General features: G+C 37.4%; 10 protein-coding genes across 17 annotated transcripts; 3 read left to right on the top strand and 7 right to left on the bottom strand.

Annotated features, from left to right (window-relative positions):
• Nucleotides 1-3,974: 3,974 nt before the first annotated feature.
• On the bottom strand, nucleotides 3,975-6,234 carry LOC125477838 (pectate lyase-like). The gene is made up of 4 exons (XM_048585334.1): nucleotides 5,838-6,234; nucleotides 5,039-5,699; nucleotides 4,549-4,791; nucleotides 3,975-4,317 (listed from the first exon to the last, which is right to left on the bottom strand). Exons 1-4 carry the CDS (start codon nucleotides 6,068-6,070, stop codon nucleotides 4,096-4,098), a joined length of 1,359 nt encoding a protein of 452 aa, XP_048441291.1. The 5' UTR covers nucleotides 6,071-6,234; the 3' UTR covers nucleotides 3,975-4,095.
• Nucleotides 6,235-7,415: 1,181 nt separating this feature from the next.
• On the bottom strand, nucleotides 7,416-14,177 carry LOC125477584 (alpha-amylase 3, chloroplastic-like). The gene is made up of 13 exons (XM_048584864.1): nucleotides 13,798-14,177; nucleotides 13,421-13,551; nucleotides 13,282-13,336; nucleotides 13,084-13,206; nucleotides 12,859-12,979; nucleotides 12,046-12,404; nucleotides 10,483-11,138; nucleotides 9,929-10,118; nucleotides 9,126-9,232; nucleotides 8,690-8,939; nucleotides 8,457-8,579; nucleotides 8,187-8,354; nucleotides 7,416-8,055 (listed from the first exon to the last, which is right to left on the bottom strand). Exons 1-13 carry the CDS (start codon nucleotides 14,095-14,097, stop codon nucleotides 7,870-7,872), a joined length of 2,769 nt encoding a protein of 922 aa, XP_048440821.1. The 5' UTR covers nucleotides 14,098-14,177; the 3' UTR covers nucleotides 7,416-7,869.
• Nucleotides 14,178-15,243: 1,066 nt separating this feature from the next.
• LOC125477877 (mitochondrial outer membrane protein porin of 36 kDa) lies at nucleotides 15,244-18,109 on the bottom strand. The gene is made up of 6 exons (XM_048585394.1): nucleotides 17,969-18,109; nucleotides 17,799-17,866; nucleotides 17,031-17,141; nucleotides 16,323-16,409; nucleotides 15,972-16,180; nucleotides 15,244-15,830 (listed from the first exon to the last, which is right to left on the bottom strand). Exons 1-6 carry the CDS (start codon nucleotides 18,015-18,017, stop codon nucleotides 15,524-15,526), a joined length of 831 nt encoding a protein of 276 aa, XP_048441351.1. The 5' UTR covers nucleotides 18,018-18,109; the 3' UTR covers nucleotides 15,244-15,523.
• A 1,750-nt stretch (nucleotides 18,110-19,859) lies between these two features.
• On the bottom strand, nucleotides 19,860-24,577 carry LOC125477627 (hypersensitive-induced response protein 2). 5 transcript variants are annotated; one of them, XM_048584971.1, is made up of 6 exons: nucleotides 24,401-24,577; nucleotides 22,085-22,276; nucleotides 21,760-21,880; nucleotides 21,276-21,367; nucleotides 21,098-21,194; nucleotides 19,860-20,488 (listed from the first exon to the last, which is right to left on the bottom strand). In XM_048584971.1, the coding sequence occupies exons 2-6, from the start codon at nucleotides 22,271-22,273 to the stop codon at nucleotides 20,127-20,129; spliced, it is 861 nt and encodes a 286-aa protein (XP_048440928.1). In that variant the 5' UTR covers nucleotides 22,274-22,276; nucleotides 24,401-24,577; the 3' UTR covers nucleotides 19,860-20,126. The 5 variants fall into 5 exon arrangements, with proteins under 5 accessions (XP_048440928.1, XP_048440929.1, XP_048440927.1 ...); XM_048584972.1 differs by having other exon boundaries at nucleotides 22,085-22,273; nucleotides 24,414-24,577; XM_048584970.1 differs by having other exon boundaries at nucleotides 24,414-24,576.
• Nucleotides 24,578-29,458: 4,881 nt separating this feature from the next.
• On the top strand, nucleotides 29,459-31,946 carry LOC125477609. Its single transcript, XM_048584933.1, has 7 exons — nucleotides 29,459-29,754; nucleotides 29,904-30,053; nucleotides 30,320-30,535; nucleotides 30,639-30,760; nucleotides 30,957-31,120; nucleotides 31,361-31,515; nucleotides 31,608-31,946. The coding sequence occupies exons 1-7, from the start codon at nucleotides 29,500-29,502 to the stop codon at nucleotides 31,704-31,706; spliced, it is 1,161 nt and encodes a 386-aa protein (XP_048440890.1). The 5' UTR covers nucleotides 29,459-29,499; the 3' UTR covers nucleotides 31,707-31,946.
• A 363-nt stretch (nucleotides 31,947-32,309) lies between these two features.
• On the bottom strand, nucleotides 32,310-36,348 carry LOC103930896 (serine/threonine-protein kinase PBL34-like). Its single transcript, XM_048584932.1, has 6 exons — nucleotides 35,706-36,348; nucleotides 34,082-34,416; nucleotides 33,836-33,971; nucleotides 33,597-33,733; nucleotides 33,396-33,519; nucleotides 32,310-33,097 (listed from the first exon to the last, which is right to left on the bottom strand). The coding sequence occupies exons 1-6, from the start codon at nucleotides 35,923-35,925 to the stop codon at nucleotides 32,574-32,576; spliced, it is 1,476 nt and encodes a 491-aa protein (XP_048440889.1). The 5' UTR covers nucleotides 35,926-36,348; the 3' UTR covers nucleotides 32,310-32,573.
• A 2,180-nt stretch (nucleotides 36,349-38,528) lies between these two features.
• On the bottom strand, nucleotides 38,529-44,879 carry LOC103950874. The gene is made up of 11 exons (XM_009362124.3): nucleotides 44,629-44,879; nucleotides 43,764-44,083; nucleotides 43,482-43,559; nucleotides 42,820-43,376; nucleotides 41,450-42,058; nucleotides 41,018-41,172; nucleotides 40,284-40,498; nucleotides 40,066-40,199; nucleotides 39,636-39,970; nucleotides 39,451-39,554; nucleotides 38,529-38,939 (listed from the first exon to the last, which is right to left on the bottom strand). The coding sequence occupies exons 2-11, from the start codon at nucleotides 44,071-44,073 to the stop codon at nucleotides 38,869-38,871; spliced, it is 2,568 nt and encodes an 855-aa protein (XP_009360399.2). The 5' UTR covers nucleotides 44,074-44,083; nucleotides 44,629-44,879; the 3' UTR covers nucleotides 38,529-38,868.
• Nucleotides 44,880-47,864: 2,985 nt separating this feature from the next.
• Nucleotides 47,865-51,257, top strand: LOC125477750 (protein TWIN LOV 1-like). 4 transcript variants are annotated; one of them, XM_048585171.1, is made up of 8 exons: nucleotides 47,880-48,884; nucleotides 49,093-49,306; nucleotides 49,418-49,482; nucleotides 49,608-49,687; nucleotides 49,795-49,850; nucleotides 49,937-50,000; nucleotides 50,655-50,811; nucleotides 50,933-51,257. In XM_048585171.1, the coding sequence occupies exons 1-7, from the start codon at nucleotides 48,311-48,313 to the stop codon at nucleotides 50,805-50,807; spliced, it is 1,206 nt and encodes a 401-aa protein (XP_048441128.1). In that variant the 5' UTR covers nucleotides 47,880-48,310; the 3' UTR covers nucleotides 50,808-50,811; nucleotides 50,933-51,257. The 4 variants fall into 4 exon arrangements, 3 of the variants coding, with proteins under 3 accessions (XP_048441129.1, XP_048441128.1, XP_048441127.1); XR_007258704.1 differs by lacking the exon at nucleotides 50,933-51,257 and having other exon boundaries at nucleotides 47,865-48,884; nucleotides 49,795-49,830; nucleotides 50,655-50,740; XM_048585172.1 differs by having other exon boundaries at nucleotides 47,878-48,884; nucleotides 49,099-49,306; nucleotides 50,655-51,257.
• A 1,135-nt stretch (nucleotides 51,258-52,392) lies between these two features.
• LOC125477781 (aldehyde oxidase GLOX-like) lies at nucleotides 52,393-54,696 on the top strand. Its single transcript, XM_048585234.1, has one exon. The coding sequence runs from the start codon at nucleotides 52,471-52,473 to the stop codon at nucleotides 54,217-54,219; it is 1,749 nt and encodes a 582-aa protein (XP_048441191.1). The 5' UTR covers nucleotides 52,393-52,470; the 3' UTR covers nucleotides 54,220-54,696.
• On the bottom strand, nucleotides 54,434-60,315 carry LOC125477780 (protein NRT1/ PTR FAMILY 4.6-like). The gene is made up of 5 exons (XM_048585233.1): nucleotides 60,154-60,315; nucleotides 59,924-60,032; nucleotides 59,367-59,584; nucleotides 56,038-56,478; nucleotides 54,434-55,825 (listed from the first exon to the last, which is right to left on the bottom strand). The coding sequence occupies exons 1-5, from the start codon at nucleotides 60,154-60,156 to the stop codon at nucleotides 54,836-54,838; spliced, it is 1,761 nt and encodes a 586-aa protein (XP_048441190.1). The 5' UTR covers nucleotides 60,157-60,315; the 3' UTR covers nucleotides 54,434-54,835.
• Between the last annotated feature and the right edge of the window lie 3,676 nt (nucleotides 60,316-63,991).

The raw sequence follows: 63,991 nt of genomic DNA, 5'->3' as shown, positions 1-63,991 counted from the left end.
AAGAAATGGTGAACTTTTGGAGCATTATAGTGGACAAGTACTAGACGAGACAAGAAAATTTTGGCTTCTCCAAAGATGATAATATTCAAAGGGCATTAGGTTTTGTTTTGTGGGATAATTAGGGCATGACCAAAGTTTGTCGCTTGTGTTGCTATATATTCGACAACATAATGATGCGCCGTTTGTTTGTTGTGGTTTGAGCTAGCTTAGGGTTCTTCGTCCAATGTTTACGACTTCGTGTTTGATATGATTCACTTGTAATATTTGTGGCAAACGTGTTAATGTCCTAGCTAGAATATTGTATGCGATTAAAATGTGTGAAGTTGATTTCCATACCACGTTAATTCCTATACAGATTTCGAATCGACCCCTGTGATGCTCTCAGTCACAGACTGCATGTTGAATTGTTTAATCAATTTGCAAAAATCTTGATATAAAGGTCATATTATGCTGCGGACATTAGACCTAACAATTTCTTATACGACCCGTTAATACGACACGTAAACAATACGAAAATAACGGGTTTCAGATCGACACGATAATTAATCGGCTTGTTATCGGGTCACACGATAAGGACCTGGTAATAACGGGTCCTGAATAGGTTTATACGAGGGTGAAACGTCTTGACATGTTAAGAAAAAAGTTATTTTGATGATTTTAATTTTTTAAACTACTAAAAATCTTACTATGAAATACAAGAGTCATAGTGTGTGTGTGTATATATATTGTATGTTAAATATGTATTCTTGTATTATTATTCTATATAATTTTTTTTTAAAATTTACTATAAAATACAATAGCCATAATGTGTGTGTGTGTGTATATATTTTATATTAAATACGTATTCTTGTATTATTATACTATATAATTTTAATAAAGTTTTATTTATTTATTTATTTTTATAGTATATTATAGGCAAAGAGTAGATTAAAAATTTATAAAACACATCCAAAACAAAAATATCAAGTAATTTAAAAATACCAATCACATTAAAAAATTATAATAATTAATTTACAAGTGCGAAAAATTTGAAATAACATGCAAACGCTCATGATGGCATCCTCTACGCTTTGAGGATGGGTACATCATCGTTTGATTTTTTAAAACTTACAAACCCTCATGAATAATATTTTCAAGGGAGTTCAAAATAAATAAAATTCATAATCATTAACATACAAGTCTGAAAAATGTGAAATCAAATATAAACGCTCGTGATTGCATCATCTACGCTTAGATCATGGTTACATGGTCGTTTAGATTTTTAAAACCCTCCAAATCTCGTGAAACGCAAGTCCTTTTATTTTGCATATCCTTGAACATTAGGTATTTTTTAATGTATTAATGTTTTTTAATTAGGCTCTTATTTTGGGGTATGTAATACTTGAAAGACAAATGTTTTTATTTTTATGTTTTGAAGTAATATTTATGTGACAATATAGTATGCATATACTAATTTGGTATTATGTTTTCCATTTTTTGGGGGGTCAAATTATGTTTTTCATTTTCATTATTTCTTGATTTAAAATATATTTTCTTTGAACGAGTAACGAGTCGGGTCATATTACCTGATAATACTAACGGGTCGATTTCGGGGTCATGTCATATTACCTAGTTACTTTAATGAGTGTTACATGACACGACCCGTTAAGATATCGGATAGGTCACGAAAACGACACGAACACGAAAAACACGACACGATTGTCAGGTCTGGAGCACATCTTTATGGATCATTCCATTAGGATTGTTCACTTTAATTAACTCTTCAAATTTTATTTTTCACTTTCAAATATTGATATCTTAATTTTATCTTATCTTGTGGGGTTCCAAATTATATTTTCGAACTCTTTATTAAACAATCATTTTCAGTAAAATATATGGCGAGGCCAAATCGCTAACTTGAAGAAGTAGGTAGCAACTGACCCTCTTGTATATTTACAAGGTCAGTTACTAATTCTTTGATTTTCTAATTGGGTTGCTACCTCTGTTAGAGATGGGGTTTTCCTACGTGGCATAATAAATTTAACTTTACAACCCAAATAAGTTAAATTTGTTTCTCCAAGTAGAAAAACGCCTCTCAACCGAGGTAGCAACCCAATTAGCAAATTAAATAAATGGCTATTAACCTTGTATATTTACAAAGTCAATTGCTACTTCTTCAACTTATCAAATTAGGTCCCAAGTATATTATAATAAAAATATGGATTTTTATCACAAATGGTCCTTGAAATTGACTATCACCATCAAGATGGTCCCTGAAATTGAAAATCAATCAATGTAGTCCTTGAAAATAGGTGTCGCAAATAAATGTGGTCATTCTATCATAATTTTGTTAAAAATTATGTTAAGTGCTGATGTGACACATAAATGGGCCCCATAAGTTATTTCTTTCTCAAAAATGGTCATTGAAATTGACCCATGACATCAAAATGGTCCCTAAAATTGAAATGCGACATCAAAATGTCCCTAAAATTGAAAATTGATCAATGTAGTCCCGAAAGTAAATGTCTCAAATTAATATAGTTCTTTCGTCATAATTTTGTCAAAAATTCTATTATATGCTAATGTGACACATAAATGGGCCACACAAGTCTAATTAAATTTAAAAAATTACAAATAGGCTTAATAATTTAATAGTTAATAAAAAAAATTGCCAACCCAAAAACCCAGTCCTGCAATTATCTCCGATCCCAGTCCACATTTTTCTACCTAATTTCCTGTCTATTCTCTAAAAAAAAAAATTAAAAAAAAATCTCATACACCCATCTTTACACACTTCGACACCCTTCACCGAATTGAACCTGGATCAAGAATTGGTGAAGGCTTGGTCAATTGGCAATAACTTCTAGGATATCACCATTAACATTTAGGCGATCAACATCCTCACAACCTTAATCGTGGAGAGCTTGTTTGGCACTTCCCTGCTGGTCTGGTAATGCAAAGAACAACGAGGTCTGCCTTGAGATAATGAGGTTATAACCTAGGTGCGTCTATATATTGTTGGTTGAAAACTATTTCCACACCCCCTCTTAGGCCTTGGTTAAGCCTTGTGCCTTTGAGAATTTATGGAAGAGATCTCTCTTCGGAGTAGGCCTTACTATAAGAAAAAAAAAATTTCATTGTGCAAAAAGGTATTTAGACAACTTTTTTAATTCATTATTAAACCCACATCAGCACATAACAAATTTTTTTATTGAATTGTGGCGGAATGATCATTTTGATTTGTGACACCTATTTTTAAGAACTACATTGATTGATTCTTAATTTCAGGGACCATATTGATGGTGTGAGTCAATTTCAATGACCATTTGTGATAAAAACCCATAAATCTTGTGAGCCCATTTATGTGCCACATCAGCACTTAACGAAAATTTTAACAGAATTATGACGGAAGGACCACATTGATTTGTGACACCTATTCTAGGGACTGCATTGATTGATTTTTAATTTCAGGGACCATCTTGATGGTGATGGTCAATTTCAGGGACCATTTGTGACAAAAACCCTAAAAATATTGTTTATCAATGGGCTAGAAACATAAAACTGAGCCACGCATAAATAAGACAAACTTGAAATAATAATATTTTAAGATAGAAAAAAAATTTAATAGTTGGTTGAAAAGTGGGCTGGAATTGAAAAAATTTGGTAGCATATAAGTGTCACTGCCACATAGTGGATAGAATGTTGTGTTTCTACGTATAAGTTATGAGTTTGAGACTCCTCCTCTCTCAAATTCTCGTGACAGTTTCTCTCCCCTCTCCCCGTAATAATAATTATTAAAGAAAAAGTGTTACATAGGTTTCCAGAGGACACTTCTAAAGTAAAATTTGTCAACTCCCCTTGAGATGCTCTGATTAATGCCCCAATTAGTATTCTCAGTTTACATTGAGATTTGAATTAAGGTTTATATCCCTTTCACTTCATTTTTCTTTTTTCCCAAAAAATAACAAAAGAGAATAAGAAAACAATGCAACGTATATTTAAAAATCCGTTCTTTATATGTTCAGAATTGTTTTCAGTTTGAAAATACATGTACTACATTCATTGGTGTACGTGCACGTTCAAAAAAAAAAAGGAAAGTAAACAACAAAAAGGAACCTAGCAGGGTTTGCCGACAACGCAGTTTAGAGCACCGGAAAATTTTGTGAGCGTTCCGACAAAGGTCCCTGGTTTGAAGGGCATCATGTCCAACTTTGCTGGGTGGTTGCTGGCTCCTGATCCAGATTCAACAAAGAAAGCTCCATTCATCATCAAATCTCCCTCAGATCGCCATTCCCAGTTCTTCCACTCTGCCTCTGGTGTATGCTCCCTATGCGTCACCTATACAATTAAATCCAGAAGTCAAAATGACATATTGGATATGAACGAACGTATTATGCATGTCTAATAAACGGTTGTATTTGGACTATATTTACTGATTACTTTTTCGATCGAGCAAGCACACGTTTTGGTAAAAATTAACATCCGCACTCGAGTTTGAACACACTTAATTGGGGCTAAGTATTTACTAATTAATAAAAAATTAATTCATCTAATTAAACTGTATGTTACCTGTTTGGCGACCCCGTTAAAGGGAGCAATGAACCTGTTACCCTGGCTGATGATGGTAGGGTTCATGTTTCCTCCGATGGCATACATGATCCAGTGGGTGTAGTCGTTGTTCACCACGTGGAAGAATCCGTGCCGGACCCTTGGCATCCTTTGCACCAGTCCCTTACCAAAGTGGTTGAAGGCCAAAGTAATTTGCATGATTTTGTCTTGAGTGTGGGCGTTGTTGGCACCAAACAACATCGCCTGCATGCATGCATGATTTTGTACGTACCATTAATTAGTAAATTATTGTAGTTGTTTACGATAAATTAATATTATTTATTAGGCTAAGTTAGTTAATTAGTTTTTTATACAAGCGAGAAGAGGAGGGGAAATTTTAACTCGAGACCTTGGGTGCAAGGGTAAAACTTTTATAACAAACTGGGCGCGCTACAAGTTTTTGGCAAGTTAGTTAATTAGTTTAAGATTAAAGTAATTCCCTTTTAAGTACCTCATCGTGGTCAGTGAAGTGAGAGTTGGAGATGGTGATGGCGGTGGAACCCATGATGGCGTCGATGAGCCCATCTGCGCACCTGGACATGGAAACGTGATCGATCCAGACGTTGGAGGCACCAAAGAGGGAGATACCATCGCCGTCACTCTGGGTCCTTAAACCTATGTGGTCGACAGAGTCCCTGATCAGACCACCGGGTTTGGTGACAATCATTTTTATGTGAAGGTTGGTGAGGATTACATTCTTCACAAACTGGAGGGTAATGCCAGCACCCTCTTCTATCACAACATTGGCTCCCCTACCATCAATGGTCTTGTCACTACTCACCATCAGCTCTTGCTGCAGCCTAATCACCATGCTTTTTGCGAAGATGATCCACAAAGGCCCTTTCTGAATCACGGCGTGGCGTAGGGTTCCGGGTTTAGGGTTTTGCACGTCATCATCTGTGCCCATTGTCACCACGTAAAAAGGACCATCCTTACCTCCGGTGGTCTTTTTACCGAAGCCTTGGGCGCAGCCTACAATCTTCTTTCGGTTGTTGGCCCAGTTAGGGTCACACCTCCAGCAGGCGTCCATTGGGTTGGTCGCCATGCATGGACCCGTATAAGCCTTGTTACCCCTCAAGTTCCTTCTTGTGGTGTTTTCCTTCGACATAAGCCTGAATATATATGTATATATGTCATTGATAACAAAACAAAAACAAAAACATATACATATGTATATATAAATGTATGAAGTAACGTTTTCTTGTTAGGGTCTGGTTTTAAACAAAATCTGCATGCAATGATAGACCTACTTGCCAACTTCAGTATTGAACTCCTCAGTGACTTGCTCAGGATTTTTATTGTAGGATTCCCTGGCCACTTTTTCAGCTTCTTGGGCTCGTTCTTTCCAGTACGCATCTAAATCTAATACCAGCGTATCTTCATTTGGAACATCGGTTGGATTATCGTTGCTCGAAACGAATACAACAAAGGACAAGAAAAACAAACATAGAAAGAAATAGGACGAGTTAAACATGGCTGCCATTGTTGTCGGTACTTCGTCGGCGGCCCCCGACACCTTGTGACAAGGAAACTGTCGGGTTGGGCGAGGTCAGGGTTGCTCGAGGGTGTTGAAGCAGACCCAGCCAAGCCAAGCCAACAGATTAAACCCGTCACGAGATTATTAATTAACCAACCAGCTTATCTATTGGTTTGTCTGGGGGATGTCTTTTAATATGAGTTGAGACTCGCCTGAATAAGGCATTTGCAGCTAAATATAATTAAGCGACTTAATCTGACATTTGGCGGGAAGTGTGGGCAACCGCTCCCATGCCTCGGTTGACCTTTAAAAATAGCTATAGGCTTCCCTTCCCTTTCGAAAAGTTCTTTATCTTGTTTCTAATTTTGGATGTTGTTGCAGAAAGGACTGGTATATTACACTCGCGTCAGATACAGGTTGGAGGGAGTAATGCTATTCACACTATATTTTTGTACCACATTTTCATACCACCTTAGGTGGCATTTGATGTGAACAACCATATTATTTGAATTAAGAGTAATGTTATTCTTACCACAATTTTATACTCTATTTATTTAACATCTTAGGTGGCAAAAGAAACTCCTCGCATACCACAATCATCATTTAATTAACAATATTTTTATTAATTATTAATTAACATTTTGAAATTAAATGCTAATTAATTTAGATGATGTGGCTGTCCACATCAGATGCTACCTAAGGTGGTATACAATTGTGGTACAAAAATATGGTAAGAATAACATTATTCTTGAAGTAATCAGATTTTTAAATTTAGTTCATTATTTAATAAGCTAATAATGAAGAAAAACTAGTTAATTAAATGATGATAGAGATATACGAGGAGTCTTTTTCCTTTCTTTCCTAGGGTTTTGTAAAATTTTTAAATGATATGGCTGTCCACATCAGATACCACCTAAAGTGGTATAGAAATATAGTATAAAAATATAGTATGAATAACATTACTCGGTAGGTGGGCTAGGGGAGGGCACTCCTTTTTCACCAAGCCAAATAGTCAGTCAAGTATATATCTTTACCGTATGAATGGATAAGTTTAAGCTTTGTCGACTTTGATTGAAATAAAAATGTGGAGCTAGATTTTGAAATCTACTGGCCATTCTTGCTATAAGAAACTCACGGAACAATTTTTTTAGAGTTCAATAATTGTTCTTATGACTTGAATATTTGATGAAAAAGTTGGGACCTGAAGATCGAGCCAGGCCATGCAAACTCCCAACTTGGAGAGATACTTGCACAGAATTGATTGTCTTGTATTAGTATTTTGTTCGGGAGATGGTTCAAAAAGGTGATATTGTTGCTCGAAACATTCCTACTGAAGATCAGGTTGCAGACATTTTCACCAAAGGCTTACAGAGTCCCAATTTTTTGTAAAACATTGTCATAGTCTGGGTTTGGGATCTTCCAGTCTTTGTTTCAGATCAGTTTTATATATTTACAAGTTACTTCCATGCCATGCAAAGGACAAGCAAAACAAGAAGAGACAGAGATACGATGGTTTAAACAACATTGCTGCTGTCAAAATCTAATCCAACTAGGAAAAGGAAATCATCAACAGCATGTGTAAGATGGAGCACTGCTTTTCCAACCTAATACCATGCTCACCACTTCCACACTCAGCCGACTGACCACGATTCTGTACTGCTGAAGCAGGTCGGACTGCCCCATCCGCCCCATCCTCAGGTCGGTCTACATATCACTCTATCTTGGCATCCTTTTATTTGCTTAAGATGTAAAATATGAGAGCTTCCTTATTGAATCATCTGGTACTCAACTTTATATACTTGTAGTTATATACATACCGGTGTGGAAAAAACTAATGATGCTTCCCAGACCTTGTAGTCTCTTCCCTCCAGGCTTTTATTCCAATTTTGAGGTCCACTAGCAGGTTCGTAATGACCTGGTCCGATTTTTATGACAACCTTTTCATCAATGATGGCAGCATACACGTCTCTTTCTGCCTTGATGATTTTAACCTACAATGAAAAGTGAAAAATGAAATCGAAGCTTCGATGATATCTTGATCTTCCACAAAAGAATGAAAACAGAAATCTATTTTAACTTATATTTCCTTATAAGTCAGACCGACTTGATTAGTGATACTTACTCTACTCCGACAGTTGAGCTTGTTCCGGTTTCTGAGAGAGATCAGAGCAGCAATTTCAGATTGGTAGTGAGAGAAAATGTGGTCATAGAAAACTGTAGGTGTTCCTGGATGAGTCAAAATGTAAGCATATCCCTGCATTTCTTTTCCATTTGGAAACCTCCAATGACCCTTCAAAAGGAAAGAATAAAAGAATTTGTATCTTGATACTTCTAAATATTAATATGCTCGACTATAAAATAACAGAGAATTCAAGATCAAAACAGTTCAAACCTGAGTAGAACCAGTATCATGATTCTCTATGAAAGTGACAGCACGAGATGGCCACCATCCAAGAACCCCTGGAGGCTTACCCTTCTCATCTGATAATCGCCAATACTCGCACCTTTCCAGTGCCTGTACAAGTAATTCCATGTGAATAAAAGTAGCATCCGCCATACAAACATGGAAAGCAAAGTCATAGAAGTTTTACAGTTGGAATTAAAACTACAAAGATGCACACTTACTGCATGGAGAATCCCTTTTGTTGTGACATCAAATGCACCACAAGTTCCATTAGTAGCGTTGATCCAATCAACAATTCTCTGCCTGTGTGCATCTTGATTGCGATCCATTTGCCCGTATGTATAACTTAGGGAATCCCAAAACTCGCCTACAGCAAAGTAGGGCTCACTAGCATCAATGTAGTCCCTGACATAGCCACCCCAAAATCCTCTAACAAAATCGAGCCTCCATCCGTCGTACCCAATATCGTTCCTGTGACGGTCAGCCATACATTTATATCAACATAATAGAGAAACTTTCAACATAACATGCACCATAAGGGAGATTGCACTTCAATTGGATAACATACAACATGTCCACAATTTTTGCAAGGTACTGGTACGTCCACAAATTGATATTCCACGTCATAATGGGCATAAGAACATGTTAGGAATTAACCTTAGCCAGCATAACCATTCTCTGATATCCTTCCTCACAAAATCTTGTGAATGATCAATGTTTGGGGCTGCATGAAAACTATCTCCACTACTTTTGTTACCCCTTCCCTGTATAACAGAGAGAGAACATTTTCAAAAATCTTAAAAAATAGCTACATAAAACAATTTTCCCAAAAAACGTGTTAAGCAAACATTGGCATATAAACATTCGATATCACCTACATATACCATGCACACGTTACTCAAATAGAAAGACATCCTACATCACATTTGTTCTGTTTTTCTTTCAGTAACATAAGGAGATTACAGAGTGCTTTCCAAAATAATCACTCTATAATGAAATGAACAGACATAGGGAATTAGTGTTTTTAACTACACATGTGAGGGAACTCAAGAAAGACAGAAGATTATCTAAAGAACAGGTAACATGTTTCGCTAAAAAGTCCTAACATTATTATTATTATATTATCGAAACCAAATACTAATCTATGGTCATTGGTCACCATTTGGACTGTGCATGCACTATGTATGGGGTTGTGCAGCACCGTGTTTGGAGTTGCAACACTGGGCACCGTAGACATTCCACAAACGAAGTTTAAGTGTCTTTGGAAGTTTGTCACGTTACAACATCATAAACTACAACATCACATGCGCACATAAAATAAATTGCTGTATCACATGCTAACAAGTCCATGAACTACAGTTTTGCATGTACACATGAGCGCACATGAAATGTACTAAATAATAAATATCAATGACACTATCTTGAAATGAAATTCAGATGAGCACAAAAAGGTTAAATACCTGAAAATGTGGATCGTCTGCAACAACTGCACGATCATCCCAATTTAAACGACCACCAAATATATTCCAAACACCATTTTGATTCCGATAATGTGCACAACGGTGATTCAGAACAGCGTCTCCAAGAACTTTCATACCGATGTCATGGAATACCTTCACGGTCTCCTTCAGTTCGTCCATATTTCCGTATCTGAGAAGTGTGAGAAAGGAGCAATCACTACTTTTACATGATCCTCCCCATAGAGATACTAACTAGCATCTCTTAAATGAGAGTTCAGTATCGAAACTAAAAAATAAAAGTAACCCTCTGAACCAAGTAAGGAATTTTACCACAATAAATAATTAAGAATGAAACCTTTAAACTCAACAAATAATTGGTATGTTAATAAGTATGTGGAATGTGCATAAACCAAGAAAACAGAGGTCAGAGGTATGCCGAACTACTTTTTCATTTGCTCAAAAAAATTACAAAAAATAGGGGTGTGTGTGTGTGCGCATGTGGTGATTGGTGAACTGTGAAGACCATGACAAAAGTATTATGTAACATATGTTACCTGGAGTTCAGATTATATAAATCCCTGGGCATGTACCCTTCAGGTGAAACAGACTCTGTGGGAGGTGGAAACCAAATCACAGTGAAACCTAGTGAAGATAACTCTGCAGCTTTACTTTTGAGTTCCATGTACCATCTTCCAGATTTACTAGATTCCCAGTTAAAACCTTGGCACAATATTTCGAAACCTGTTCCTGTCCCTGAGCATATTTTGGCAGGGGCGACTTTCACATCTTCAGTTTCTGCAATGGTTTCCTCAGGTAAAGTCGGAACAGTAGTTCTGAAGATACTATACGCTTCAGCAGCCAATTTTTCTATTTCTTGAAGAATGGCTTCTTGTGCTTTTTTGGATCTTGTCCTTTGACTTCTATCAGAGAAAACGTCACTCACCAAGTTCCTCATTTCATTGATTAATCCATCGGCATATGCAGTATTTTCTTCTACTGCTTCTGTACTTCCGTCAGATACCTGAGCATCTTCAGATTGAATCTCTCTTTGTAAAACATTTGCGTTTTTTGAGCTTGAAAGGGGGATGTAGAAGTCATTTCCCACACATCTCAACCACGTACTTTCATTTAGTTTCAAAAGAAAAAGAAATCCTGCGAGTCCTTCTTCCAAAGTAAACAGTCCCCAGCATCCATTTCCACCCTCTTTTTGCTGCACACAAGAGTCCATGATAATAACAAAATTAATCAAGAAAATAATTCATTCTTGACAAGTTTAATAGAAAAATTCTTTAGTAAGCACAAAACAGATAATAAACCTTGCTTTTAAAGCTTTTCTAGAGAAGCAGAAAGAAAATGAAAGTATAATTAAGATTTACGATTATACAAATTACTGCGAGCATGAGGATGCTAATAGCCAGAACACATATGCATTCAACAGTTCTCTATCATGTATATCATGTACACCAAGTACGTATGCATTAAAAAATTTCTAATAAAATCCTCCTATAAGTTACAGAAGGAGTCTTGTCCAAGGAAACCGTTTCTCCTGAGGTTTGGGAATTAATATTGTAAATAATTATGATTGTATTCCTGATTTGTAGAGATCCTTACTTGTTCGCTAAGCATACACGATTGGATAAATAGGCCTTTGTGCTATGAATAAAATAATCAAGATTACAATTTCTATATAGTATAGGCCTCTGATCATACACATGCTCGCAAAAACAATACCCTATCTCTCTACTGTTCAAAATCATGCTTCAACCAACACAGAGATATTTGTATGCGAGAAGAGTTAACTAAAACGAACAATGTAGCACCAGGTTCATGATCTTCAAAATTATTGGAAGTTGTACAATGGATCACTAAACTCTGATTTCCAGTTATTATGTTGTTCTGCAAAAGTATTAGAAATTGTTCCTTTCCCCAAAAATTCAAACAAAAATATAACAGTGATCCCATAACTACAATACAACATAATGATTTTATACAAAAGAAGTCAACAAACATTTGGTGTTTATACCACGAGAGAGAATGGTCAACTACAAAACTATAAATAAAATATAAAGAACAAGAGAGGAGAAGGAATAGAAAAGAAAAGAAAAGGACTTAGAAACCTGTAATCGAGTCCGCAAAGCCTTGTCCTTGAATACTACTGTTTCTGGTGGATGCGGGGCAGCTGGAATTTCCCATATTTTAGTATCATCTCTGCAAACTCCCCAGTGAACAACAGCATTATCAGGTAAATCTGTTTCCAAGTATAGTAGATTCTTAGCTGTCTCAGGGCACTTCCTAACAGAAACAGTTACTGAATTGTTTACAGAAATTTCTTTTGCAATTGGCAGTTCTTCATAGAATCCTTCTAGACACGTAGTTTTCTGTTGAGGGTGTCTGGATTCACTGCCGCTGCTGTCTTGATCTTTGGAATCTGATGATTCTGCTTTGACGAACACGTTGGATAGTTTACCCAAAACTCCTAGAATCAAATTGGACACAAGCAATTTTCAAATTTTCACTCAATTCAGGTTGGACAACTGTGGAGAAAAAGTGAAAATGAAAAACTAATCAACCATAACCCATCTCCTCCACAGCCAAAAGGAGTGCGTATTTGTGGGCTCTAGAATTTAGCCGCGACTGCAAGACAGACACTTGGCTTAACTGTTGACATTGGTTACATATGAATATAGACTCACACCAGCAAAACAAAACCTGTTTTGTATTCATTTAACTGCATCTAAGGATAAGTGGAAAAGGAATCATTTTTAAGAATGTATAGAAACATCGGAGTTCCACTCTTAAGCTGAATTAGGACAGTCTCCTTTTGGGCTTTTATTACACCATTTCTTCGAAGATCACAAATTGGTTCAGATTTAACAGTATTACAAACAAAATAAATCAAGCAAACCAGAGAATAGAGTGGCATTGACAACCTGGCCACATGCCGAAGCCCTTTGTTTCTCCAACTACATTGTCATCGTCTTGTGGGTAGGCGACAAGAGGCACTCTAAAGTCCCTCCTTCTGTGCTGATACCAAGCACCAGTTTCTTCATCCTGCAACACCAAAACACCCCAACAAGAGCAGACACTGAAGATGGCATAATAACATAATAGCCGGTATATATAACATAAGGGGCTTACTAGTTGAAAATCACAACCTTGAGAACAAAATTTATCGCTGCAATTGCGCTGTTGGGTTTAACATCAATCTTCACTTCATAAGATGTATCGCCTCCCACAGACGACAATGATTCCTTCAAGGGTGTCTCTATTGCATAGTCCTGAAAATCCTCATGTATATCAAATTCATTCCAACCAACAGCTCTGCAATCAAACTTAAGAACCCAAATACATACCTTGATGGGAACTGAACCAGCTGGTCTCATTTCACTAGGAGGCTGTTCCCATTCGCTGCACAATACAAACAAACATTTTAGAGAGAGAGAGAGAGAGAGAGAGTAATTGCAATCTACTATTAAAGTCCGAAGATTTTACCCATTAACATCGTCCACAAAAGAAACTCCCCAGTGAAGAACCCATTTTCCAGGAAGATCACAACCCACAGTCAGCACCCACTTCTTTTCATTCTTCCCATGATCTAATTTCACAACGATCTTTCCCTCCACCTACCATTTCAAAGAGGCCAAATCAGATAATTCAGAAGGAAATTTTGACTTTCTGTTTGGTCGCCGAGAAACTGTGCGAAACAAACGAGCACCAATCGAAGTTTCCAGCTTTGAAAACACTGTTCATCGAGAAATCACAGAGCTTGAAATTTGAGCTCAGTAATTGGGCTACAAATTCAAACAGCGTCGACAACCCACAATCAAAAGAAACAGCAAATTCAGAAATGGCGGAAAGAAAGCACAAACCACTTCCGTCCGCTTGAGAGGGAAGGTCTTCTTGTAGAAGGGATCGGCGGATTCGGAGGTCTCGACAGTGGCTGTATCGGTGGAGGCAGCTCTGACTCCGAGAGTGGGACCCCTCCTGGGAGTGGGAGGCTGGAAGTAACAGAAGCTGCGGCCGTTGGAGACTACTAGCTTCTTTGGAAAAGCAGTGAAAGAAGAGCTGAGCTTTAATGGATGATTCGACGGCGGACGGCGGTGTCTGGGTTTTTGTCGACGGTAGTGGTGGAGGTCCCGGAGGAGGGGCTCTATCCTAACCGTCGACATGGTATGAGCAACGGCCACTCAGGAGACCGAGAGCATGAAAGAAACGAATTTTATATGGAAAGAATGAAGAAGGTGGTGGTGGATCTCATTTATTTTTTATTCTATTTATTATCAACGGTATAAAAAGCTTGAGTACTTTTTTATTACCCAAAAGCCAAAAGCAGTTCACCAAAAAACAAAAAAAAGGAGGGCCAAAAGCAAGTCGACTACGTTTTCCAAAAAAAAAAAAAAAAAGAAGAAAGGCATGTCGACTGCAAAGCTTGCGTAATCTTGATGTAATCCACGAAGGTACGTCTTCAAAGCCTTTAATCAGAGAATCATCAGTATTTTAATTAATAAGTGTTTCAAATTCAAGACAATAGATCACATCTGACTTATAATTTTATCATCATTCTACTTATTACTTATCGTGATTTAATTTCAAAGTGATGAATTATATTTATTTTTAAAAACGAGGTTTAAGTTTTGAATTTTTTTCTCAATATTACTTGTTATACGAAAAAAAACTTCTAATAAAGGGATTCAAACTCCATTAATAGCTAGACAATTTCGAATACAAGTTATAAGAGCATAGTTTTCTTTTAATCGGATTAATAGATTTTCATGTTTTACCATGTTAAAAGGTTGTGAAGATGTGATGATCAAATGGATTACCGTTTCAAATTTTCGTTACAGAAATTCCACCATACACTTGATGAAAGAGATGAAGAATTAAAAATACGTAACAACTACTATCAAGATTTTGCCATCCGTAAGAAGCATAAGTCAAAAAGTTCAAAGAAAATCTCACCTTACAAAAGTCTTCATTCTTTAGGGGCGAAATGCTTACGCTCACACAAAAAGCATTTTTGGATATTCTCTTTTGTTTTCCTTTCACAAAGGTATCTAGGATTAGGAATTCTCGCGTCCACGTGATACACGGGCACGAGCTTTCTCGCTTTTGTCAAACTTTCGAGAAACAGATCGCTGGATCCAAAATAAAATAACCAAAAAAGTCGGATTGGAAGATCTTTGCATAAAAAACCTAAAACACACCATTACTTGTGATCTAAGTTAACGAAACAATTACCATCGCTTCGAATTTGCCCTACGTTCGCAACTTTGCTTAATTATCGGGAAAAAAAAAATATTCGACGTATACCGCGATTGACAAAAACCCACATTAAGCAGTTTAACGTACACCCTCCGTCAACATTTGGGTTGGAAGGACATTCAAAAGGAATATGACACGACATCGGTTCGTGCCAATTATTTTATACAACCCGATTACCGCCAAAGATATGAAGGAAACGAATACCACCACCGGACAAGGACCACAAGTTCATCAGAGAAAATTCCCCTTCTGTCTACCTACTGTTATTCCCCCCTCCACCATGCAAAAACAGAAACAATCCACGTTCCATTTTCACAGAATACCTGCTTACGACTAGGGCTTGAGTGCCAAGGCTAGACCGATCTTTGCGCTCTTCTCTATTGCCCTGGTATCGACCTCTCCTGAGATGGTGAAGAATGACTTGGGACGCCACTCGTGCTGGATGAGAGCGCTTGCCCTGCCATAGTTGTTCACCCGAGCCTTCACTGTGGTTAGAGGGTCAAGTGCATGCGCTGTGCCGATTGTGAGGCTGTTTTCATTGCTTGAAAAGCTATGGGACAGCTCCGCACCAACAGCAGTGTTGGTGAGTGGACTTACAGTGTGGTAGTAGGAAGCAGTAATAGTATCAGCTTTATCGTTCCTGTATATTCACCAACAATATCGGATCACACATGCAATGACCACATCAACCTAAACATACATATGCAATAAGCCCAACTCGACTCAAATAATGACACAAGATCTATTATGGTTTATCAATCTCGTCAACAGAAGTACTCACAGTAACAGGGAGGCAATGAGGTCAGAATGGGTGAAATTCAACCCTGCATTCACTTTGGTAAAGTTGCCAGAGGCAGTGTCGAAAGAAAGATCAGTTCCCAGAGAGAGAAGATTGTTCCCCACAACACCAGAAAAGTTAACAATCGGATTGGCAGTCAACCCAATGCTAGTGCTTATCCCGGCATATTCATGCTGATATTGGAGTTCCACCTGTTCACAAGACACCCAAGTTCGGACCATGAAGAAATGACTTATGCATATGATGCCCGATAAGACATGCATTAACAGAGCAAAAAAGTGAACACAACTGAAGCAACAAGTCAGTCAGAAAATGGACGCGATGATTCTTCACCTTGCCAGATCTCTGGTCAGGGGCAATGAAGCTAAAGATTGCCTTGAGACCAGGTGCAGGTTCATCAATAGTAATGGTCGTGAGAAGCTGCATGTTGAAAGACAATTATCAGTCACAATAACAATGCAACCAAATTACTCCATCATGCATAATCAGTTATAGGTTGCCTGTTCACCGCATGAAATTTACAGTGCAACAAAAGGAGAATACTAACACTTGCTTATGTAACCCTGTATCGAATAAATTAACGATATAAGATAAGCGCACAATTATAAGAACCATACACAAGATGGTGAAGTCTGTAACACAATATTATCAGCTAACTAAATGTAGACAATGAAATTTGTATAATTTGGCCTAAACGGTTGCACCAACGCCACGAAATGTGCTTACAGTCTTATCTAGTAGTTGGGAAGAAAAATGAAGAACTTATACCAATTCAACAGAGTCTGCTTCTGAGATTTAAAAAAAAATAAAAAAAATCAAGTCTCATGTGTTAAATCACATGGAGCACATCTTCAAAGTACCAAGATAAAGTTGCAAAAGTTAGCTATGAAAACCATAAAACTTCATACTGATCGTACAAACACATGACCAAACAGTAATGAGTTCAGGGTCAGGAGGCTTCCAGTTACTGCATTGACCTATTGTTCTTTACATGAGAAGAAAAAAATGCTAGTGCAGATACAATTAGCTCTGTTGACTTACGTTAGAGTTGGTGTCAACTTTCACGTCAGTTGTGATGTTCTTGTTCTTCAGCTGAGTGCTCACATCCCCAAGATACAGTTCACCCTTCCTGATTCCAGTTGAACTGATTGCCTTGAGAAGTAAAATGAATCCAAATATCAGAACAAAACAAATTCAGATAAAACAAAGGGAGTAGGATCCAAAAAATATAAAACACACCACATAAATCACACATAGCAAGCAGCCAGATTACTAATGGAATAACAAAAGGGCTCAGCGTGTAAATCTGAGAATGACAATCAAATTACTTTCAACTGCTCAATGTATAAAATAAACCTCCGACCCCTTCAAGTAAAGCGACCGAAAACATAGCATTACAAACACAACGGCATTGCAAGATCACTTAACATAAACCAATGAAAAACCATGCTACAAATCCAAGGAATCCGCTGGAACAAACAGCAATCAAACAGGTGACTTATCAATTAGCTTAAAAAATTCAACGAGTCCTTTAAATTCACTACAGAAAAATAGCCAGCATTTTGATAACCGGAAGCATGAATATTAGTGAACTGATAAGTAGACTGTAAGTGCAGACCTTAAACTTCTAGTATTCATCATGTGACTTGAAAGATTTGGTACAGCAAAATTAAATTAAACACTTTCTCAGCAACCAAACAGAAAATAAATTTCCAAAAAGAAAAATGATGCACTATTAATTTCTCGGACAAAAATCAAAATCAAAAAGGGAAAAAAATTAACAAAAAATATAGGAAATTAGAAGCTTACAAGTCCGGTGGAAGTGTAAGTGGTGACGGTGAACTTGTGGTCGCTCTGGTAATCCTTGTAGAGAAGATCTGGGCGGAAAAAAAACAAATATACATTTTCACGAGTGAAAAAAAAAATAGAAAATACGATAAATCAAGAAAATAAATGAAGAGAAAATGAAAAGGGCGAACCTCTAGCTTTCTTGCCGATATCGAAGTAGAGTCCTGGGCCCTTCACCATGATTGTTTCTCGAGAAATTTTGGAAGGAAAATTTCAGAGAAAGCGGAGCTGGATTTGTGGTCTGGTTCTAAACTGAAGAAGAAGAAGGAGCAAAATGGGCCTAACCTAGAAACCCTAGGAACGGTGTTAGTTGAGACTGAGGAGAGAGGCGTGGGCCGTTGGATCTTGTACTGGGGAGAGGTACAGGTTTGTGGCCGTTGATTTGGACCTCAAGAATCGTACGAGAGGTTGCGTTGGGCAACTTCGCATTTTTGGCGTTGTTTCGTGAGACACGTGGAAATAAATTATATATTAATTGTTTTTTCCTCGAGTGCTTTATTGTTTTGTTTGCTGATTTATTTTCTTTATATATTTTCCTGAATTTTTATTTACACCTAAAATTTTCTTAAATTTGATGAATTAAAAACGACCAATTATATCAAAGAAAGTTTGTAGCTAAAACATTTTACTAAAAAGAATGTTCAATACATTTATCTGTTTTCGCTTTTGATTATCTCTTGTATTATTATATCAAGGGTAATGCTAACTAAATTTGGAAACAAAATTTACAAGTTAAATGATGTGTTGTCACATCTCGGTTCGGGTCTCCATCACATCCTAGGCTCGACTCCACCATAGCACAATATTTTCCGCTTTGAACCTCAATCATGCCCTCATGGTCTTGTTTCTGGGAACTCAAGCGAGAACTTTCCAATGGGTCACCTATCATGGAATTGCTCTCGTGCTCTACTCGCTTAACTTCGCGATGAACTCCGAAGCCAGTGAACTGCCAAAAAACCTCGTGCTAGGTAGAGATGGGAATATGCATATAAGGCTTACAAGATTCACTTTCATAGCGATGTGGGATCTAACATGTGTTACCAATAGAAATGAATACGTTTATCAACGCTTAAGTAATAAATCAATCATCAATTTTTATATTATTTAGTTTCTAAAATTTAATCTATAAATTCAATCTATCTAGCATTGTTTTTATATCAAAAAAAATTTTAGCTAATATGGTCAAAATATTTAATCTGTGCATCGCCTAGAATTCGACCACCTTTTTTATCATCGCTTGTATTGTAAAATTAAAAAAATGATTAGACTACTTTGAAAAAAGAGAATAAAATTGTTCAAAGTTTTTTTATTTTACACCACATGATTTTATTTGTTTATTATTTTTGAATTGTCTTTTAAAACAAAAGAGTTGACACGATTCTAAATAAAGGACGAACTTAGGGTGACACCTGATTCAGAATGTCCATTTGGACTTTGAATCAAGCTATGCTCGGTTAGCACAACTCAATTCGGAATCCAGTAAATATTTCGGGTTGGAATGTGTTATATGGAGTGTATTTAATTGGGATTTTAAGGGATTTTAATTATTTTAATGAATCTAGAGGTATTCAATCATGATTTTAGGGGATTTTTTGAAATTTAAGGTGTATTTGATTAGAATTTTAAGATAATTTATTAAAATCCTTAGAAATTAGGATGTATTCAATTAGGATTTTAAAGAAATTTATAACATTCCAGGTATATTCAATTAAAAATTGATTTTAAAGAATTTGAGAAAGTTGAGAAAATATAAGGAATTTGAGAGATTTCGTAGTGTATTTTAAGCATCCACAAATATCACATCTCCCTATGAGATTTCGAATGAATTGAATCAAAATTTTATATAGAATCTTTACAAATCAATTAAACTTCTTAAAAATCCACGGATTTATAAATCCATTAAAATTTTTCAAATTCTCAATTGAATACGCTAATTTGCAAAACTCAATTATGGAAACAGTTGATAAATTTTCCATTTTAGAGAACATTTTGATTGAACGGTCAAAATTCATGGACCAATCATCATAAAAACCCTTTCTTTTTTATAATATCAAAAAGACCCGTAAACCACAAATGGAGCAAAACATTAACAAGCACAGAAAATTCACCCTACAAATTATAAAGTCGAAACAACACCCTTGAGTTTCAAAACTAAGATATTAACAAGCACAGAAAATTCACCCTACATATTATATACGTGAGTGTGTCCACACTCTTTTAGATCCTACAGCGCACACAAATTCGAGTCTAGCGTAACTGCGCTGACATTCAGTGCCGCGCCCAACGGCATTACTCCTGAATCGAACTTCCTTGAAGGAGTCCGTCTCTTATTTGCGACGCAATGTCTCTCACAGCACCTGGTCCGTGTGGGATGAAAACCGAATTGGACTTTGAGGATGCACCAATCTCCTTCATTGTGTCAAAGTACTGGGTCACGAGAACCATGTCCATGACATCCTTGGATGTTGTCCCAGGTACGTTCTCAGAGAAGGCCAGCACGCTATCTCTCAGCCCGTCCACAATGGCCTGGCGCTGCCTTGCTATGCCAAGCCCCGACAGATATTTGGACTCTGCTTCTCCCTCAGCTCGCTTAATCTGTAGTATCTTCTCTGCTTCAGCTTTCTCACTTGCAGCCACCCTCATCCTAGCAGCTATTAGTTAATGAAAAACATGCATATGTTAGTCCTTCTGCAGCTGCCATGGCCAAACAAACTTAATAATTCAAAGAAAAACTTTATTGCAGGTGCACTCGTGTTACTGTCCTACAAAAAGGAATTAAAATTCACAGAGACGCATGAGACATCTCAGTCTCGATACTTTTCATGCTACAGAGGCGCTCACAGAATCCTTGTGCATCTCAAGAATGGTTACGTCTTTCTGCTTTAGGCACACTGAAGCCGTTTGGATGATAGGAGTCGAAAACCTTATAGATGAAAAACATCCTAATCCTTTTAATTACCAGAAAACTGTATCAGTCAAGGATGGCAAGAAATAGAACAGACTTTGAAATCCATTGTCAGTCGAGACAAAAACTACCAAAAAACAACACGGAACTAACAAAATTTGACCTCCAAATGAACCTCGTCCAGGGCATACAAAATGAAACAGGGTTCAATTTTGACTAGCCCTTGGTAAAGTTTCGAAATAAATTAATCTTTACTCGGACAAAGCATGCAACAAAACAAGCCTATTAAAATGTTTTTTGGAAAAAAAAACATTAAATGTCATAAGACCATATGGATTTAAACATATTATTATACCTGCATTAATCTCATTCATCGATCTCTTCACGTGCTCATCTGGTTCGATATCCACAATTAGTGTTTGAACTATCTCAAACCCATAATGTGACATGGCCTGCGTATCCACAATAAATTACTACGCGTGACAGAAGTTTCATAATGAAATCTAAGCCAGACAAGGCAGACACATCTGTACCTTTTCAAGTTCTTCTTCCACAGCTTTGGCTATATCATTCTTCTGCTCAAAGGTTGAATCTAGGTCCAATTTTGGAACACTTGCCCTAATCACTGAAAGAACAATAGACTTCTGTTAGTTTTATCTGCAAGCTACAATATTGAAGCTAAATTCCTCGCCCCAGGAAAAATGACATGAGAACAAGAATCAGATATACTTTCAAAGCAAAACCTCGAGCCTAAGAAATATTATACACTGATATTCAAAATATAAACTTCTTATTTTTTCCGTCTCTGTTTCCAAGAAATTTTGTGTTTTACTCAAAGAATAACAGTTCATTTCTAACAGTTCAAAATCACATTTAAGGAAAATTAAATGAAAATCCCACCAGACTTTATGCAGAGAACTTATCACAATTGAACTAATAAGCTAGAAGGAAAATAACAACACACATAAACCCACAGATTTATGAAACTAGTTATAAATTTCAGTGATAAATACATACCATCAAAGACATAAGATTGGATCTGCCCTCTGGTATTGCTGAGCTTGTAAAAGGCATCAGAAGCCTTCTCAGCCAAAGCTCGGTATTGAATTGAAGCAACCACAGTAACAAAAACGTTATCCTGAAGAAATACCAAAGATCAGAATTGGCAGATAGATTTCGAATTCCTGATCAGACTTACATGGCTCTCACACAATAACATATTTTTCCAAATTTGCTACAGTTCTACTAATAGATGCTCCTAGAGTTGTGTGCGGTGCTTACAGTGTGTGCTTAGAAGGTTAAACAAATCTTCTTGTTGAAAAGGAATGAACATACAACAAACCTTTGTCTTTGTTTCACAACGAACGTCCAATTGCTGCACACGTAAGGAGAGATGACCAGCTACCTGGCTACCCAAACACCAAGGCAAACAGTGACATCCGGGTTGAAGCACATCATCAAATTTCCCAAAAGATTCCCTGATAGCAACAGTGGACTGATCCACTTGAATACAACCAAGAGCTTGTCCCATCTTCTGGTTATGCCAAGAATAGTAAAATGGTAATCAGATGCTGATTGTCAAGCAGATTTTTTAAGTGCATAGGCAATAAATGCTTAAGAACTATATAGGCCTCACAGGCAGCCTGTCATAGTCCCACATGCATATTCCACGTCAAAAAACATAGCTAAAAATCAAAATGTCAACAATAGACGAAACTGTGTAGCTTCACCAGTCCATCTTTTCACCAGAAAAGCTTACATGATTTTCAATCAAATTTAAGTGCAAATGTCTTACCAAAGAAATTCACGTACAAATGTATTGCAATCTTGCAGAAAACTAGATTAAATTAATTAAAGGAAACAAAACTTCAACACACAAGTTAGTTGCGTATGCATTATACTTTCTAGAAAGAATTGAAACCTGAGAATTGTGAATAAATTTGTGTGCCTGGGTGTATAAATATATGCACGGATATACGCATACGTCTGACAAAAAATAGAGCCAGCAGCCAGGCGGTATCTCAGAAACTCTATAACCAATTCAATTAGAAGCCTAGCAGGAGCGCTCGAGAAAAAGTGAGAACGATATATTCCAAAAACTTTAGTCTGAAGTAACCATGGCATAAAGCCATATGCTATAAAATCTTTGGCCCTAAACTGTGGGGTGACTCTCAGACCATAATGCCACATCAACTAGCAGACCATGAATGAAATGGCTAACAAAGGTGAATGGTAATGTCAACCCAAATTTCAAATGGCAAAACCACAAGCATGAACCGGACCATTTCATTCGACAAAAATCTAGTTAGCGTTATCTAGTTTCGAGGCCAAAATGTCTGAGTTGAAAAATAAATTTATTTCAAGAAGAATAACAATATCTATTAACAAATTGGAATAATCACTTCACATTTTAATTTTAAATTAATAAGGGTTTATCCTTATACAAGCAAGGTTTGCTTTCAGAAACAAAATATTGACCCTACATACTACTAGATACAAACTTCCCCAAGTGCACAAGTAACAAACCAAATATCAAACTTTGATTCCCGTGGCAATTTGGAAAAACATATAAACTTATAGGATAGAAATCCGAAAAAATATATATAAACTATAGGACAACGCAAATAAGCTGCCAAATGGAAATACTGGCTAGCCAGAGCTAGATTGTTACAAGGGGTGTGCCATCCACACACCCCTTGTTGATTTCTGTCATTTACTTTTCTTCAATTCATCCGATCCGACGGTCAAAAATTAGAAGGGTGTAAGAAGTAAAAAAGGATGTGTGGATATCACATCCCTTGTTACAAATCTAAGCCTTAAAATCAATTTGTATAAAATAACAACCGTATCAAGCTAAAATCGACTGTAGCACCATATACAATATTTCTACAATTGGTTAACAAAAACTTGATAATCTCGGGTTTACTTTCATTGAGTAACTTCCGTCGTTGATTCAAGCCGGTAACACGTGTGTATGTGCATGTCTTCACACGCCTCACCGGCTTGACCACAGGCAATGCTTATAAAGCATCTTAAATAAATAAAAGTAAGCTACACCACGAGGTCACAGAGATTAAAGAAAACAGCCACAAGATGACAAAAATCAATAAAATAAAGCGTTAAAAGCGACCTCTGCGATTAAACTAATATAAACCAAAGCAAACGAAAGCAAAACGCAAAACCTGTATCCAACATTCAAAGCGATAAAACTCGGCTTAGTATACACGCAACTCAATCCAAAAATTAACATCAATAATTACATAAAAATTAAATAAAAAGTTCTCAAACCAAATTTACCAAGAATTATACGATGTCAAATCAAATCACACAAGTTTCACTCGGAATTTCAAGTAAAATTAAAATTCCAGACGTTAAACACAGTAAAATCGGGAGCTAGAAGAAGCAGAATAAATTCCACCAAAAAAAAAAAAAAAAAAAACGAAAATCAGACAATTACAGCAACTAAAACTATGAGAAACGTAAAATCGCGAAAGTTAAGAAATCAAATCCAATCACACAAGTTTAACTCGGAAATTCATCTAAAAGAAAAACTACCCGATTCACACTGTAAATTGCGAGCTAGAAGAAGCAGGAGAAGGCAAATTTCGCAGAAAAATCAGAGAATTACAGAAAACTTCACAGAGGAATGTAAAATTACAGTGAAAATCCACCTCTGAAATGGAAGCGTTTGTCTGCGAAGCTTGAGAAGTAGATATCTATATGAGGGAGTGGGGGAGGAAGTGGCAATTTTGGGCGAGGGGTTTTAATCGTTATCCGCGACAAGGAAGAAATTAGGGGTCGCTTTCCGGGACAGCTTTGCGCAGAATTTTCCTATGTGCGTGAAACGCAAGTTCTGTGGGCACAGCGCCACCTCCACCTCGGGTATCGCATATTTTCGTACAACTTAAATATGAGATTTCTAGTTTTAGTAATAAGATTAAAGAAAAATTAATGAAAAGAATCTTTTTTGAGTTTTAACGATAAAATAAATGATAAAATGAATAGTATTATGATTGATTTTTTAGTATAAAAATGTGATTTTTCGTTAAAATGAATAGTACCGGGAACTTTTCGTTAAAGTTTCCTAAGATTAATTTGATTAATGTTGATTAGGTTTTTTATATCAACAATGATTATTTGGTTTTAATCATGTTTTGCATGCGAGCTAATTAAAGCTTGAATTTTAGTAGAATTTTAATCTAGACTGTGGTCCTTGAATGAGTTTATGATTTATTTTTCGTAGATTTCGATCTCATACGTAGAATTTTCGAGGTACATAAAGAGATTTCGAGCTTGTTTCAAAGATAATGTAAAAAAATTAAGAGCGTTTTTAGATAATTAAATACGATTTAGAATATAAATATTCAAATGTTTGTGTTTCATAAAAGCACTTGCAAGTTTTGTGGAAAAAGAATAAAGTAATTGTGAGTGCCTTTTTAGGAATTCTCAAGAATAATTTTTTGAGTGCTTTTTAGAAAAACATTTTGATTTCTACACCTGATCGTCTTGTTAACCATCTTAACTTCGTTCCACATGCACACTTTTGTTTATTTGTAATTTTTTAGTTATATAAATTCAAATATAATCAAGGATTAAATAAGAATGTGCATAAGACAAATAAATATGTGCATAGTTATTTCTTTTGCTTTTTATTACAAATTTCGACATGCTTGTAATAAAAACACTTTGCACAAGTTTTACAAGTAGAATTGTAAATAAACGAGTTGCTAGTAGAATATTACTCTCGTCATGCTTAACCCCAATTTTAAAGCTTGAATTTTAGTAGAATTTTAATCTAAAGTGTGGTCCTTGAATGAATTTATGCTTTATTTTTCATAGATTTCAATCTCACGCGTAGAATTTTCGAGGTACATAAAGCATTTTGAGCTTGTTTCGAAAAATATAAAAAAATTGAAGACCGTTTTTAGCTAATTAAATGGGCTTATAATTTTTTTTTTTATATTTTTTATAGAAACTTGGGCTTATAATCTTTGACTTAATAAATTCAAATATAGTTAGGGGTTAATAAGGATGTGCATATGACAAATAAATATGCGCGAAAATTATTTCTTTTGCTTTTTATTAAAAATTTCGACATGCTTGTAATAAAAACACTTTCAACGAGTTTTACGAATAGGTTGAAAATAAATGAATTGTTAGTTGTAGAATATTGCTCTCGTCAGGCTTAACATCATCTAAAATAATAAGGATCCGGACAATTTTAACATCTCTATTTTGGTTTGAGTAAAGGGACTCGCGTAAGTAACGTAAGGGATTTGATTTGGAGATTTTGATCTCATTCATGTTTCACATACCGGTGGGGAATTTTCTTTCCGAATAAGCACTTTCAAAAGTCTATAAATTTTGTTTTCACACTTTTTGGTCTCTGAAGATATTGAGTAGTTATTGTTTTTAGGGACACACCATTATGTGACGTTTGAAGAAAAGTCGAAGAAGAGTGGCGTTCATTTGTTTGTCATGAATTGCTTGTGAGAGAATCTGGGTTCGTGGCTTGTCAAACTACATTTTCAAAAAGTAATAATTGTGATAATTGCTTGAGTGCAACCATTAATCAACATTATGTAATTAAGATTGCTTGACCCAGTTTGTGGTGTTTATGGTCTACGCGTTGTATCGTTATCCAAAGACACGAGGGCAAAGATGAGAGAGAAAATATGAAAAACGTTTGCTCTTTCTTGTGGACGGAGATGATTTCATGTTCTATTCGCATGAATATTAAAAAATTGATATCAAGAGTCTTCAAAATTATTTCATGAATGATTAAAAGCATAAAATATTGGAAGCATTTCTTTGCTATCCAAAAGTTTATGGTGGAGGGGAGGCCGGGAGGCTACCTCATCATAGAGTTACGGCATATTACAAGTATTTTTGAGATTTATAGTGGGGTCGTAGTCTCTTTAAAGTATGGACGGCTTGGAATTCAAACTTGGACGTCTACCGAAAAACGATCTTTACCAACTTAACCAGATAAAATTGTAATAGAATATTAGGTTTTTAATTGTTGTGTTATTCTTCTCTCAAGGTGACAATATATATGCAAATTACATAATTGACTAGGGTTACATAGAAATCCCAAACTCACGCCAACACAACCAACCCTCATTAGCAAATTGGAAGCATTTTTAACTCGTAAAAATGTTTTATGAAGATGTACATGTTAAATGCTTATTCATGAAGTACTTTTAAATACTTTTTCTAAAAATAATTGATTTGTAAGTTTTTTTAAATACCAAAATTTTTATAATAATAATAATAAATTAACAGAAATACTTATGATATTTCTCTTCACTCGTACGAGAGAAGTTTTAGTTTCAAATTTTTATGTAGCAAGTTAATTATCAATTTATTTTTAAAACCCCTTAATAAAAATACATCTTTGTATATAAAATGCTAGTGAAAGTAATTGGCCATGCCCATTCTTCAAATGGGTGGTTCAAATGAAAATTTATTTTATTTCTTTTTCAATTTATTTTATTTATTTTTTATTTTTATTTTTTTGTTAATTGAGGGTGATTTGAAAATTTGATGGGCCAATTCATCAGTTTGTCCAAGGTTCAAATCCTGGTAGCCCATTCTCACACAGTCGCATTGCACCTGTAGCATGGTTCGGTTCAAAGCCTGGTAGCCCACCACCAATAATTAGCCTTCTTTGCTTCACATCTTTGTCTTCTCATCCGGAAATAGATTCTCTCAGGTTCTCTTCCACCAAATTTACTAATCTAGGCTTTTAAAATTTGATCTAACGACTAAAGTTATTATAAATTTTAAAAAGGCACCTGCTTTTAGCCGTTGTATCAAATTTCAAGAGCCTGAATTGGTAGATTTGATGAAAGGGATCCGTAGATGATCCCTTTCCTTCTCATCCAATCTCGTCTATAATGGACCAACACTAAGAGATGATTATGCTAGAAATAAGAAAATAATAATAATATCACAAAAATATCTTCTTCTTCTTCTTCTTTTCTTAAAAGATGAACAATTGGTGGCAAACCACGATTATTTATCCCTTTTGGAGGCTCGTAATACTTACAGAGGCATTTCAGCCTCCCATGGACACAAGTCTAGCTTCCACACCAGCATCGACAAAAATATCTTTTTAGCGAGGAGGAATATTTCAATATACTGGAAACACGGCCTGATACACCAAATATTATAATAAAACTAGTTGAATTTTTCTTTTAAGTATCCAATCACTTGTATTATGACAATTGATGTATCAGACTGTATTCCTGACATACTAAAAACTCTCTCCATATCTCTAGTAGATATTGAATTCACATATGACATATGTTGGTAGATATTAACTCTATTAAAAAAATGATACAAATATGGTGTAAAAAATAGGATGCGTAGAATTGCTCGTATTTTATGGTCAACCTTTCAATGTTAAGAATGTTATTAATTTTTTCTCTTAAAATAAAAAAAAAATTCTTAACCATGTTTTGTTACACGTGTTATTAAATGACCAAATATTTTTATTTCAAATTTGGATGATATTTTTTACGATAAGAGCTCTGTCTTTATTTATTTTGTATTTAGATGATTTTTTTTAGTACTAGTGATACGATATTTTAAAGAAGGAAATTGCCCGCACAATAGATAAGTCACTAATTAGATATCTAATTCAACAAAAATATAACATGCAGTCTTTTTTATATGAATTTTTTTTAACAAACGATATTATTTACATTAAGTGAGAGGAATGAGGGCTTAACTTCACAATGGGCTAGCAATAATGTAGTTCAAACTCGTATTTTACAAGAATTGAATCTAAGATGTAACATCCCACATTGTCAAGGGGAGTGATCCTTAAATGTATATTCTCATCCCTACCTAGCATGAGGCTTTTTGGGAGCTCACTGGCTTCGGGTTCCATCGGAACTCCGAAGTCATATTGTCACATCTGGCCCGGGGGGACCACTTCCCGGGCCCGCTCCACCACCGTAGCACGATATTGTCCGCTTTGGGCTTACCATTCCCTCATGGTTTTGTTTCTGGGAACTTATATGAGAACTTCCCAGTGGGTCACCCATCATGGGATTGCTCTAGCCCTCTTCTTACTTAACTTCGGAGTTCCTATGGAACCCGAAACTAGTGAGCTCCCAAAAGACCTCGTGCTAGGTAGGGATGAGAATATACATTTAAGGATCACTCTCCTGAACGATGTGAAATGTTTCATAAGACCTCTCATTTATAAATGAAGAGAAATACTAATAAATGTAATACTAAGTGACAAATTTAAATTATTTTTAAAACTTAACAAATAAACCGTTGACATCATTGAAATACATTATTGGATAAACTTAAGAAAGAGGCACTTACATGATTGATTGTTGGCAAAAAACGGAAGAAAATTGATATGAATGCCACGTCATACAGTATATATGCCAACAGGATCCTTTTCGGATTTTTTTGACGAGGATTATAAGAATTCGTGAATTGTGTTCGTTCATCGTACATCGTGCGGTTAATTTATCTCTAGTACTATTTGGGTTTAATTTTAAATAAAAATATTTAAAATAATTTTTAACTGCACATTTACAGATCATCCTGATAAAGAGGATCCGACGTGGATCGGATTCTATGCATTGTGACGCTGTCTGGATTAAAATTCCAGGTGGAGGGTGGTGGAGCTAAGAGCGGAGCAAACGCAACTTATTTCCAAACAGGGAAGAAGCAGAAGAAGAAGAAACAAGAAAAAATATAATTCTAGAGAGAGAAAGCAGACGACGGCGTATGAGACTGTCCAGAATGATCTCCTCCGTCACCGCCTTCTCATCCGCCATTAACAAAACCTCATCAACCCTTTACTCTCTCACTCCTCTCCAACCAAACGTTAATCCCATCACCATCTCCCGGAGGAATTTCATCTCCCTCACCAAATCATCATCCTTTCCCCTCAAACATTCAATCTCCATGAACAAGCAATATCTCTCTACCCTTTCCAGCTCCAGATCAGACAACGGAACATCCCTTGATCTGCCTGCCCAGGTTCGATTGTCATCTGTTGTTAATTTTCAATATTTTTATCCAACTCGTCGTCCATGAGAGTCGATCCTGAGACCTTTCGGCTCACAGAGAGAATACCGCTAGACAGTAGTGCGTATTTGCTATTTAGATTAATTGATCATGTTTTGCAGGGAGCCGAATCATTTTTCAGGGCAGTGTTGGCAAGCATGGAGGCTGTCTACTTAAGCAGAAACCCAACTGCAAAAGCAATCTTGGAGCTTGTTGGGTCGGCTTCCGATGAACAAATTTACTATGACCATTTCGCATTCAGGACTTTTGGGGTAATTGAATTCTGTTCCCTTGGATCAACGGATTGTTATAAAAAAAGTATTGATTCGTGTTTTCGTTTAGACATTAAACTCTGTATGTGATGAAATTGATGATATGCGTTCATTTTTGTTGACAAAATCGATGTTCCAAAGAATCTAAACTACGAGGATATTTCCGTGGCTAACTGACTTAATTCACATCTGCAATATTCCTTAGTTTTAAATTGATCTTGTTAGCATTGGTGCTGAAGTTTGTTTTAATTTGGAACAATATATAGGTGAATGGTTATGGCATTGATTCCATGGCCAAAATTTTCCTGGATTTTGGGTACACGCCCCGGGAGGAATTGAGATTCCCGGCCAAAAAATTGAGAGCATTGTGGTTTTCTCCCCCCAGTGTTCCCATTCCTCATGGCGGCAGTGGTGTGAATGGGCCTCTGCCGAGAGTTTTCATATCCGAGCTTCTTGTAGATCAGATGAGTCCCCAAACTCAGGTATATATCAGTATATGTTCCTCTGTTCATGGAAAATAGATAACATGTTGTGTTCATATGGTTCCTGTTTCGCATATGGTGAAACTTTTGTTTCAACATTCAGGATATAATAAAAAAGTACACTGAAATATCTGGTTCTGGAAATAAACATGCTGCTCTAGCAAGTGCTCTCGGATCTTTAACATGGGAGAAGCCGTTACATTCTGAATTCCAACAATTGGCTAGGTACTTGATTTTCATTCTGTTCTTGTGTCAATATCCATGTCTTACTATTTGCGTAAGCAAAATTTTGTATCTGCCAGGGAGGTTGGGTTTGCATATTGTAGCAGCCCTGAAGTTGAACAATGTGAACATTGCCTTTCCTGGCTTCGTATTGTTATTATCTCGATCTTTATAAGGCTTATATCTTATGGATATGTAGGGAAAGTGAATATGCTGCCTGGACGCTTGTCAATGGGTATGCACTGAACCATGCCACCATCTCCACTCATCAGCTGAAATCGCACTTGAGAGATATTAAAAGCCTCAATCAGTTCATTGAGAAGAATGGTTTCAAGTTGAATTCTGAAGGGGGAATTCTTAAAGGTTTGTTCCATGATTTCTAGCACAACAAAATGTCTTAGAAATGATCTTGTGGTGTTTTTGTACACGATTGATGCTTCTTTGCAATATGAAATGGGAGACATTATTGGCATTTCGAAACTAAGTTTAGTGAAATTTCATGAAACATCTTTTATTACATATATGACTCAATGCTGTTATGACCAAATTACATGTACAATTCCGGATATTATGTTGTAATGAGTTTAATTTTGGCATTAACAGTGAGCCCAGATGGCCTTCTTCAGCAAAGTTCAACGGTCGCAGATTCTATCCATTTCCAATTTGCGGATGGTGTAATTGAATCAGTACCCTGCTCCTACATCGAGTTTGCTGAACGCCTGGTTCTGCCTCAATACAGCAATCTGCCCCTTGACGAGGTGACCAAACTTCCGTCTCTTAGTAATTTCAGGTCTTTAAGTTTCTTTTAGTGTTGTACAGTTAAGAACAATTGAACTACGAACTTGCACAGGTTAAAGAGCATCACAGGCGAGACGGATTTGAGGTTGGAAATGCAGACAAGATCTTCGAGAGCACATCAAAGGAGCAGCTGACCAGGAAGGCTGCATGAAACAATCATCCCTTATAACGACGATGCGGATTTCACCATCGGAGAACGACCTGCCAAAGAAGAAAAGGAACACAAAACAAAACCTCTCATGGATTAAGCATGGATTTAGTACATCTGGCAAAGTGGTCTTCCAGGCTGAGCTGTTAGTAAATTACAAATGCGCGACACCATGAGAGAGGCTTGAGCATGTACATATTTATTTCACAGAAGTAATAAAAGAAGGCAGATTTTATGCGTTTACTTCAAGTGCAAATAATCCCTTTTGGAAATATATGGTCCCAAAAAGACGTAATAATACTCTGATCTACAAGTAGAGAATTTGACTACCGACAATATTATAACACGTGAAATAATAACACTTAACAATGCAACGATCGCACTCGATTGAAGTCTAGTCTAGTTAGCTGAATGTAGAACAAGATTGAATCTTGCCGAGTCCAAAAGGTAAGGCCATATAGACGACAGATGTTAGGAGACGGGAATTTGTACAGAAAATATTGAATTCGTAGGTAAAGTTCTTAACCACTTGAGCTACAAGTTTTGCAAACCCGTTGTTTGAATGTACTCATTGAGTCAAAAGACTTGTACTAATAAGAAGACAAATTAAGGGGAGGCAACAATTATGGTCTTTCTAACCAGATATTGCACAACAAATTTTTGCTCAAAGAAGCTTGGCCTGCCCTTACATTCTAAACATAACATCAAAAGCAAACATGAATCTCTGCTGATTTTCCAGTTGGTTCAAGAACAAATGCTTTGACCGAAAATTACATTTATACGGATCGAGGAAGCGGAAAAAGGGGGGAAAAGAAAAAAATGATTGCTCACAAGAGGTGGGAAATGATACAGAGAGCTGCCAACCCTATCTTACGGTTTGACATTAGGTTTTGGCGATGGATGGGGATGTTGATGGTGGTATGGAGAAGCATGGGTACCATTTGGTATCGAAAGGCTCCTCTGCTGATGATGCCCGTTCCTCATCAGCAATCCTCCTTGCGGTCTGACGCTGTTTCTGGTATTTGGGCTGGAACCGACACGGTCACCTTGGATTGTCTGGAAATAATATGATGAGCTTGCCATATCCTTGAGGGCTGGCAGGGGCTTTAAGACTTCCACAACTTCACTCATTAGGGGCCTGGCTTTTGGATCTCGACTAAGGCAGTGGGCAGCTAGTTGTGCGGCTTTTTGGACACCTTTTATCGAAAAGTGGCCTTCAAGCCGAGGGTCTATCAACCGGTAGAATCTTCTTCTTTCTCCTAGATGTGGCCGTGCCCATTCCACAAGGTTATGTTCGCCATTGGGTCGGTTTTTGTCCATGGATCTTCTGCCGGTCAGCATCTCGAGTAAAACCACGCCAAAACTATATACATCACTCCTGGATGTAAGATGTCCTGCAACAAAATACAAGTGAATATACTCAGACTTCAACAAAGTATCAAGAATCTTTATGTGTATCGAAAACATAATGTCCAAGAGGATGAGCATTAATTGCACCCACCATCTTCAACCTAGCTCATGTGTAACTAACACTCAACACCAGATAATGCGTATAACTTCTACATGCTCAAGACATGAAGTTTGAGAAATTAAAGTACACAAACTAGTGAAGCGGATGGAAAATTACAGGAAAAACGAAGAGAAGGCCATCTTAACTAATTATATTTGAGAGATATACTATCAATTCCTTACCAGTCATTACATATTCAGGAGCTGCATAACCATAAGTTCCCATCACACGGGTGGAGACATGAGTTTTATCACCCTCAGGACCATCTTTGGCAAGTCCGAAGTCAGACAGCTTGGCATTATAATCCTGAAATGGCACTTCATTAGATAGATGAATGATATTAAGGGGAAGTCTGTGAGTTAGCCAAAGCTTTAAGCACATACGGCGTCCAATAAGATGTTGGAGGTTTTAAAGTCACGATAGATCACAGGTCTTTCTGCTTCCTCATGGAGAAAAGCAAGGCCTTTTGCAGCACCTAATGCAATCTTCATTCGAATAGACCATGGAAGAGGCAACGACCCTGCACATAGCAGATATTGTCAAAGAATGCCAAATAATACTCCTAACTGGCTAATTGGGTGCACTGAATGAAAATTATATTTTCAAAAGGGCAGTTACTTACTCCTAAATAGATGGTTCTCCAAGCTCCCTCGAGGCATGAACTCATACACTAGCAGCCTTTGATCATCTTCAATGCAGTATCCTACAAGTTTAACTAAGTTTGGATGGACAAGGTCACCAAGATAATTTACTTCAGCCTGCCACATAGAAAGCGAAACAAAAATCAATAATTGAATACAAGATAGGTAGAGAACACCAAAATATTTAGTAGTGCTTAAGTTACAAAAAAATAAGGACAGATCCAAACCAGCCATTCTTTATGACCCTGAAGTCCATCATGGTTAAGAGTTTTAACGGCAACAGTAAGACCCGTGCCAGGTTTTACTGGAGCAGTTCCATTTTCTTCTATCCACCCCTTGAACACACAACCAAAACCACCTTCACCAAGAAGACTTTCAGGTCTGAAATTTCTTGTTGCCCATTTAAGATCAATAAATGTGAATTTTCGCAACCGTGAAGCAACTTTAAGTTCCTCTTCAAGTTTGGAAGTGGATGCATTACTTTCTGTATTACTAGTGGTTGACGAAGAGACTACAGTAGCTGTTGGTTGGTCCCTGCTTGTATCATTTATAGATTTAGTTTCTGCACACACCAAAAGAGAAACCAATACATTAGACTACTGATACAAATTAAAAAACATGGTTTCTTAACAGTACTAAGTTGAAAACATGTTCACGGTAAGCAAATTAAGTTTAAAGCATACAAAATGTAAGAACTTATTCTTGAAGACAAGTACACATAACCGATGAATTGCACAAAAAGATATACCAGATTTATACAATGTCAAATAGAAGTGCTCTATCATGAGTCAGTAGCGTTGAATAGGAAATTAGAAGACCAGCTAAATTAGACACCGTAACGACAGCCATCTGACATAGGCCATGTATCTTAAAAAACTTAGTTTATATCTAGAATTACTATGTACTCAACTCAAAAACCACTCTTCCAAACCCAGGAAAATGTTGCTAAAGCCATAAATTCTATCCTCCAATAGCACACACCCCTTATGGCTTAATTTCCCATACCATAATGATACACCCTCACCGCTGCCACCAAAATTTCATCCGCATGCCCAACCATCTCCTTGCCAATTCCTTAATTATCAACCTCACTGTCCTAAATCACAACAGACTGAGCTTCCTAGTTGGTGATTAGTTTTCATTTCCTTCCATACAAGACGGCCCTAGTTTGTTGGTTGACAATCCTCAGAAGAAACAGATAAGTTTTATACAAAGCATCCAACAAACTAAAAGAAAGTGAAAATGACAGGGTAGTACAGTATCAGAAGACACAAGCCTTCATCTTTTTAATAAGGCAGAACATACTTCAAGTTTCCGCAAACGTGTCTTATGTATTCATTTAGTCATAGTCTGGAATTAGGATATTGTTTCCCCGCTATAGGAGACAGCAAGGAGGAGGGATTACGCTTGTTCTCAAAAACAAACTCACATGTTTCTGTGGAATGTTTCTTTGAGGACCAAGAGGATTTTTCAGCCACCAACCAGGCTATTCTCGTATGAGAAAGAAAAAAGAGCTCATTTGGGTTTCATCTCTAAAACCCCCTCCAAAACTCAGAATTTACCCCCGTCACTGCAGGTATACTCTTCACAAGTTCTGGGAATTATCATGCCTTGATTAAAATCTACCAAGAGCAAAGCTCTTCGGATTGACCAAAGTAGTATAATGCAGCTAACTTATGGGAGGCTAAATTTGCTTATGCTATGACTAACAAAGTAAGAACTCTACAGGTTACACAACACAAGCTCAAACAGAAACAACAGAACAATCCCCAAAAGCAATCAATCTCAACAAACACACTTGAAGCATATGAGCTCGTAAAAAAAGTGATTCCAAGAGAAGCAGAGAGTTACCACCACAGTGAGTATTACTGGTCCCACTGATTGAGCTATCAACTTTGGATCTTGAAGAAATGCAGCTTCCAAAGTACCTCAGCCTAACCCAACACCCACTCCCCTCCTCCTCCACGTCATCATCATCATCCCCATCAGCTTTCTGCTTCTTCTTCCTCCTCACCTTCGATTTGCAGATGTCCCAGGCCTCCACTTTACCATCCTCAGCTTTTAAACCCATTTCTCACAAACCCTAAAACAATCAAATCCAGATACCATCAAACACCCAAACCCACCACCTTCCCACCCCCGCAGAACCACCCAGAACCGCCTCTATCCGCCGTCGACACAACCCATACGAAAAACCCACCAAAATCCCTGAAATTTCAGAACTTTACAAAAACCCAACTGAATTTAGAGAAAAAAAAAGACGACCCAGCTGAGAAAACAGCTAGATCACGCGGAAAGCAGATCAAATTCGACGAACCCTTGAAGCGAAATCAATCAGCTCGTGGGGAAAATGAAAAAAAAGAAAACCCAAGAGGGAAGTGTCCTCTTTATCAGATAGGAACAGCCAAATTTTCAGTTTTAACCCAGAAATGTCTGCAGAAATCTCAGAAAATGGACTCCCACAAGCTGACAGTTTAAGTTTGGTGAAAAAAATAAATATTGTTTTTTAGGGACCAAAATAAATAATAATTAGCCAAAATATCGTTACTAGACATATAATATTCCGAATTATCGGATTCTCTCTCTCCTCGTTTTTTTTTAACTATTTTTAATGGAGTAGTGCTATTCATACTATGTTTTTGTACCATATTTTCATATCACCTTAGGTGGCATTTGATTTGGCTATCCACATCATTTGAATTAATCAGATTTTTAAATTTAGTTTATTATTCAATAAACTAATAATTAAGAAAAACTAGTTAATTAAATGATGCTTGTGATATACAAAGTGTCATTTTTCTTGAAATAGGGATCAAGATCCTCTCCTGAGCAAAGGGTGATAATCCTCTTGACCAAGCCCATCGGGCTGTTGAAATTTTATCCAACGGCTACAATTATTATAACTTTAAGAAGGTCCCTTATTTGTAGCCGTTAGATAAAATTTCAACGGCCCGATGACTTGGTCAAAGGATCCTCACCCTTTACTCAGAGAGGATCCTGATTCGAAAAATAGGACATGGATCCTTTTCGGATTTAGTTGTCCTAGTCCTACCTAGTCAAATCATCCTAGCAATTAAAATTTGATCTAAAAGTTAAAGTTATTATAACTTTTAAAGTGGGCTCATGTTTGTAGCCGTTAGATTAAATTTCAATGGTTCGGATGATTTGACTGCTGGATTAGGACAACTGGATCCGGAGAGGATCCATGTCCGGAAAAATAGGGACTGTTCGGGCAGGAGAGAGAAATGGAGAGGGTGGGACCCAGTTGGATGATGACGTGGCTGGCTGCGGGCGTCAGGTTTATATCGTCACGTCACTACTCAAAGCCTGCAATGCGTGCATCTTATAGTTCTCATCTATTTTTTTGGGTTATTTATTTATTTATTTATTTTTTCACTCCAGACCACTTTTCTTTTTTCTTTTTTTTTCAATTTTCCACTTGTTTTTCGTTCAGAAAAAAAAAAAAAAAAATTCCAGTTGTTTTTGTTATCTAAATTGAAAAGTATTTCAGAATCTTAGTTAATTCTCTGAGTCACAGATTCGTGGAGTTCGAAAGCAAAACAATATTGAGAATTTCTTTTTAATAATAGCATTTTATTTGTAATTTTGTATTGTCAAAAAGAATAATGAATTTATGTCTATGCATTATTTAGTTGTTCGATTGAGTAAATTAAACAATAAATAAATAAATACAGAAGGAGAAAACGAGAATGCGTAATCACTAAGTAAAAGAATAAAAAAGAATAAAGAATTAATTTGCTAGGTACGCTAGTTTAATAGTACTAATAACGCATTGCTTTTTAAAAAATCAAAATAAATAACATTGTATTGCGTTATTAATTTGAAATACCGTATCCTGAGGTATCCGACGCAGGTAAGTCGCCGTGGAAATTTTGCAAAAGGCATCATTGCCTGCAATGCGTGCATCTTATTATTTTCATCTTTTATTTATTTTTTGGGTTTTATTTTTTTATTTAATTTTTCACCCAAGACCACTTCTCATATTTTTCTTCTTTTTTTTTTTTCAATTTTCCACTTGTTTTTGTTATGCTAAATTGAAAGAATTTCAGAATCTTATTTAAAATGTTCAATTGAATAATTAAAAAAAAATGCAAAAGGAGAAAACGAAAATGTGAAATCACCACTAGTAAAAGAAAAGAAAAAAACAAATGAACAAAGAATGTTATGCCTGCATTGCACTTAGATTCGCTAGGTACGCTACTATGGCAGTACCAGTAAAGCACTGCTTTTTAAAATGAGAGACTTTTATTGGGTACACTCGCTAGGTACGTTATTATAACAGTAACAGTAACACACTGTTTTTCAAAATGAGAGATTTTTACTAGGTACGCTACTGTAACAGTACCAGTAACGCACTTCTTTTTCAAAATGAGAGACTTTTACTAGGTAGACTCACTAGGTACACTACTATAACAGTAACAGTAACGCACTACTTTTCAAAATGAGAGACTTTTATTAGGTCCGCTACTTTAATAGTACCAATAACGCATTGCTTTTAAAAAACATTATAACGAACAGCATTATATTGCGTCCTAAGTTTGAAACACTGCACCGACGTACCGGATGCAGGTACGTTCTTGTGGAAATTTGCAAAAGCCATCACATCATGTGGGGAACGGAATAAAGGAAGAAGAAAACAATGAAGAAAAAGAATCAGCCAAATCATTGCCATGTATAAAACTCAATGAAAATCTCTCTAATTTTTTTCTGTATAAAATGGTTACATCTCAACACATACAGAGAATACAGTCTCCCATCGAAGGGATATTTGTAACAATTCCTATCCCCTCTCAAACCACCATTTACAACACAGGGAACCTTGTATTTCTAGAACGAATTCGAGAATCTCGACTAAAGAAAGCAAAAGCAAACCTCGGTGCAGCGCCTGTTGTTAAGAGCCTGATGCTGGATGACTGCACATGTGACGGTTCCAAATTCTTCAATGGCTCGGTTTAAAGTGGGAGAATGACATGCATGCTGCACTAGATATTTCCTAAATAATCCCTGTGGAAATACTGGAAGTCGCATTAATCTTCAGTGAGTACTCGGGTATATAGGTAACACCTGTTGTGCAAGAAAATGGTACTCGATCAGAACAGCAAGTTCATCGGTTGGATTTTCACATTTAAGTAAAGGATAACCCTCGTAAATGATACGAGATTTAGTTCTGAGAGAGGAACCCAAGAGAAGGCAGAAAACCAACCAAAGTGTCTTCTAGATACTTGCTTCGTTACTTATTGATTAATATAACTGCCCAATACTCGTTCCTTTTTTCCTAATGCTCCATCTTTAAGCAGTCAAATTAGCGGACCTAGATTCCATAACAGAATACGCCTAAACAAGTGCTATTTATCATTTTCTTTTCAGACCTATTGAGTAATAATTGTTGTTTAACGGTCAAAGCAGGACATAATTTGAACAGTAAAACTGTAGAACATAACCCCTAAGTATCAACTAATGAACCCTTATCCAAACGTACTATTAAATTTTGCTTGACATGAAGGTACATAAACCACTCATTTTTCCTAAAGTGGAGTGTGGAAACAGAAAATGGTAGAATTACGAAGATATTTACCTTTTTCCTTCACATCAATTTGTAGTGTGTCCAGTGTAATTATGCCATCAGTCAATGGAAGTAGCTCAAGCTTGACGGTTGCCATAGATTGAGAGGGGATGCATCTGATGTGACGAGAGAAACTTTTAATAACAGGAATACCCATGAACACAAAATGAAAAAGAGAGAAGAAAATGGAGCATTACCCCAGTGGAACTCTACTCTGAAGCCACAGATGTGTACAACATGGACCGGTACTTGGAATGGCATCAGATAATGGAGAAGTCTGTTCGCTAAAAGAAGCTGGCCAAACTCCACCTTTACCATGTTGTTTCTGATTGTCCGAAAGGAGTGGTGAGCTTATCATCTGCATTGTAGGAATCTTTCCTGTAAACTCAGGTAAACTAACAAATGGACTCATTGGTGAAGTAGGGGATGAGTTCAAGGAGACCACTGAAGGAGGGGAAGTGAATGAAGCTGGAGCAAGAACTGTCAGAGTTAGATCTTCTGACATTAGATTTGAAACCTGAAGAATTAAGACCTGCAAGATTGAAAAGTTAGATGGAACCTTACCTAATACAACGTGAAAAAAGGAAATCCCCCAAAGACACATTCGAACTACAAAGTATATGAAACCTGAACAGGAAGCTGAGAGACTCCTCCATTGGGTGCACTAGATTGTCCAGACATTTCAGTTGCAACAGAGATCATAAGATCCCTTGAAACACGCGGACACCAACTTGTTGGCTGTCTGAAAAATAATCTCGACTCTGCAGATGTAACATAAAAGGAGAAGAATTAGAAATTAAAACTCAGGTCCTCCAACTACGGAACATTGAGAGATGTATAATTACCAGCGTAGTTGCACCGACATGATACCATAATTGCGTACTGATCAGCAGTTGAAGCACTCTTCTTTCCTTCAACAGTCTTAGCCGGCGGACGCAAGCTTGGTGCTGCATTTCCAGCCTGCAGTTGTGATGATTGAGGTCTTCTATCTCCACCAGCCTTGAAATTCTTCCACAGGGATGTTACTGGTTTAAGAATAAAGGAATGCTCTTCACCTCTCCTGCCATTAGAAACTTTAATGAGAAGAGAACAAATAAATTGGGATTCCAAAAACTATACATCTTTCTTCAAAAAAAGTGTGATGTAAGTAACAACGTAACATATGAGTTTCAAACTCTAAAGATACGAAGCTCCAACTTTACTCCAAAATGATGGTGCCCTTTTTCTGTCACCAAGTGCGTTTGCTGTGTCAAACCTGCTATCAGAGTAGCCAGAGGTTGTTTTCCTACCCCAAATTTGAATCAAACTAGATGTAAGCCATTTGTGTTTTTTCCCATTTTTCTTAGGCATCTAAGCTCTTTCTAAGTTCAAGAGAATTTGCCAACTGTTATACATGCAAAGGAACTTCTTCTACGTGAACACAGAGTACCAGGAATTTTGCCCGATCCACATAATTTTCTAATCCTAGGCATTATTGTGATAAAAAAACACACAATCACCATGAAAAATGAAGTTTCTGTAACAAGGAAAACTACAGTGTGACATGAAAACCAAATTGAGATACCAAAGAGATAACAACCTGAGGCCTAGATTTGGCAAACTGTGATCATTTCCTGCTTCTATACATGCAATTGGTAATGATAAGGACTGTCCGCCTATTGAAGCCTCCTCAAAAACAATAGTTATAGCATCTATATAAACCACTATATTTGGCGCATGTGTTGGAGAAACATTCTGCACAACAAAAGGTTAATGTGAGACAAAGCCTAGCAAACATGTCATTCCTAACAAGATATTAGACATAAAAATATCAAGGCAAAACAAGTATTAACCCATTTCTGGAGAAATGTTCTGCAAAACAAAATGCCAACTTAATAGGAATGTGAGACAAAGCCTAACAAAAATGTCATTTCAAATTCAAACAAGCGGGATTAGACATTATAAAACTTCCAGGAGGAAAAACAAAAGCACAATTAACAAACACCTTGACCTAGTCAATCATTGCTCACACCTTTATCTGGACACAAAGAAGGTCATCTGTATTGCAGTCAGCAGCAAAAGAATGGATTTCCACAGGTTGTATGATTTCAAGTTTTCTCCTCCACCTTCTTCCAGGTATATAGATTCCCTCCAATCCACAACAAACGGAAAATCTTTCTCGCTCCAATGACACGCCTCGAAAAGATAAAAGCCCCTCCCCACCAGTTTTTTTATTCTTCAAGAATTTCTGAGATGAATTCTGATCCCAGTCTTCAAGATCAAAGCTTGGCTTAGAACTTGCAGCTTTAATAGGTGCGGGTGGTGGTGTAGTATTTTGTGGTAATGATGACATGGAGTAACTTCTAAAATGGGAGAAGAGTTGAGAACCAGATTTTTGAGATGTGCTACCAATTCCTGAATTGGAAGTTAAAGCAGGAGATAAAGGGCGAGCTGGAGGTGGAAGGGTGTTATCCAAAGGGAGCAACCATTTCAACAATTCACCACACGGGTCCTGATTTGCATCAACTAAGTTGTCCTGAGTCTCAGCAAACAAACTTCTCTCATGATATTTCTCAAACTGAAGAATCTCAATAACAGGGTCATTCAAAAAATCTATGCCAACATTCACTTGTAAAAGAACCTGCATCCTTCCAAACAAGAAAATGGAATGAGAATAAGTGATCTGAACAACTGCTTACAATAGCCATGAATGTGAGAAGAAAAAGAAAATTCAGTATACTTAAAAATGGAAGGTATAGAATAAACAAAGCAACAGTAGAAAATGTAACATAGGGGTCAGGAATTTGTTATCAGAGTTACAAAACTTACTTATTTTAGTACAAACTAAGACCCACCAGGGATTTTCTCTTATAAAACCTTGCAGGAAGCTTAACAACTAAAGCTGCATGAATATGGAGGAAATTCTACTCTCAACTTTCAGCTAACAAATGAAGACCAATAAACCAGCAAACACAAATAAGACATGGATTCTTCAATGTACGCCTAAAACCTGCTAAACACACCTATCTAATATTCAATTAACATTTTTATCCTACAGTCACCTGAAAACAAAATCATTGGAAATTCGATGAGCACAGAATAACATAAATCTAAAAAAATTCCGGCTGCAATAGTCATTGCCAGTGAGCCATGGTCAGCCTAAGAAAAAAAATGAAAATTATATCAGAGGTACTTTGGGATTATACGGGGTTAAGTGTGAAGACTAGCTGGATGGGTAAACAAAATCTTTGGTGAAGATAGAAGCTCCCCAGTTTTTCACCATAAAACAATGTCCCGATATCAATTTGATATTTCATTTCTCAAGTGGGTTGAAGTATGATATGAATATACATACAATACGTACGTATACAATGAATAACCTACAAGCTTCATTGCACATACCACTATGTCTCCATTAGAAAGAGAGCAACACTTGACATTATTTCTTGCTACGCCTCCAGAGACATTGGGATCAAAATTCCCTTTATCAATAATGGCATTTACTGCAGTTTTCTGGGTTCCATCTTCCGTGGACTCTTGACCATCCACATCAACCGATTCTGAAGACTTCTTAGAAGTACCTTTTTTTGCCCAAAGTGCCTCACTTGAGTCTGCAATCCTAACAAAAAAATGAGAACTCTCAAATCTTTGCAATAAAATTTCCGCCTGTCTCTTGTGATCCTCCATTCTGAGAAGAGATTCACTAGCAGAAACATCCTTTTGTGAACCAGTCTTCTCCTTTGAAAGGGTTTCACCATTATGATCTGCACCTTGACTATCAGGACTCATATCTCCCTTTCCCAACAATGTACCATTGCCATCTTCCACATTTCCATTTTGTTTCTTTGGGCTGAGTCTTAAGCCATTTTTACTCATGGCTGCAGCTAATTTAAAGGGAGTGATAATTTCTGTGTCCTGCTTACACGCTGACAAGCATGCAAGGACATGGACTTGTTCACCTGGATTAAAAAATAGATTTCAGGTCCTAATGAAGGATGTGTCCTCCATGTGAATATATAAAAAGGCATGTCAAGACCGAAAGAGTCAGGAGATTGAAGAACTACCAGGGAAAACAAAGGACCGGTCCAGAGAGCGTAATGACTGTATATCCGGTGCATCATTCCAATTATCAGGGAGTTCTTCTGCAAGAGCAAAACAAGCTTTATGCATACTATTTTATAATCACCATGATAGAATTACTTATTTAATACATAATGTAAGCACTTAGTCAACTACATTTGTGTATATCATAACTCAGCTAAAGTGCACACCCAGAAGAGAACATGCGATCCTACACTCTATGCAAAATATCAGAACATAGTTCGAGTATAATGGAAAGCACTTACTATATGGAATGGAGATCCATCCCTCCTCATCAGAGACATCATAATGCTTTGCTATGACAGAGGTTTCTTTCTCTGCACCAATTCCATTTTCACCTCTAGCTTCACTTTCTCCAGCATTATCTTCGATTGTGGAATACTGTGGATATGAATCTTCACCAATTAGACTCTCCAAGGTTGTTGCAGATTTTGGGGTAGGATACGTCTCTGCAGGTGGTTCGTGAACAGGAGGCACAGGCGGTACAAAAGGAACAGACGGCTGCTCTGCTGTCACACGCTGTACATGCTGAGTAGATCGCATAAGGAAATTCATTGTCCCACCACTGCAAAATCAATAAATGTTGTCAGTCAAATGAAACATGGGTTATGTTAAAGCAGGCGAATGTGTATGTATAGCTTGAACATGCGAATCCATCCCAATGAAGCTGGTGTGAATCTCATCGACACGGCAATTAAAAGTGCCTAGCTAGTGAAATTCACCACCCGAAAATTCTCCATCACCTTCCTAAACGCATTTTTCATGCACCCGAATTTCCGACACCCGCAGTCAAACTCCACTGGCAAGCCATCCAAATCATAGGCTTTTACTACACTACTTCAAAAATGGCCACTTGATCAAACAGTTCAAATACTCTAAATCTGAATGCATGATTCATGGCATTTGTATAACAAATAAGCAAACAAAAATCACAATCTAGAAATCCTCACAACCCGATACGAAATCTGTAAAGCTCTCTCTGGTTCCAAAGATTCGGCATTGGAATTGAATTTCGAGATTGGCCTTCCAATGCCGAATCCAGAGTCACAATTGACTGAGAATCAAAATCTAAATTCCATTTAGCAGTTCTTCAGAACCAAATCTACTGACCTGAGATCGAGTCCTCCGTCGAACCTTGGCGGTGATCGCAATCCCGGAAGGTTTCGAAGCTGAAAGCCCTAATTGTTCGATTCCGGTGCTTCTCTCCCCTGAAATGTCCGAATCCTAAGCTCCGGAAGTTGACGACGGTGATGCGATGGTGGAGTACGATCAGAGTTCAGAAGGGAGAGTCTGCGAGCTCTGATTGTGAACTTCGGGTTCCCTTTCACCACTGCGTTGCCACCATAACCGTCACTGTAAAAACTAAAAGGAACATAATAGTTTGTTGGTTTTTTTGGCCCCGAGACTTTTAAATTCATGAAGCCCAACAGAGAAGGGAAAAAGACTACGAAATTCGGCCCAAATAAATTGGGCCCTAGCTACAGGTTTTCCTTTTTTTTTTTTTTTTTTTTTTTTTTGGGTAAATTAATGTTCATCTAGACGATTTGAAAATTGGTTAGTCATTCATATATGTCAAATAAATCGACAATTATGGTATCTAATAACATATTCATGATGAACCCTATATTTATTTAATTTATATGAATAATCAAACGGTCTCCAAATCGATTAGATATTTAAATAGATACCAATGAATGGTTATAATTATAACGTTTGTATAGTAAAATAATGCCAACTCGTGTAAAAATTCGTACATATAAAAAGTCAAAACAGTGTATAAAAGTAGACTGGTTAAGGAAAGATTTTTTAGTATGCCCAGAACATGGCATCCACGCCACATATTTCTATTCAAGTGATATAAAGTTTTTCTTTTAGTGTCATTCCAATTATATAATTAAATGTTGTGTCTCTGCACATTAACAAATCTCTCGTAATTAACATAAGCATGTGAACTAAGTCCGAAAAGCAAATACATTTGGGAACTGGATCCCCTCCTGAGCTTAGGAGGCCAAACCTCTTGAGCAAAGGATCCAGGGCGTTGAAATTTGGTCAAATGATTGCAGTTATTATAACTTTTAGAGAGACCTTCCATTTGTAGCCGTTTGATCAAATTTTAACGATCCAGATTCTTTGCTCAAGAGGGGATCCAGTTCCATATATTTGTATTTATATGATAACTTAATTATATATATATATATATATATATATATTGGACAAAACGACATCTTTGTTTTATGGACAACTAATTTAATGATCTGCTTTGGTGTAATGAACTAATGATGAGTATGACACATACAATTTTAAAGATTATCCAAAACAATCAGTCTCATCACTTGCATTTCTAATTTTAACGTTTACTTTTATTTTTTAATCTTGTTATATTTTTTTGTGAACTACATTTTTCTTATAAATTAAAATGTAGGACGTGAATTTGCCAACCCATGTCGATTACTGGATGCTTTGGAGGAGTGGGCAACTGCTTACACAATTGAACCTAGTTTTTGCATGCGTGGCTCATTAAATAGATTTGCTTACTCAATGACAAGGATTCATATGACACGATCAGAGATGAAGTCATAAAGAGACCATTATCGTCCCAAGCTCTTCCTAATATATTTTTTAACACAGAAAAGTTAGTGTTATACTTGTGATTTTCAAGATTTTCCGTAAGCGTGGAGCTCCAATCCGACATTTTTACTTTAATTTGTTCATCGAAGTTGATTTGAGATTGGTGGCTCTTATCACCAACTGCCTATGAAGTTCAGGCAATTTGTTGCTTGTGAACTTTGAAGAAGACTCTAATTTGGGGGCAATGGAAGGAAAGAGGAAGAAAGTCAGAGATTTAGTGTTTAGGTTTAAGGAAGAAGATGATAAAGACGTTATCATATCAGATCCAAGACACGATGATCGATTACCCATTGCATGCAGAGTAATTTTTGTAAGCTTAAAAAAATATTTCGGATTGAAACTTTTAAATATCTTCAAGGCTAAAATCCTGATTCCGCTATTGAACGCAATTACCCTGTCAAGGACACATCTCATATTAATACATAAAAACAGTGTAGATTTTTATCTATATATTCTTATTTTATTAATACGAAACGTGGTGTAACAACGAAACTGCGTTATATGGATTATTCACCTGCTCAATTAGCTCTTGTACTTACATGACACGTCAAGCACAGCGGCGCCTAAACAAAGGAACAGCACAGGACGATGCGGACTGGAAAAGTATGATTAGACGTTGGTTAGTGCGTTTTTGAACTCAAACTCCAGTTTTGTTTTGTTTGGACCCAGCTTCGTTTGACAACGACTGGGAACCCAAAAAGATTTAATTAATGAAATGGAGCGGTGATTAAGATGTGATTAGGAGGTGAAACCAAGGGAACCCGCATAAATTAATTAATCAATTGGATGAGGCTTACCGACATCCCACAGCCAAACTCCACAAGAGTCACAAAGGTGTGTGTGGGATGTGGACTACCGACATCGAGTTCGGATTCTCGTTGGATCATTTTTGTAAGGATATTGGGAATTCGTTAATCGTTTTTATTCATTGTATATCGTGTAGTCAAAAATCAGTTTAAATATTTTTATTTAAGAATAAATATAAACAGTATTTGACAAAAACTGTTTGTACGATATACAATGAACAGACACGATTCACAAATCCTTAAGATCCTTACCAAAAGAATCTGAAGAGGATCCTGTTGGACCGACATCCACCACAACACTCCAAACGATGACAAAGGGGTGTGTGGGATGAGGATAACCAGAATCCCACCAAAACAATGACAAAGGAAAGATCGTAAGTGGATCTTTTTTCGTAAGTGAATATTTTTTCAAATTACCATGTATTCCTCCAAATTTTTTGAAATATAAGCAATGTTGGAGAGTTTAAATTCAGAATGCAACGGTTAAAACATAAGACTTAAACCACCTAAGCAATCTATTATGGCATCTACTCTTCATTCTTTGTTTTTGTTTTTGAGAGCACTTTTCATTCTTTGATCAATACTTATAAACGTGAATTCACTCACAGCATCCCCAATGAATTCTTTAAATGAGCTCCTAGCCAAAATATGAAGAGAAATCGAAAAATTTCATCTCCAATCACACTTTCTATCATGCTTTTAAATTTAGAGAGAAGTCGGAAAATCTAAAAAGTAAGAAAGATGGCACTAGCATTCGTTATTATTGTTTTAATAATATTTTAATAAAAATTTTATTTCAATTGATTCATAATTATTATGACTTTTTACTCTTTAGCCTTTTTTTTTTCCTGAAAAACGAATAGCCCAAACAAAACTATTAGAATAATAAATTAAAATATTTCAATTTGACTCTGCACAATTTGCTATAGCCTTGCTTCAAAAAAAAAAAAAAAAAAAAAAAAAAAGGGGGAAATTCAGATTTATTTAGTTTTCGCACTAATTAAGCCAAAAACGATTGATTTTTCTCCGCGATTATTGTTAATTCGAAAACACAACAACCTGCACTAGATATTTTCGAATTTGAAAATCCTGATGGGTTCCCTTTCACTATGAGCTCACTTTCTCACAAAAAATGTTCATCAAAGCTGCTATCTTTACATTTCATATGTCATAAAACTCACCCAGTAATCAATGGGCGACGCCAATTGATAAACTTCTTTGAATTTCTGCGTGCTCTGCTCGTTTTCTCAACTGGGTTTTCTCCAATTTTTTAACTTTACGGGTGCCCACATGGGATTGGGACTCGACCGAACACAGAGCGGCGCAGGTTTTGTGGAAGTGATTGGAGAACAGGGACGATGGAATCGGAGCTGGGTTTAATTGAGCAGTCGTTCATCAGCCGCTACTCGCTCTGGGTCCAGGAAGCTCTGGGGGAATTGGCCGACAGCTTCACGATCACTGACCCTTGGATTTCCGGGCACCCAATCGTGTTCGCGAGCAAAGAGTTCCTGAAAATGTCGGGATATTCGATGAACGAGGTGGTCGGGAGGAACGGCAGAGTGTTTCAGGGTCCGGGGACTTGCAGGCGGTCGGTCATGGAGGTCCGGGAGGCCATCAGGGAGGAGCGAGATGTCCAGGTTAATTTGCTGAATTATCGGAAAGACGGGACGCCGTTTTGGATGCTGTTTCATATGTGTCCTGTTTTTGGGAGGGAGGACGGGAGGCTGATTCATTTCGTGGGAGTTCAGGTTCCGATTTCGAGGAAGCCGAGGCGGTCTGGTGGGAGAAATGGGGTTGGTTTGTGTGAGGAGGGGTCTAGGATGAGTGAGATTGTTTACGGATCGTGTCGAAAAGAGGTGTGCTTTGATTCTTTGGTTGATTTGGGTCGTGTTTTGTCATTGGAATCTGCATTGGATGATGCTGATAGCAGAGGTTCGTGTAATGCAATTTCTTAATTTTTTGTTCCAAGTAATGTTGTGATATGTTACTTTTTCAATTGTTGTTTCCTGTTGTCTATGATTGTTGGTGATGTTAATCTTAAACTACATTGTTTTCGGTGTTCTAGCTGTGTTGATTGCGGTTTCTGGTTTTGATTGTGACCAAATTTTTGTTGTGCTTGAGTCTTCGTTTACCATGTAAGACGCAGGATTCAACATTGAAGAATCGTGTGAGGCAAGTGATGTAGAGAAGACGAGAGCTGCAACTGCGATTAATAACATCTTGTCCGTGTTAACGCACTATAGCGAGTTAACGGGCAGATTAGTTTGTGGGAAGAGATGCAGCTTATCAGGGGTGGGACTTCTCAGTTCAGCCTTAAATATATCTCTTGGTAGAATCAAACAAAGCTTTGTATTGTGAGTTGTTGCAAATTCTCATTTCCTTACTTTGCAGAAGGTTTCATGCTTTCTGAAGATTGCTGATGAGTGTACATTTTGTTTGCTTCGATATGATTGTGTTGCTTTCAGAACTGATTCGCACTTACCGGATATGCCTATAGTTTATGCAAGTGATGCCTTCTTCAAATTGACAGGTAACATGTGCAATGTTAGCTATTTGCCAGGGTCTTTCTTAACCATCTCAACTCCATGTTGTTTGCAAATCTTTTGAATAATCCAGCATATGCAGTTACTCAACTTAGTTGCTTTCCCTGTATAGGTTATGCCAGACATGAAGTCTTGGGGCGTAATTGTAGATTTTTGAGTGGGGCGGATACAGATCCCTCAATGATATGTCGGGTATTTTCCCTTTTTCGTCGTGATTATGTCGTCACCATATATTTTGGTGATTGGGTGGAATAGATAGATGTTAGTGCATATCCCATTTTTGCTTGTTTTCCCCTCAGATAAAGGAAAGCATTCAAAACGAAACAGCATGCACAGTACGTATCTTGAATTACAGGTTGCTGCTTAACTATTTGTTCTATATGTTCCACATGCACTACAAATTATTCATCGGATTTGACTTTGTTGCTATTTCATTCTCAGGAAGGATAAAAGTTCATTTTGGAATCTCCTTCACATATCACCTATTCGTAATGCTTCTGGCAAGGTACTTTATGGCTAAAGCTTTCACGACTCTAGTTGAATCTTATTTTTTTGTACTGTTAATTGTTTTTGTCTATGAGATGTATTGGTGTGCCTTTGCTTGGAGAAAAGTAAGGCAGAAAATGCTTTTCAATTGATCAACCTTTTCTGGTATACAAATATGCAGTTTCGTTTTTGGGGGACTAAGTTTCCTTCCTTTTTCTCTTGTATTGGGATTGCTTCACAGTTCACATACAGTTGACTTCCATGTTTGTGTGGAACCGTTTGAACAAATGAGAAAATTATATTAGCTAAGACATTATTAACTTGGAGATGTGTTGGCAGAGCTGTAACTATGCCTTTTGTGTTGTGCAAGCATTGATGGATAATATCATCAGAGGTGTTACAGTTTACCAATTTCTAATCTTTCTCCATTTTATGAAAGAATTGAACCTCTTGATATTTTGGCCTGTTGAATGTGGTTGCTCATTTTCTTTATAAATCCCATTTACGAGTCTTAGGCACAGCATCCTTGAATCCCAAGGATCCAGATTAGTACTCAACTGGCAGTGCTAATTGACAAAATCACTTTAGTTCCACTTTACCCAATCTATTGGTATGGACCCAGTTGCTCATCTTGTGTCTCTCTGTTTCTCTTACTATGTTTATGGCTGTTCAGATTGCATACTTTGTCGGTGTTCAGACGGAAGAAGGGTGTAAGAACCAGGTCGAACATGGGCTAAGCCCTGAGATGAGGCAGCTTAGCGCTGTTGGTGCAGTCAGAATTGCAGTGCGGAGCTTAACAATGGGTGCCGGCCCTTCCAAGTCTTAAGAGAGTAACAACCTCTGCATCTTGCTTGCTGCTAGTGCCGCCTTATATCTCACCAATATATCCCACAGTCCCATGCTAGAAATTTATTCCATTGTAACACATTAATTTATGTTCTTATCTGGCAGTAGATGGAAATGCAGACATCGGAAAAAAGTTTGGTTCGTTGCCACATCCGATCCTTGTTACACTTAATTGTTCATATATAAAAGGTCTGTCAGTGGAAATTTATCAAGTTTCAGCTCGAAACTCTCAGACTCACTCCAGCTTCAAGCTGCTCATGATGATTGGCCTTCTTCTCCGCGGTCGTTTATCTTTCTTCTGGTGTTTGTCCTCTTTCTGTGATGTCTTCCTTGTTTCGTGTATTGTACCTTTCTTTGCAAGAAAAGAAATGTGCAGAAAGCAATTTGGAGTTGCAATCATCTATTAAATTAAACACCAAAGTTTGTGTTCCGGTTTGGTTGTGTTCTTATCAAAAGAATCAGGCTTAATATTCCCAATTTAAGTCGGGAAAATAAAATGGCTTCAAAGTTGTAGGTTTGAGCATCTAGGCTAGCCTGTATTAGGCAATTTTCTACACTACACCCCAATTCACTAAAATTGTTGATATTTTCAAATTACCTATGAAAATTTTAAATATCGTGAGAATATAGTGCTTCACCTCTTTTCGATTATTTACAAGCCCATTTACAAATATTTTTTTTCTTATAAAGTAGGGCAATTGGTGACAAGTCACAATTATCCATCCCTCCCGAGAGCCATGAAGAATCACAGAGATATTTTAACCTCCCATGGCCACAAATCTGTCTTCCACATCAACATCGAGTTTTGAATCCAAGACCTTTAAATTTTTTGTTTTAAGGAAGTCTCGTAATTCGTCATTTACCACTTGGCTACCAGCTCGTGGTTCATTTACAAATACTTGATAATTTTAGAGATATTTATAACCTTACTTAAAATGCTTATGGAAATTAGGTAGTTAATTAAAGACTTGTTTGTAAGTATCTTTAAAATGACAAAAAAAAAACGTTTTTGGTGAAATTAGTTCAAAAAGTAGTTAAAGGGCTTCTTGTAAAAAAACACTTAAAATATTTTTCCAAAATAAACTTGATTTTTTGTTAAAGATTGGTTTCAAAAACATTTTTAATAAAAACTCTTTCAGACTTTTAGTAATTTAAAATCACTTCCATGTTCCAAACGAGCCATATATCCCCATCAAAAAAAAAAAATTATTTCTTTGCCACAACCCTAGCCCTTAAGATAATTCATCATTTTGTGCTAGAGTTAATAAGAAAGACAGATCAACTTCTTCACACTTCATATTTTATCTGTTCTCTGCACCCTGCACCTGCAGTGTTCACTTAACCTTTTTAATTGAAAAAGTAATTTCAAATAATTAAAAACGTGTCCCATAAACAATAAAGGTAATACGCCGATTCGGATTCACCCACTTAATTATTTTACACCAAAACCTCCCATATATGGGCGCATTGGTGAGGCCCGGCCCGGCCCACGAACCCTGTTTGGAATTAACTACGCTGTCTGTGGGCCCTCCGAACAGAACAAAACCTACCGCTTTGAGCTAAATAGGTAAAAACACGGCCACCGCCATCTCCATGCACAGCTCAGAGTCACTCCAGTGCAGTGAATCAATAGCCAAGAAACCATGGCTTCCGTTTTCAAGAACCTTTCTTTCTCCTCCTCCATTATCCCCTGCTTCGTCCCCATATTCTTCTCCTGCTTCTTCGTCGTCTCCCATTCCGAATACTTATCCCTTACCACGTCGCTACCCTCCAGTACGACGAAAATTAGTAATGTATCCGACGGCGGCGAGTGGGTTCTTTTGCACAAGAGCATTGGCGTCTCGGCCATGCACATGCAACTCCTCAAAAACGACAAAGTCATTATCTTCGACTGGACCGATATGGGCCCTTCTAACCTCTCCCTCCCCGACGGTTCCGCCTGCCGTCATTACCTCTTCCACAACAGGACCATAAATGACTGCACCGCCCACTCCCTCATCTACGACCTCGCCACCGACACATTCCGCCCCCTCTTCGTCGCCTCCGACACCTGGTGCTCCTCCGGCGCCCTCGATGCCAACGGTACCCTCGTCCAAACAGGCGGATACGGCGACAACGGCATTCGAAGAATCCGCACATTCTCCCCCTGCGACGACGACAGCTGTAAATGGGCCGAGCTCCCGACAAACCTCTCCGACCGCCGCTGGTACGCATCCAACCAGATACTCCCCGACGGACGCGTCATTGTCGTGGGAGGAAGAAAAGCCTTCACCTACGAATTCTACCCCAAGAAAAACGACGAGTTGAACGATGAGTTGTTCCACTTCCGGTTCTTGGCGGAGACCAACGACCAGGGCGAGGAGAACAATCTTTACCCGTTCTTGCACCTTTTGCCCGACGGGAACCTCTTCATCTTCGCAAACAACCGGTCAATCTTGTTTGATCACAGTAACAACCGGATCGTTAAGGAACTCCCCGGTATGCCCGTCGCCGTCAAGCGGAACTATCCCAGTACGGGGTCCTCCGTTCTCCTCCCGCTTAAAATGAACGGGGTCTTGTCCGGGTCGGGTCTGCCCGAAGTTGAAATCTTGATATGTGGCGGGGCGCTTCCCGGCGCTTTTAACTTGTCGAAAAATAAAATACACGTCGGCGCCTCTAACAGCTGCGGTCGGATAAAGTTGTCCGACCCGCATCCGAAATGGGTCATGGAGGAAATGCCCATGCCACGTGTCATGTCCGACATGCTGCTACTGCCTACTGGTGACGTCATCATCATCAACGGCGCATCGAACGGGACGGCGGGCTGGGACGCCGCTGAAAATCCGGTTTTCAACCCGGTCTTGTACCGGACCTACGAATCGGATCCGGAACGGAGATTCCTGGTGCTGAACCCGAGCAGCATTCCAAGAATGTACCACTCCGCCGCTATTCTTGTGCCAGATGGCAAAATATTGGTGGGCGGCAGCAACCCGCACAATGAGTACAACTTCAGGAGAGCTTTCCCCACTGATCTCAGCCTGCAGGCGTTCCACCCGCCGTACCTGGGCCCACTCTTCGCTCCCTTGCGGCCTTCGATCCTGTCCGTCGAAACGAGGGACGATACCGTATCGTACGGGCAGGAGTTTTCTGTTACCTTTGTTTTATCCGTGTACCGGGCGGATCCCCGGATTTCGGTGGCGCTGGTAACGCCGTCGTTTACTACGCACTCGTTCGCAATGAATCAGAGGATGGTGGTTTTGGACGTGGCACTCCTGGAGCCCCTGTCGACGACTGCTTACAAGATTACGGCGTATGGCCCACCGAAGAACACGGTGGCCCCACCTGGATACTACTTGCTGTTTCTTGTCCACGCTGGCACTCCCAGCCACGGTGTCTGGGTTCGAGTGCAGTGAATGCCATTCATTGGCCAACATTAATTTGTATTTTTGGAGGAGTAATTTAGGATTATTCTTTTTGGGGATTATTGAGAATTGGAATGAAGGTGGACTAGAGAAATGGAATCAGTTAAACAAAATTATTGTGTGATTTTATTGTTAATTATTGTGTTGGTTTAATGCATTAATCCTTAACATTAATAATAATCATAATGTAATCATCTATAAAGACTTATTCAACCAATTCAACGTTTTATTTATAATTCTCTACTTTTTTGATACGAGAATCTATACGATCCTATTTGAAGTGTAGGTCCCCTCCCCTAACAAATCAAGGATGAATACTATATATTTCTACTAGGACAGATAACTTAAGATCACATGATTAAAAAAAAAAAAAAAAAACTGCGCTTAAACCCCATTTTGGCCATCATATTTACAGTCCAAGCAGTTGTCTTGCAGGTTATGATCACCATGCCACATCTTAATTATGATCCTCCCAAAAACAACTCTTTTGCCGAGTACTCTCACGGCACGGGAACGTCCCATGTCAATAATACATAGACATGTTAAGTTTTTGTCCATATAAACTGTGGTGGTAGCGTGCCCATGCCATGTAAGATGCTATCTTGTTTTACTTATTTGTTCTCGTTGATCTGTATTTGTATCTGACTGCCCAGAACAGATAGTGCAAGAAATTCAATCCACTCAGCACGCACATGAGCCAATAGAATCTCTCCAGGTGGTATTGATTCAGCTTTTTACCAGCCAGCCATTTGCGCTCGGAGTACTTCCCTGAAACATCATTCACCACAGAAACAATCACCGAGCTTAGGTAATACCCCATTGCCAAGGATGCCCAAGTGAGAGATGTGGCCAGAGACCTCATGCTTTGCGGCGCTTCCGTGAAGAAGAACTCTAACAGTCCGGCCAACGTGAACAGGTCTGCCGACCCCAGGAACAAGTACTGCAGCGCAATCCAAAAGAACGTGATCGGGAGCGGCTCGGTTGAGTCGAGCATCCCGGAGTTGGTCGCTACACGCTTGCGCTTGATCTCGACAAGGGCTGCTATTGCCATGGCAACGATGGAAAGGGCTAGGCCGGTCCCTATGCGCTGCAAGTGGGTGATCCCCATTTCGGATTTTGTGGCCTTACGTGCGAAAGGGATGATGAAGAAGTCGTAGACTGGCGCTAGGATCATGATGAAGAGTACGGGAAAGATGGGGAGGGAGGCCGGCGGGACTTTTAGAGAGCCGAGCTTTGTGTCCATTGTTGCGGCTTGTTGGACGGAGAATGTTGAGAGCTGAGCTAGGCAGCAGTTGAGCATGATTGTGCACGCGAAAATTGGAAGGATTTTAAGCACGATTTTGACTTCTTCGACTTGCTTCACGGTGCAATGTAGTTTATCATGGACTGGCTTGTTCACTAGAACTGCTCTGTTTAGGAACTTGAGGCTTTCAGTTGGAGTTTGATCCTCAGTGGCGTAATTCTCCTTCTCCGCGGTGTTTGATTCCGATACCGCGTGGGCAATTGGGGTTGAAGAAGAAGGGCTTGGAGTCATGCTTACAATGGCATTGCTTGGACTTTTGGTCACACAGCTGTGAAGTGTGGCAGCAATCAAAACCTGCTCAATAACAACACAAATTAAATTATTTAACATGGAATTCAAGCAACCTTTTAGATGTTTAGGCCCCTCCCAACATTTTAGATTAGTTTAAAGTAGAATATCGTTTGTACCTGTAGATCTCCCTGGCATATTAGTAATGTGTAATTTATGTTATCACGAACATTAGAATTTACATGGAAGTTGCGCATATCGTCTTAATTTTTTCTTACCTTAAAAATGGTTGTTAGGGGACTTCCATTTGGTATCTTGTTCCGGTAGAGAGCGGAACCAGCAAGAAACACCGGTATAGACAAAAATATGCTAATGGTGGCAATTCCAAAACCCCATTCCCACCCTTTGTTGTCTTCAATCCACACTACCAGTGTCACCGCAATCAGGCCGCCGCAAGAGAGGCAGAAGATAAAGTAGTTGAAGAAGGTTGATCTCTGCTTCCTTCCTTGTGGAGTGCTCTCGTCAAATTGCTCTGCACCATGTGAGGGTAAGGAGCCCTTTATCCCTCCGACCCCCAGTGCCACCAGATACAGGCCTAGGAACAACATGGCAGCTTTTCCGCCTTCGACTTCTTGGCATGGATCGTCGAGGCTGCCTTGAGTGCACGGTGGTGGCTTCAGTGAAGGTAAGCGAGCTTGCACTGTGAGTAGGATCAAACCCTGACGATGTTGGAAATTTGAATTGGTTAACAAGGCAGATAAACATTAAGCAAAAGAATAAAACATTTGCAAGTTAAAAAGGTTAAATTCTCATATTCTGTGATTTTGGGGTAGATGTGAGTTAGCTCGGTCAGTAAGGACAATAGGTTTGCCCTTGGCACTCTCTTTCGATCTGCTTCTCTGTGAATTAGACTAATTTAGAATATCGTCTTGTTGAGATTGTGAATTTGGGTTTTGTCCCTGTATGGTGGGCCTGGGCGCTGGCCTATACACATGGCATATGTTGGGCCTTGGTCTCATATCTTGCTGCTAGAGACCTATCAGGTCACCAGCTGATGTAGGACATGATTGGGCCACAAAGAATGGGCTCCACACCCTTCAAAGTGACCACCATAAGAGTTATAAAGTTTCTGCATGTTCCATCAACAATAAGCCCCAAAAATTTCAATGTATCCTTTTCATTGGGGAGGAAAAAAATTGAGAAATGGCATTGTACAGATGTGATAAATCCAATAAGCAAACAAGGAAACCTAAAAAAATTGGGTCCCACATCCACGTGTTGAATCCCCACTACAATTTTTGGAAGTTCTGCACAAACAAGGACTTGCTGTATGAACTGTCACTACACATGAAAAAAATGTTTTTGGGGTCTTATTTATCCTAAAAACCATGATTGATGGCCCTAATTTGATGCACATTTTATCGAATTTCACATCCCTCTCAGTCTCCGGCTCCTTATCAGATCCGTAACCACACACGTGGTTCAGTGAATTTGGACGGAAGACACCGCCGTCGGATTTGAAAAAACTTTCCTCTTGCATAGTTATAGGAGATCCAAAATAAGGAAAGTTAATGTTGGGTATGGGTCTTTCATCTATTATGTATATGATTGAATTTTACTTGGTTACAATCATGTTTCCCAAAACATGGGTGTACGTGGCAGAAAAAGGGCCGGCACATGGGTCGAGGTGATACACTAATGGGTGATAAGAGTGAGATTTTATCATGTAGTACTGCGTAGTGTTTCTATCAAGCAAGTCTAAGCAAAGACAAGATTGTCAAGGGAGAAGACAAAGATAGGATTGTATTAATGCATGCGTTGCTGTCAAGCTGAAATTGAGTAATCGAAGTTTCTCATTGTCATGGCATGATATGAGACAACAAATGCATAGCCATACATGGGCCCTCAATCTTGAAAGTAATTTATATGATACGAGTATATTGTTATCGTGATGTCTAATACAAATGATACATTGTCATACGGACAAAGGTGGAGCTAGGAAAATCTATAGGAGTAAGCTATGTTTTCTTTCTTGTTCGAGATAAGCTAATTTTGCCGAAAAAAAAATTAAAAATCTAGGCTAGTTTGGAATTAGACAACTTTTGCGAGTAAAATTACACGCAATTTTATAAAATCAAAAATTAGCCTTGGGTTATAGCCTACTACAGCCATAGTGTGGCTCTGCCCTTGATCTTGCGCATGTCTTTGTATCATTAACACACAACATTTCAATAACGATGTATCTGTGACATATAAATCATTCCCCACAATCGTAGGAATCCCACCATCCGGTTGGCTACGTTGTATGATTTGTTTTGGTGTTTTTAACCTAAATTTGCATCCTATATAACATAAAAAAATTTCCCAAATTCCACAAACCCATAAAGGTTTTGGTTTTTAGGGTAGAGTGAAGTTGGGTACAGAGGAAGAGCACACTACCCTAATAGACTTAGTTCAGTCCAAATCTACAAAACTCATATACTTTTGACTTTGTAAACTAATAAATCCTCTTTTAGAATCATTGACCTTATTAATGAGAAATTTTGTTGTGCAACCGAGAACTATTCCTACTTATTCTAAACGGATCAGGATCCTCTCCTGATCTAAGAATGAGGATTTCCTTGACCAAGGAGTGTGGACCATTAGATGAAAATTCAACGGCTACAAACAAGGGGGTCCTTTTAAAGTTATAATAATTATAACCGTTGGATTTTCATCCAACGACCCACACTCCTTGATCAGGAGAGGATTCTCATCCATTCTAAACTAACTCAAGTTGTAAGGAGACAAATTCAAACTTAGCTACAAAGTAGAGAGTATACTGATTAAACTAACTTGATTATTAAAACTCATAATATTAGATTACTATGGCCCCTAACTTTGACTCTGTTGCCTAATAAATCCTATCTGAAGATCACGGTGACTATAATAAGAGATTCTAACGTGTAACCGAAAGTGTGTCTCTAATACCGATTTTGTCATCCCGCACTATATGTAAGAATTTCTCCTTATTAACTTAATAAGGCTATTACGTTTTTCCCATGAAAAAAAGAAAAGAAGTATGGTGATATATTTTCTCTAGGCCTCAACTGCAACCAAGTGAACTCATTGACCACAATAATTATGATTTATCCAATATACCCATACAGTTTTCAATTCCTGAGAGGCTAAGAGGGTTTTATGGCGCTTGCTTCCAACCCCAGCTCGCACAGACTCAGTTCCAACTGAAACGTGATCTTGCAAGCGACGGCCTTTTGGACTCCCTCCAGAGAACCATATATACATACACACACACACACACACACACACACACACACACATATATATATATATAAATATTATTTAGAATTAGTAGTCTTAAAAATATGATGTATGATGCAAAAGGTAAGGGGAAAGGAATGGAAGAAATGCATAGAGACGTGCAGATTTCAAAATATACAGAGCAACTAACAAAAGAGCAAGATAAAGCTTGTAACTGAAAACAGAAAAAGGAAAGAGAAACTTGCAAGCAGAAGTAACCAAAAAAGAAAAAACGGTGAGAGAGAGGAGGGAGAGAGAGAGAGAGAGAGAGAGAGAGAGAGAGAGGGGGACTGGAAACTGTATTTACCAGAAATTCAATGACTGTACTTATCAGGTAGATGTGATAAGTTGTGAAAAAGGCGTCGGATAAGAAACCACCGAGAAGGGCCAGAAGGAAGGCGGTGCCCATGAAATCTGTGACATCGTTTGCCGCTTTGGACGGAGATAAATGCATGTAGTCCGATAGGTACCTGACCAAGTTGCTTGCATTTGCCAGATATGCCAAGTTCTCCAATACCTCGGCCACTAAATACATATGGATAACAACACACACAAAACGCAGCAAAATCAGTGAAAAAAACCACCAAAAACTTAGAAATACAACATCATCAATGATTTCAAAAGCCCGATTCTTTGTTTTGGGGATTGGAGTGATCAGGATTAGGTAGAAATGTTCTGTTGTTCATCAGGTGACCAACAAATGAATCATCACTCACCCTTGAATTTGATATCAAGGGTGGAGAATGAATGAACGTGCTTTCTATGTTTTAGCTAGTCTCAATCCTCATGTGAAATCCAAGGGTATACATATACCCAGGTGATCAGTTAGCCAAGAGAACGGGACTACAGAATTAGGGAACATACCCAGCACAAACGAGGAAGCAAGCATGCCACCATGCCGGCCTCTGATTGCAGATCGGCTTCTCCAGTCAACATAGCCTTCCCATCTGGTGCTGAGATGCTGTTCTTGCTCCTACAGGAACCATTACCAAAACGCATGAGGCATAATTGCAATAAAGAAAAAGCAGCATGAAAGGAAAAAAGTGTGAGGGATGAAAGGAAGAAAAAGGAGAAAAAAAAGAGGAGGAACCCACCATTTTCTCTCTTGTGCGCCCTCCTTTTTTTTCCCACTCTGAGGAGTGGGGGTGGGGGGTTTCAGTTTAATTTGGATCGAATCCCTGGTGCCAGAGGAGTTTGATTAGAAATAAAGAGTGGTGACTGGTGGGAGATTTAAAGAGTTGTGAAGGATAGGAGGGAAGGAGTCCCAACTTGGGGAGAGAATGGTCCTGAGTCAACAGACCCTTTAAATTAAGGAAGATTAGTACTGTTTAGTCTTTACATCTAAAAGTCAATAGACCCTTTTAAAAGTAATTTTATTAATTTGTGTATACATATTAAATTGTAACTTGCATAAGAATTCTTCGTATGTAAGCAAGTATTTTTTTAACTTTATAGGTCTTAGATCATTTTAAATTTATAGGCTAGTGATACTTTGACATTGTTTAAAGTTTTTCTTTCTATTCAATATGTCAAATTATAAACATAAATTTCAGATTATAGTAAATGCTTTAAACCAATAAAAAGCACGGTCAATTAACAATCACTTTGATAAATGTTTAAACCAATAAAAATTTAATAAAAAACATTTAATAATTAAGTAAAAATTAATTGAAGCTGCTATCAAATTTAGCAACCCCTTTGTTGCCAATCCATGTCATGACTTGGACAATACTTGTGTTGTTTTTTTTGTTTTTATTTTTGCTTTTTAAATCTCTTTTGGAGATGCTTTTATTGTCTAATTAGTGTCCCTTAATTTTATTTTTGACTGAAAAATTACAGCAATTTCTATTAGTAAATATTAGATGGAGCCTGGTACTGTATGTTTAAATATAAAAAATTTAAAAAGAAAAAAAAAATATATCATGGAAGAGAGAGAAGTTGGAGATAAATGTGATGGAGAAAAAGAGAGAGAGAGAGAGAGAGGGGGAAGAGAGAGAGAGAGAAAAATGTGAGTTATTTTTATACTTTTTATAAAATTAGAAACATGTTTTAACGACAATGTGGGAGAGATAAAAAAAAAGGTAAATTTTTTTATGTAAAATTACTTTCACGCCCATGAATTTTCTGATATTTTCTTTCAATTATGCATGAAAGGGTATAATAGTATTTTTATTGATTCTGAGTTAACAAATAATGCTTTATTAATATGTAGTATAAGAATTTAACTTTTAGAAATAGATATGCTTTGGTTTGACAGAAGTTGTATATATATATTTCTTAGACAAAACATAAATTTCAAATTATAGTAAATGCTTTAAACCAATAAAAAGCACGGTCAATTAACAATCACCTTGACAAATGTTTAAACCAATAAAAATTTAATAAAAAAAATTTAATAATTAAGTAAAAATTAATTGAAGCTGCTATCAAATTTAGCAACCCTTTGTTGCCAATCCATGTCATGACTTGGACAACTCTTGTATTGTTTTTTTTGTTTTTATTTTTGCTTTTTAAATCTCTTTTGGAGATGCTTTTATTGTCTAATTAGTGTCCCTTAATTTTATTTTTAACTGTTTCCTGGTACTGTGTGTTTAAATATAAAAAATTTAAAAAGAAATAAAAATATATATCATGGAAGAGAGAGAAGTTGGAGATAAATGTGATGGAGAAAAAGAGAGAGAGAGAGGGGAAGAGAGAGAGAGAGAGAGAGAGAGAGAGAGAGAGAGAGAGAGAAATGTGAGTTATTTTTATAGTTTTTATAAAATTAGAAACATGCTTTAACGACAATGTGGGAGAGATAAAAAAAAAAGGGTACATTTTTTTATGTAAAATTACTTTAACGCCCATGAATTTTCTGATATTTTCTTTCAATTATGCATGAAAGGGTATAATAGTATTTTTATTGATTCTGAGTTAACAAATAATGTTTTATTAATATGTAGTATAAGAATTTAACTTTTAGAAATAGATATGCTTTGGTTTGACAGAAGTTGTGTGTGTGTGTATATATATATATATATATATTTCTTAGACAAAGAGATAGGGAAGCATCAAATCATCCAAAGAAGAAGAAAAATATGAGGCAAAAACTTTAGGGTATCCCTTGCATTGTTTGATCACCAAACTATATATTAATGTAAAGGTGTTGGTGCCTCACCTTCCTAATTATGGTATGTAGGTTGTCACAGAATGGGGATGTTAAAAGGGTGCTCAATACACACACACACACACATATATATATATATATATGTGAGATCCTCTCTCGACTGTTACTAGCTCTCCATTCAAATGAACAAAATAAAAAATAAATAAAGAACATATTCTCTGTTCTTTTAATCTTCAACACAAGCATAACGATCAACTTACTTAAATTATAGATCCCCTGACAGATGGAAATCCAAGTTGCATGACAGAGTGGAGGTTAAACATATGGCATTATCACAATGCTTTTGGACATTTGTGAGTAAAAGATTAGTGATGGAAAATTGAAAGTCAGTCAAAATTTTAGCTTTTTAACGACTTACTTGATACCTACCATCAACAAAGGCTTACGAGTCATCAGTCTTATACTCATCAACTGCTAGTGCTACGACAGCGGATTTATTTGTCCTAATGCAAATAAGATAATATATATAATAGTATCGAGATTATCTATCTTATAAATTGTTGCCTGAACCGCAAGGTCAATAAACTTTTGTCGATCTAATATTTTTTTTTTCATATATTATATATCTTTATCTGACAAAACTTTCGTACAATAAGGGTGAAACATGGTTGAAAATGATCATATAGTCCATTATTAAAAAGTGGAATTATATATACTATTCCCCACGTTCACAAAGATATGCATTCAATCATCAGCTTTATGAAAAAACTTGATCTCTTTTTGTGCATATATACACGCGCACGCACACACAACGGCCAAGGGCCGACAGAGAATGTGGTCGCATTTTGATTAGCTGACCTGTGAGAGTCTGAGAGTGTGCTGCTCTGGTCTCTACCACGACTTCAATTCAGTGTTCTGTGGACCAAGGTCTTTGCTTGGAGTTGGATAAAACACGTATCCAGATGAAAACATTGGGGACGCATTGGGAATCAATTTCATAGTTATACAAAATTAGGTTTTGTTTCTATAACTTGCTACTGTCCGATTCTTCGTACATATCACGCTAAATATATTAAGTAAATTTTAACCTCAAACTACGTACATGTCTCTTAAAATCAGAGCTTGCATTATAAATTTTATGACGTTCAAATATAATTTTCTACTTAATTAACAATATGTGTTGTTTGAAATTGAATGCTAGGTAAACTAATTTTTAGACCAAACATATAAATCAAGTGATGTGTCACCAATACAAAAATAAATACGTTGATCAACATTTGAGTAATAATCCAATCATCAACAATCATGTTATTTGATTTACAAAATATAATTTATATAAATGGCATGTTTCCCTAGCATTACCCATGTTGTTAGTTCTATTAGAAGCCCTGTGGGTTTAAACTCAAATTCAAACGGAGTACTTACGATAAGAATCCAACTCGTTTTTACATAACAATAAACCACACTGGAATTAGCCTAGCTAGTAGGTAGGGTAAATAAGATGATGGGTAAGATTAAGTTGGTCTAGCGTTCAAAACTCTTCTAAAATTTAAATTAAAAGTCAAATAATTTTTTTATACAAACGGTTTATTTACACTAAGATGATGAAAAATAAATTAGTTGCGAACTCGATATTCTCAAAATTTGACTAAAAGTCAGATAATGTTAAATAAACAAAACATACAAATTAGGTTTAAACACATGCACGGTGAGAAAACATTGCATCATGTAGCTCGTGTTTATTTATTAACTGGCTTATTTTCCTTAACATGAAAAGATGCAAAACTGAAAGAGACATGCAAGTAGGTTACTTAGCAGAAACAACA

This window comes from the organism of the source record quoted next, unplaced genomic scaffold, assembly GCF_019419815.1.
Source record: "Pyrus x bretschneideri cultivar Hongxiangsu unplaced genomic scaffold, Pyrus_bretschneideri_v1 Contig22, whole genome shotgun sequence".
Taxonomy (NCBI): Eukaryota; Viridiplantae; Streptophyta; class Magnoliopsida; order Rosales; family Rosaceae; genus Pyrus; species Pyrus x bretschneideri.
Note: the sequence above shows the minus strand (reverse complement) of the source record. Positions and strands in the feature narration are given on the sequence as shown.

What these genes read in the sequence shown, in the direction of transcription:
- LOC125477877 (XM_048585394.1), bottom strand. Translation starts at nt 18,017, where the DNA reads ATGGTGAAGGGCCCAGGACTCTACTTCGATATCGGCAAGAAAGCTAGA. An exon ending in CTTACACTTCCACCGGACTT is followed by an intron (nt 17,142 to 17,798) that starts GTAAGCTTCTAA and finishes TTACTTCTCAAG; the next exon opens with GCAATCAGTTCAACTGGAAT. An exon ending in CTCATTGCCTCCCTGTTACT is followed by an intron (nt 15,831 to 15,971) that starts GTGAGTACTTCT and finishes GTGAATATACAG; the next exon opens with GAACGATAAAGCTGATACTA.
- LOC125477750 (XM_048585171.1), top strand. Translation starts at nt 48,311, where the DNA reads ATGGAATCGGAGCTGGGTTTAATTGAGCAGTCGTTCATCAGCCGCTAC. An exon ending in ATCAAACAAAGCTTTGTATT is followed by an intron (nt 49,307 to 49,417) that starts GTGAGTTGTTGC and finishes TGTTGCTTTCAG; the next exon opens with AACTGATTCGCACTTACCGG. An exon ending in TTCGTAATGCTTCTGGCAAG is followed by an intron (nt 50,001 to 50,654) that starts GTACTTTATGGC and finishes ATGGCTGTTCAG; the next exon opens with ATTGCATACTTTGTCGGTGT.
- LOC103950874 (XM_009362124.3), bottom strand. Translation starts at nt 44,073, where the DNA reads ATGAATTTCCTTATGCGATCTACTCAGCATGTACAGCGTGTGACAGCA. An exon ending in TTCTTTGTGTCCAGATAAAG is followed by an intron (nt 41,173 to 41,449) that starts GTGTGAGCAATG and finishes TTTGTTGTGCAG; the next exon opens with AATGTTTCTCCAACACATGC. An exon ending in TTGCCAAATCTAGGCCTCAG is followed by an intron (nt 40,499 to 41,017) that starts GTTGTTATCTCT and finishes TTCTAATGGCAG; the next exon opens with GAGAGGTGAAGAGCATTCCT.
- LOC125477584 (XM_048584864.1), bottom strand. Translation starts at nt 14,097, where the DNA reads ATGTCGACGGTTAGGATAGAGCCCCTCCTCCGGGACCTCCACCACTAC. An exon ending in CTGGTTCAGTTCCCATCAAG is followed by an intron (nt 13,207 to 13,281) that starts GTATGTATTTGG and finishes GAGGATTTTCAG; the next exon opens with GACTATGCAATAGAGACACC. An exon ending in ATGATACTGGTTCTACTCAG is followed by an intron (nt 8,355 to 8,456) that starts GTTTGAACTGTT and finishes TTCCTTTTGAAG; the next exon opens with GGTCATTGGAGGTTTCCAAA.
- LOC125477609 (XM_048584933.1), top strand. Translation starts at nt 29,500, where the DNA reads ATGAGACTGTCCAGAATGATCTCCTCCGTCACCGCCTTCTCATCCGCC. An exon ending in TGAAGGGGGAATTCTTAAAG is followed by an intron (nt 31,121 to 31,360) that starts GTTTGTTCCATG and finishes TGGCATTAACAG; the next exon opens with TGAGCCCAGATGGCCTTCTT. An exon ending in GCAATCTGCCCCTTGACGAG is followed by an intron (nt 31,516 to 31,607) that starts GTGACCAAACTT and finishes GAACTTGCACAG; the next exon opens with GTTAAAGAGCATCACAGGCG.
- LOC125477627 (XM_048584971.1), bottom strand. Translation starts at nt 22,273, where the DNA reads ATGGGACAAGCTCTTGGTTGTATTCAAGTGGATCAGTCCACTGTTGCT. An exon ending in CCAATCTTATGTCTTTGATG is followed by an intron (nt 21,368 to 21,759) that starts GTATGTATTTAT and finishes TTGTTCTTTCAG; the next exon opens with TGATTAGGGCAAGTGTTCCA. An exon ending in TGGAAGAAGAACTTGAAAAG is followed by an intron (nt 21,195 to 21,275) that starts GTACAGATGTGT and finishes GTGGATACGCAG; the next exon opens with GCCATGTCACATTATGGGTT.
- LOC103930896 (XM_048584932.1), bottom strand. Translation starts at nt 35,925, where the DNA reads ATGGGTTTAAAAGCTGAGGATGGTAAAGTGGAGGCCTGGGACATCTGC. An exon ending in CAGTAATACTCACTGTGGTG is followed by an intron (nt 34,417 to 35,705) that starts GTAACTCTCTGC and finishes TGGTGTGTGCAG; the next exon opens with AAACTAAATCTATAAATGAT. An exon ending in AGGGTCATAAAGAATGGCTG is followed by an intron (nt 33,972 to 34,081) that starts GTTTGGATCTGT and finishes TCTATGTGGCAG; the next exon opens with GCTGAAGTAAATTATCTTGG.
- LOC125477781 (XM_048585234.1), top strand. Translation starts at nt 52,471, where the DNA reads ATGGCTTCCGTTTTCAAGAACCTTTCTTTCTCCTCCTCCATTATCCCC.
- LOC125477780 (XM_048585233.1), bottom strand. An exon ending in GTACAGTCATTGAATTTCTG is followed by an intron (nt 56,479 to 59,366) that starts GTAAATACAGTT and finishes CAACATCGTCAG; the next exon opens with GGTTTGATCCTACTCACAGT. An exon ending in CCCTAACAACCATTTTTAAG is followed by an intron (nt 55,826 to 56,037) that starts GTAAGAAAAAAT and finishes GTTATTGAGCAG; the next exon opens with GTTTTGATTGCTGCCACACT.
- LOC125477838 (XM_048585334.1), bottom strand. Translation starts at nt 6,070, where the DNA reads ATGGCAGCCATGTTTAACTCGTCCTATTTCTTTCTATGTTTGTTTTTC. An exon ending in TTCAATACTGAAGTTGGCAA is followed by an intron (nt 5,700 to 5,837) that starts GTAGGTCTATCA and finishes ATATATATTCAG; the next exon opens with GCTTATGTCGAAGGAAAACA. An exon ending in ACTTCACTGACCACGATGAG is followed by an intron (nt 4,792 to 5,038) that starts GTACTTAAAAGG and finishes GCATGCATGCAG; the next exon opens with GCGATGTTGTTTGGTGCCAA.